General features: G+C 32.4%; 1 protein-coding gene, 1 long non-coding RNA gene, 2 other non-coding genes and 1 pseudogene across 5 annotated transcripts; 1 reads left to right on the top strand and 4 right to left on the bottom strand.

Moving 5' to 3' along the window:
- Positions 1-18334: 18334 nt before the first annotated feature.
- Positions 18335-18407, bottom strand: Trnas-gga (transfer RNA serine (anticodon GGA)). The gene has a single exon. It is a non-coding gene; the product is annotated as a tRNA-Ser (tRNA).
- Positions 18408-18649: 242 nt separating this feature from the next.
- On the top strand, positions 18650-18722 carry Trnas-gga (transfer RNA serine (anticodon GGA)). Its single transcript has one exon. It is a non-coding gene; the product is annotated as a tRNA-Ser (tRNA).
- Positions 18723-19882: 1160 nt separating this feature from the next.
- Positions 19883-24036, bottom strand: LOC133193852 (uncharacterized). The gene is made up of 3 exons (XM_061329774.1): positions 23677-24036; positions 22141-22231; positions 19883-20082 (listed from the first exon to the last, which is right to left on the bottom strand). The coding sequence occupies exons 1-3, from the start codon at positions 23980-23982 to the stop codon at positions 19883-19885; spliced, it is 597 nt and encodes a 198-aa protein (XP_061185758.1). The 5' UTR covers positions 23983-24036.
- Positions 24037-26991: 2955 nt separating this feature from the next.
- Positions 26992-40208, bottom strand: LOC133193851 (putative nuclease HARBI1; annotated as a pseudogene).
- An 11947-nt stretch (positions 40209-52155) lies between these two features.
- Positions 52156-69078, bottom strand: LOC133193630 (uncharacterized). Of its 2 annotated transcripts, XR_009721956.1 has the most exons (8): positions 68947-69078; positions 66325-66453; positions 63703-63831; positions 61081-61209; positions 58460-58588; positions 56297-56425; positions 53678-53806; positions 52156-52335 (listed from the first exon to the last, which is right to left on the bottom strand). It is a non-coding gene; the product is annotated as an uncharacterized LOC133193630 (long non-coding RNA). The 2 variants fall into 2 exon arrangements; XR_009721957.1 differs by lacking the exons at positions 52156-52335; positions 53678-53806 and adding an exon at positions 54775-54954.
- Between the last annotated feature and the right edge of the window lie 3011 nt (positions 69079-72089).

Here is a 72089-nt window from a genome sequence, read left to right as displayed (position 1 = left end):
CCCATTATTACAACTTGACACCAGAAACATATATTAAATAAAATTTCGTTGCTATGGGTCTTGGTTGCCATGGTAACAGCCAGAAAAGATGAAAAAATTGAGATTTTCAGCAACTTCAAGTCCTTATTAAGCCTTAATGAAGACTAAGAAAAACAAACAAACCATTCTTACAAAAACATGACACCTTGTTGCCACTTATGCTATAAAGAAACTATTTAGGATTTATCTCTAAGTAAGTGGTAACCATGGGTATATTTGACATACATTTTAGATGCTTAAAAATGCTGAAAAATGCTCAATATTCACAAATGATAGATGTTACATGATCAAACTCAATCAACAACATAAGAAAAACAATGAAAAATATTTGACCTTATGTAATTAGGTATTGGCAATATTATTCTAAAAATAACTTCCGTGGTTGCCATGGTAACACAGTGTCACCATGCAAAATCTGTTGCTATGATTGGGTTAATGCTACTATCTTGAGGAAAAACAATAAAATTCATGACTGGCACATATACATCCTTAGGACCTTGCAACACCGACAACATTAGAAAAATTGGGATTAATTGTTACTTTGCAGTGTAACCATGGAAACAACGTACTAGATGTTTAAAGTGATATTTTTTGTTGCTTTAGGAATTTACTAAGCTTTTAATCAAGAAACCTATTATTTGACTCACCTTGAATAGTACATATCTGGTAGAACTAAAGTTGAATATCATATATTGATAAAGTTTGTTGAAAAATACAAAACTGTTGCTATGGTTACCAAGAAGAGAAAATGTTCGATTCTGTTAATTTTATGTCAATATTAGACCCTATGTGCCAGCTTTTTGCATCCAGTTAGAGATTGGGTGGTAGTCAAAATTGAAAGTCAGGTTAGTTGTTCACATATATCAATCATTAAAGTTTTGGGAATCTACATACAAGGGTACGTATCCAAGGAAACAGAGTATTTTTCAGATTTTTATTCATGCTTTTTCACCTTATTTCCATAGCAACGCTCTATTTAAAGAATTGAATTTGAATTTTTTGAAATGTGAAAATTAGGGTCACACCAACGCCTTTAAAAATTGATCATCAGTTATATAGAAATATGCTTTTTAAAAAGATAGGATAAGATTAAAACACTACGAGAGTAAATTTAAAATCCCTTCATGGTATTAAAACCATGGCAACCATTGCCAACCTATAAGAAATATCATATTTCGTCCTTGGTATATGTTACAAAGATCTCTTGTCTATTGTTTGCTTGCATTTCAACCTATAATTGTTTTTATTCTTAAGTGTAATGACTTTATAAAATTAAATAAACAAAATTCTTACTTTTGAATACTTTGTTTCCATAGTAACGTATGTTAAAGTTGATTTACCAAACATGTTTATCATGCATTTAAGACACTAGGCCTTCAACTTTCAGAAACAGTCATTGCCACTTGTTTTCTTTGCTGCAAACGTTAACTGTGGGACTCTGAACATGTTGAAAAATGCCATTTTTCAAACTTTAGGACATGTTGCTATGGTAACCATGACACGTAGCAACCAATTTTTGCCTGATTTGGGTTTACGGTATCAAAGACTTTTATCACAGAGAGTTTGGAGAAATTCTGAGACTTTGCGTGCCACAGATCCTATATAAAAGTTCAAGTCATTACAGAGAATGGCTCTTAATATTTAAAGACATACTAGGGGTACATAGAAAGGCATCAAATCTTGCTGTTTTATGTGAATTGGGTCGTTTTCCTTTGTACTATTTATGTTATGAATATATGTTTAAATATCTTAAGAGACTTAAGGAAATGGAAAACAAACATGATTATAATTATTATTTAGTGATTTCTGCATTTAAAGAAGACAAAAAACTTGTATCTAGAATATCTTGGCAAAGAAAACTGTCTTCATTACTACAAAAATTAAATATCACTTCCTTGGATATTTCTCACACAACCTTGAAAAACAAATTACAAGAGCATTACCAAAACAAGATACATGAACAACTGAAAAATATAAGCAAATCAAACTCTGGAAAGTTAGCTTTTTATAGTAAAATTGTAATTCAAAATGAATACAAATTGCAAAGTTATTTAAAGCTGCCTTTAAAGAAAAGTTTTAGATCTGTATTAACAAAATTAAGGATCAGTGCCCATCCATTGTATATTGAAACGGGCAGATACTGTAAACCCCCTATTCCTAGAGAAAAACGTTTATGCTATTCATGTAAATTATTTATTGAAGATGAAAAACATTTTGTTCTATACTGTTCAAAGTATGACCAATTTAGATGCAATTATACTGATATATTTAATTTAAACACATATACTAGTGATAATCCCATTAGAAAAATTGTCAATCCTACAAATATTACAACTGCTAGAAGGATATGTTGTTTTTTGAAAAAGTGCTTTGACACCAGAAAAGAAAGTCAGCAATGAATACTTAGAAATATGTAAATATACTCTACATTATTTTGTTCAACTCACATTTGTCACTTTGTATATGTATATATTATTCTTGTTAATTCGTTTTATGTAATGACTGTATGCCGACATGGTAATTGTCAATTAAGTGAATTGAATTGAATTTAACGAAGAGATACAAAACAGATATTTTAGGAACGAGTCGTCAGACCTTAAAACAGACATCTTTGCTAAATTGTATCAAAATTTTCATCAATGGCTATAATTAAGTGTACTTTTAAAAGAAAAAAAATCTTCTGATTATTTCAATGGAAAATAAATACATACATACAGTGTAAACAAAAAATAAAAATAAAAAAAATAAAAAATAAGATTAAAAAGTGATTCGATATGTCTTATTTTTCGGTGTGATTGATTTTTGAAGCTAAGCATGGGTAAAACCCTGGAGATATATCATAAAGTTATTAACTAAGCATGAGTGCAACATATGATTTGTTATACCTGACGACAAGACGGATTTTGGCAGACATTTTTATTACTAGAAGATCCAGCAAAACATTTCCAATGTCTAATGTACAGTGCACGAAGATATGATTATTAAATCAACACTTTTATTTAACCAAATTTAAAATAAATTCACAACACTCATACAAGAATGTTGATATAAATAGTTTCTTTACTATTTAAGAAACTTGTTTTAATTAACAATCACATACTTCTGTTAAAAAAAGAAGCAATACACAGTCTTCTGTGCAAAAATTTCCAATTCCTCCCTTATGCCGGAAATTAACGACCTCTAAATGAATAAAAAGAAAGTGCCGTAATTGGGCTAATGAATGGACCCGATAACAGAGTAATAGCCGACAATATATATATATATATATATATATATATATATATATATATATATATATATATATATATATATATATATATATATATATATATATATATATATATAATTATATATATATATAACCCCCTCCCTTCAACATCCGATTTAGTAGACCTTTTAACCTTTTAACTGTAGTATTTGTAAAATGTGAAATATTTATAAGGGGAAAAACAAAGTTTAACATATTTACCTCCCCCTTCTAGCAATCTTTTAACTACTCCCCATTCTTCGTTAGTTTGGATTTCTACCAAATGAGCACCTTCCATTTCACACTTTTCCTACAATGAAAATTAAAATATGATTGCTTCATGCAAGAATAATGTTTCAGAGTGTAAAAAAATGTTAAAATAGACTTCATGAAATTTTATGTTTATCAAGAAACTAATCCTAAAACATCAAACAAAAAATAAATAAATTATAAATAAATTTTTAGAAATAATAATAAAATAAAATAAAAATTGTACATTTTTCTTTTTCATGACAGCCAAAACCAACAACAACTTGTTCTGCCACAGTTTTACTAGTAAGTATGTAACAAGTTAATTAATTTACGATGTATAAATATTATATATGTTCAGAACACATGCAGGAACTAGTGGACACCCCCCCCCCCCCCTACAACCTCTGGGTTTTTTTTTCATTTCAACTTTGAGAGGCCTTGTCCACCAGTGCCAATGGTTCAGAAAAAAAATATTGCAATTGCTTAGCAAAGAATCTTGCTTAAATATCAATGTCTTTAAATATACACTCAGAGAGAGAGAGAGAGAGAGAGAGAGAGAGAGAGAGAGAGAGATTTACCATCCCAGACTCTAGTGTAAAATCAGGATAACTTATGCGATCAATGCACTTAAAACGACAAACAGCATCTGAAAAACAAATTCAAAGAAGAGATTTATTTTAATTCATTAAACTAAATGATCGAGCTGATTGTTACAGTCACTGGGTTGTTTTCTGTGTTTATACAATATCTGTTAATAATTTATTATACTATATCTTGTATGAGAAAGCAATCTACCTGGCAAGAAAATGTTAAATCTATATATTTACATTCAGTGTTATTTTCTTTATGAAATCCAATAGAAATCTACCACGTTCCAATCTCTATAACACATGCGAAACCTTGTCACCGCGCGGTAGAATACACAGTAGGAACTATATGCATTTTGAATATCTAGGAACACCAAAATCTATATTGTTTCGACTCAATTTAATAAAAAAAAAAACCCAACTACATGGTTAAATTAACGAAAAATACAATAACTATGCGTTGTAAATTAAATTGTCATTTTTTTCGCAATGTTCATTTGCGTTATTTAAATTTCCAACGTCACAAACGACTCTTACGTCTATTTAGCACTCTGAAAGGTGCTAAATTCATGATAAAGATTAACGAAATAAACAATTATGAAGAGAGAAAATTAGAGAATGTAAATATAAACATTGAATTCTTATTTAGATGTCGCCAACGCATGGTATTCAATTTGTCGGCACGGCCAGGTGTGTTATAGGACCAACGACATCCAAAACTTAGAATTCAATGCTTAACGTACATGTAGACCTCGGTTTTACTGCAGGAAATGTATAGAGATAACGAATAGTATTCAAGCTCAAAAGTCCATAAAACATCATACGAGAAAGCATACCCTCAAAATTTGATATAATCTTCCCAAGAGTTTGCAGCATATAATCTGTAATTTTCATGAAATTTGCCTCCGTAATTTTAATGCAATATTACTGAAAACTATACACTATAGTTTTTGGTACTATTTTTACGTTTTCCTATTGAAATGTATAGGATAATGGCTTTTTTATACCAATTTAAAAATAAGAGTTTCTTAAAGTCGAATGGCTTTTTAAGGACGAATTAGTCAGAAATTTCAAAATGTCAAGATGAGGTAAAATTAATTTTATTGAGAATAAAAAATCAATACATGTATGTTTTCTCATAGCTTTTTTTTTTTTTTTTTACTATTCAATTTCGAAGTTGCTTTTATATTGTCAAAATGTTGCGTTGATAGCATTTTTAATGGCTACAACGCCATGTTGAACGTAATGTCGTTTATTTAGATCACTTTATCATGTTTATATTTGAAATATACAAGATCTGAAAGTTGACAAAGATGTATATTGTAGTTTTATTCATCATTCACAAAATGCAGAAACATGTTTTGATGAACAGCAATTTATCTACAAGTACTGTGAAATTCATATAATGGCCACGACGTCATAATAAACGGTATACTGATATAAGCATTCTTCGTGCCTAAAGCTGAATAAATATGCAGCGGTACCGCGAATGTTATTTTTTTAAATTCAAGTGTTTTTAGGACATTGTTCATATTCATTAAGATTTCAAGCATAACACTTGAATTTTATTATTTTATTCGAAACTGGTGAAGAAAACCCCCCACTTTTTCACCGAAAATGGTGAAGAAAAAACACTTTACTAATAAATAAAGAGGGGGTGGGATGGTGGGTAATGGAAATGTTCTTCTCATATCAGTCGCACCCCAATACGTGACCCCTTTCTCTCAAGTATTTTTTTTTAAATATAAATTTGTAATATTTTTATCAAATTTTTCTTGGTAGAATGTCAAATCCCTGCATTCAGCTTATACATAGAATACTTTGTTTTTGTTTTTTTAAGTGCTTTATACATGTATGCATAAAAGCATATCATTTTCTGTTTATTGGATTATATAGGTCCGATAGGCCGGATATTTTAATTTAATAGTGATTCTCTGTAACCACTTAAACTTCTTGCCACGCATGGTCACCGCATGGTCACCGATTTTGATTAAACTTTGCCCATTATTAGAACTTGACACCAGAAACATATATCAAATAAAACTTCGTTGCTATGTGTCTTGGTTGCCATGGTAACAGCCAGAAAAGTTTAAGAAATTGAGATTTTCAGCTACTTTGAATCTTTATCAAGCCTTAATGAAGACTAAGAAAAACAAACAAACCATTCTCCCAAAAACATGACACCTTTTGCCACTTATGCTATAAAGAAACTATTTAGAATTTATCTTTAAGTAAGTGGTAACCATGGGTACATTTGGAATACATTTTAGATGCTGAACAATGCTGAAAAACGCTCAATATTCACAAATGATAGATGTTACATGATTAAACTCAATCAACAACCTAAGAAAAACAATAAAAAAAATATTTGACCTTAAGTAATTAGTTATTGGCAATATTATTCTAAAAATAACTTTAATGGTTGTCATGGTAACACAGTGTTACCATGCAAAATCTGTTGCTATGATTGGGTTAATGCTACTATCTTGAGGAAAAACAATAAAATTCATGACTGGCACATATATATCCTTACGACCTTGCAACACCGACAACACACACAAAAAAAATTTGGATCAATTGTTACTTTGCAGTGTAACAATGGAAACAACGTACTAGTTGTTACCTTTTAATCAAGAAACATATTATTTGACTCACCTTGAATAGTACTTATCTGGTACAACTAAAGTTGAATATCATATATTGATAAAGTTTGCTGAAAAATACAACATTGTTGCTATGGTTACCAAGAATCGAAAATGTTCAATTTTGTTAATTTTATGTCAATATTAAACCCTATGTGCCAGCTTTTTGCATCCAGTTAGAGATTGGATTGTAGTCAAAATTGAAAGTCAGGTTAGTTGCTCATATAATCATAAAAGTTTTGGGAATTACATACAAGGGTACGTATCCAAGGAAACAGAATATTTTTAAGAATTTTTATGCATGTTTTTCGCCTTATTTCCATAGCAACGCTCTATTTAAAGAATTGAATTTGATTTTTTTGAAATGTGAAAATTAGGGTCACAACAACGCTTTTAAAAATTAATCATCAGTTATATAGAAATATTCTTTTTAAAAAGATAGGATAGGATTAAAACACTACGAGAGTAAATTTAAAATCCCTTCATGGTATTAAAACCATGGCAACCATTGCCAACCTATAAGAAATATCATATTTCGTCCTTGGTATATGTTACAATGATCTCTTGTCTATTATTTGCTTGCATTTCAACCTATAATTGTTTTTATTCTTAAGTGTATAACTTTATAAAGTTAAATGAGCAAAATTATCACTTTTGAATACTTTTTCCCATATTAACGTATGTAATAGTTGATTTACCAAACATGTTTATCATGCATTTAAGACATCAGGCCTTCAACCTTAAGAAACAGTCATTGCCACTTGCCTGCTTTGCTGCAAACGTTAACTGTGGGACTCTGAACATGTTGGAAAATGCCATTTTTCAAACTTTAGGACATGTTGCTATGGAAACCATGACACGTAGCAACCAATTTTTGCTTGATTTGACGTTACGGTATCAAAGACTTTTATCAGAGAGAGTTTGGAGAAATTCTGAGACTATGCGTATCACAGCTCCTATATAAACGTTCAAGCCATTGCAGAGAATGGCTCTTAAACATTATACATTTTACTATAAGAAATCAATTAATTGCTACATGTACTTAAACATAGCAACTCCACGAGATCCGCATACAAAATATATACGCCCCCCCCCCCCAAAAAAAAAAAAAACAAACACAAACAAACAAAACAGAAACAGGAAAATAATAATTTTTAAATTTCCACTGTTTTTAGTGTCGATGATTAATTTTATCCTGAAAAATATACAAATATTATAATATGCTTTCCCTTTGATCGAGTGACAGATCGACAGATGCATATTACGCGCGCATGCACCCTTCTGTCTTCGGCTAAGCAATTTACCAAAACTTTCTGTTTGCAAAGCATTTCATTTTGGCTGACCTAAAAAGTATCAATTAGGGCATAAATCATTTCTTGTATCGATATTGTATCTATTATGTTTTAGCTTATTCTTATATTTACACACCTCGACATTATACATAGAATCAAACCAGAATTTTCTTAAATAACAAACATAGTTATACGAGATTTACCTATAAGGAAGCCCTTAAAGAATATTGTGGGTTTGGTTTTGTCATCAATTTCGGTACACAATTTCGACGATTCGAGCAGTTGTTTTGTGCACATTTGATTATGACGTAAGTAACGCCACAAAGGCGACGTGGCGTTGCTTCCCGTTTAAGTCTCTTAATTTTACTTGAATATCAATATAGTACCTACGAAACATAGAAGATTAGTACACAGTACATGTTATTTTTCGTAAACCTCGTACATGTATTACAGGTCTGAAGTCTGCTGTGAATATGTGTAATGTTTTAGAACAAACTAATAAAACATAATAAATACAATACCCAATGCAAGGAATAATTTATATCAAAAGTGATACTAAACTGCTTAAGGTCAATCAAAATGAGTCATTGTAAAAGTTATGGTATGCAAAAAGAAAAGAATGAATCCTCATAACACTGCTTTCTCGCCCCTTTTTAAATGCAGAATTTTACCTTTTCAAATCAGAACATTGTTATATTATAGCTAAAGTCTTCAAGCATAGTCTGTATAGATACTCATAAAAGATTTTTTGGGGTAAGAGAATTTCAATATATACATTATATCGATTAAATAAAATCGTATACTTCACTGTAAAATCCCGGTGTCGCCATTACAGCTATGTAGGTCATTGTATTATTTGAATGAGAAGGCGGAGCGTCTCTCAAGCGTGCGATTAGTATGAATACATTAGCGTGTGTTCGAGGTGTACTAATTTTTATGATTAACTGACACGTAAAAAAGCCTTTTTCATGCTAGAGACCGACAAAATATAAGCATACATTTTTAATTTGGTTGGCTTAACTTTGATTTCTTTTCTACTTTACTTACGAGTCGTATTTGAAATGATTTACTAGAAATTCGTTAAATTATTTATGTATTAAATACACAATGGAATTTGGAAACAGAACGTATAGCAAAGGATACACTATTTTTCACACTTTAAAGAAACTTTTTAAAAAAAAAAGAAAAAGAAATAATTAATCCATTTAATCTTATTACGAACATAATTAGAAATTGTTCATACATATATATATATAATTTTGCAAAATCCGAGTGCTACAACAAATACACGTAGGCGGTTGAATTATGATATAAAACTACACTCGGTGTATAAAAAATAGATAGTTCAGAAAGTGAAAATTTAAACTTCAATTAAACGTCAGTTTAACGTCAGTATCATCGCTGGTGGATAAAGAAACATCCGTGTCAGTGTACTTTGTACAGTCCAAATTGCATTGCTTCAAAAATCCTGTTTATTCATGTCAGACAAGTTAATATGATCTTCCTCATTTAGGAATTCATTAATTGTCGAAATCCACTCCTGTACTTTTTGATTTTAACAAACTCTCTCCCTGTTGTAAGATAAATAATAAATCAGACTGATTTTTTTTTACTAATATCTAGATCGGACATGTGAAAGGGTCATACAAATGCATGTTCTTGCTTTTAAACATTATGCTTTAAAAATACCTGCGAACATGGACTTTCTTTTACATGATCTGCCAAAAAAAAAAAAAAAAAAAAAAAAATTGTGAAATTTTGTGCCGATGTAAAAAGTTATAGCATTTGCTTCAGAAGAAACCTGAAGCTTCCTTCTATTCAAATTAGGGATGCTTTTTGTGCATCCAGTGACTTTTCATCCGATACACATGTTTTTTATCTTGCGCTCCGTGCTTCTTTCCACGAAGGTTTCTTCTATTGGAAGTATGCATTTGTGCACTTGTAACAAACAATTTATTTTTTCAAAGATATGATGAATTGGTGTTTTTCAAATAACGGACTATAAAATTGATGACAGTTTTAACTAAAAAAAAATCTTTCATATCTTCCAAGGCAATGAACGGAGCACCGATGTATATTTAGGAACAAGGGCAAAATTAATGTATAATATATACCCACAGTAATTTAAATTTTAAAATTCTGTATTTATGACACACAAGCAGTAAGTGCAAGCTATATATGCTACAGGACGGACTTCAATATATATAGGATCTCCCATGATTTGTAGTTGGATATGATTTTTATCCAACGAGTTGTGTGTTTTTTATCCCCGAGCCTTGGCGAGGGGATAAAAACACACAACGAGTTGGATAAAAGTCATATCCAACTACAAATCATGAGAGATTCTTTTTATCCCATGTTTAATACTTCACAACCAATGTTTTACACTGTTTTATATAGGACTCCACTTTATTTTACTTCATCGCGCTGACGCAAAAACCATTGTGACGTCACAACAGTGGATTATGAAAAAATTATCCAATGAGTCATATCCACGGGATAAAGGGGTAAACATGGGATAAAAATTGATATATACCAAAAAAAAAAAAAAAAAAAAAAAAAAAATCAAACAAAATCGACTGAAAATATAACACATCTTAATCATAAAAAAGTTTTCTCCCAGAATTTTAATTACCCATCTGAAAAATGATTTGACCATCAATAGCTCGCAGACACTAGATACAATGTCGCATAGGTGTGCTCAAAGCGTGGAAGTGAATAGATTTGAATCACGTGTTCAGTGCTTTGTTATTCATGAGGTCAAAGACGGGTTGAAATTTGTAAACAAGGTGCCTTTACTATGGAGACAAGCACCCGTGATTTTTCACCTTTTTGGAAAATAACAAATGAGCGCAAGACTGTTTCAATTTCTTTCATGAACGTAAGTGACTAGTATAACTCTTTACATTGACCATACTGACGACAACTTGAAACATCCATGCGCTCATATAAAAAATGGGCTTGCAAAATGGGGGTGTGGCCTAAAGTCTATGAGAAATCGATGTAAACAACATACCCCTGCTATATTAATCACATAAATACCTAATTACAGCGGAAGGAAGTAAAAATTAAAATTGAAATCAATAAACTACAATGTTTGATGGAAAGATTGAGGCAAAAATATTTAGAAAATCTTTAATGTAATTTTTTGTAAATTATCGGGGGGCCAGATTTGGACGTTTAAACGATTCATCCTTTCCGTAAGATGTTTAATATGCTTATCCGAAAACTTGAAAGGTTGTACGTACGTTCGTAATTTGCAGTACAAAGGGAACGTACATTTTATTTTATGTTTGCCGATCAATGCCGGGGAAAAAACATATTTGTATATTTTCAGGATATAATCAACCCTCAACACTAAAAACGGGTGAAAATTAATTACATGTATATTCCTGTCCCCCCCCCCCTTTGAATCTCGTAATATCGTAGAGTCGCTTTACAAATGTATTTGCAGGCTAGCAAGTAATTGATTCATTTTAGTGAAATACATTAAAATATTTATACAAACACCCGGCCTAAAAACTTATATGGCACTGTAAACAGATAATAATATACTTATAAGTAATATAAGTATCAAGTACAATTTTTTCTATATAACAGAAACCGTCTTGCAATGAAAATTAACAAATGTTTGAAAGTTAGGGCGATATACTGGCTAGCGACTGATATAAAAAGAATATTGCCGGTAACCCCCTTCCTCTTTCCTCAGTATAGTTGGGTTTTTTTTCTTTACCGGTGAAGTGATAAAATTCAATTGTTATGCCTGAAATCTTTAATGAATATGAACATCCTAAAAATATATATATTAATATATCATCACTCGATATCGCGGTGTTGTCGCTGCATGGATTCTAATGCAAGAAGAATGTTTATGGCTCTAAATTCGCTCTTGAGTACATCTGGGAGGACAAATAAAGAATTCTGTAGACGCGTTTTTTTTCTTAGATTTCTTTATGTGTATTTGAAGTTTTGACTCTAAATAGGACCAAAAAAAATGTTTGAATAGATAATCAAGTCAAAAATAAATATTTTATTAATGTTTGAAATATGTGTCACGTAACACATGACAGACATATAACGTAACATGACAGACGTATGATAAAACGTGACATGATTAAATTGCATTTCTGATGCTTAGCAATACAAATAATATGTAAAAAATAAAATTAAACAATTCCTTAAACAATGCAAAAATTTTTTTTCACTCTTACGTAGAAGAAAAAAGATTTTAAGCTACTTTTAATGCACAAACTGATGATCGTAACACTGACAGACTCCTTTACTTAGCCAGCCAAATAAACCATAAACTTTCATTATTTTATCAAAAAGATAATGTTGCCGTAAGAAATGGACATTATTCAAATTTTGATTCCTTATAGATTTTAAATTTGAATTTTTAAAAAATAAATCTCTGCTATACGCTTTGTAATATACAAAATTTCCACCATGTCTGTCATGTTACGATATTTCTTGAGCAATACCAGTTTGAAACAAGCCAATAAAATTTATCATTCAAAGCTTATCTTTTATTCTTGGAAATTATAATACACAAGACATTATTATTTATGAAAATACTAATGAAATTCAAAAAAATAAATTATTTCATATAGATCAAACCTATATCGTAACATGTACGGATGCACGTAACCCTGACAGACTAGTTTTAAAAACTGCAAGAAAACAACTACAAAATTGTATTGTTTAAGTTATAAAGACAAATTTTGCCTTATGATACACTAATATTCTTAAATAAAAATACTTTTTGGTTTAATTCACTGAACGTATAAATCTGAATGCACCCGTTTGATTCACGTAACATGAACAGACATTCGTTTTGTCCGTCACCGTTACGATAGTTTTCAGGCAATGTCTGTCAATCGGTACGTTATATAAGAAATGTCAACTTTTAAGTGTTTATGTAGTGAAGAAGAGCGTGCAAGTTCATATTTTTAAAATAAAATCCAAAATACACCTACTAGCTGACAATATTTGATGACATGTGTTTAAAATCTAGGATAAAGACAACTTATATTTTCATGAACGTAACATACTTTGTGTAACGTAACACTTGACAGACAAACGTTCGTGGCTTCTCGGGCTCTCTCTGTAGCTCTTCTTATCGAAATGTAAACATATTTGCATAGAACATTGGAGAAAATTTAAATATTCATAACCTTTTTAGTCAAATGTATAAGAAGAAGCATCTCCGAGCTCCATTCTTAAAATAGAACGTAACGCCCACTTGCCATGACAGACACAGGAAGCATCCCACAGATTTGTTAATTTCTAAGCACACGTGCTTTTCTGTTGAATCTGTGATCACTTAATTGATAAACAGGTAAATTTTCTATCAGTAGACAAGAAAGATAAAATAGTTTCCATAAACAATGGTCCATTTTATAACAATGTACCCGGTGTATTGAGTCTGACAGACGTTACTTTCAAAATATGAGAAGAAATAAATTCCAATTTTTCTTTTATTTTAGACATAATGTGCATTAAAATACTTTTGTATGTTAATTTTATCCTTCCTAAACAGTAGTGAATGAAGATATTCTGTGTACAAGGTATTATCGCCGTATATTTGACTTTTATTTTGACATGGTTGAAAATGTCCCCCTACACATGCGTAATTCTAGTGGAATTATCAAATTCATTTCAAGAAAAAAAAGTAAGTTGATGAAAAAATCTGCTTATTTTATCTTTTCTATATATTTGCAATATACTTTTCAAAATAAAACATTTTTTATTTCAATTTTTTAAATAATTTATTTCATATTCCTCTTGTTAAAATCATAGGTCAAGATGTACTCAAGAGCGAATTAAGAGCCTTATATCAATTTACCGTTCATTCTGACTTCCTGGGCAAAATACTACTTTTCACAATCTACACTAGACTAAGTACTTTCACAATACTAGTGGAGATAAGTCGCTGGTCTACATCACATGTTTCCGCAATAGGTGAAATGATGAATAAAATTGCAGTTTGCATCTATGCCGCGTTTTAGATTTTGCATATTTCAAATATAAAGATATTTATACGAGTATGCAAACGCGATTACGTTCAATACAAGACGTTGTAGTCATTAATAACGCCATAAACGCAACAATTTGGCAATATAAAAGCAAACTTTGAAATTATTTAGTAAAAAAAAAAAAAAAAAAAAAAAAAAAAAAAAAAAAACTAATGAGAAGGCATATGGATCTTTTTTAACTCAGTGGTTTTATTTTTACACTAATCTTGACATTTTGAATTTCCTGACTAATTAGTCTACGTTTTTAAAAAGTTATCTGACCTTTTTAAAGAAACACTTTCGGTAAAATTGGTTTAAAAACGTTATTTTTCTATATATTTCAATAGTAAAACGTAAAAATGGTACCAAAAACTATACCGCGTTTACATTAATGTATTTACATTAATTTCGCCGTGTTTTTCTACTAAGTCAGCGGTGAAATTGAATTGAATGCCATTTTCGTGTATATTCACGCATAGAAATATGCACGGAGAAACTCGCACTAAAGTCACGTCACAAAGAGCTACAGAGACGTAAATAAAAATGTAACGATATAGGGTAGCGAATAATTCAAACATTGAGTATATCTTTGGTGCTTTTGAACATGTAAAATGTAATTATAAGGAATGTTTTTTTTTAAGTTTAGTGTGAATTATTGGTGTATAAATCACATAAACTTGCACGTAGGCATATTTTTCATGAAGCGTTATAGCATTAAAACCACGTAGACTAATTTGATAAAAATTACAGATAATATGCTGCGAATTCTAAGGAACATTATACCAAATTGTCAGGATATGTTTCCTCGTAAGAATTTTTATGGAGTAAACCCGCGACCTACCTTAAATGAAAGCATCTTTACAAAGGGTAGTATTGAAAGCCTCAACTGCCTTATGTGGATAACATTCATTTAAGCTTTGGATTTCTATTTTTGGATGTCGTCGTCGTATAATATATGGAAAAATTGTGTTCTTCTGCTCATGAATTTGCATACCGGCCATATTGGAGATATACAGAGAAAACGCAAAAATTCGCAAATTAATATATATTAACTATTTCGGATAAAGTTCTTCTGATGATGCTTTGAATTTTCTTAATATCTTCTACCGGAAATGATAAGATTGTTGATATCAAAGCTAAGGTTGCGACCGCCTGTTTGACTTGAAACGAGAGTATTTTGTTTTATTGAAGAAAATTGCATAGGATTGACGTATTTCTCATTTCTGATGATGAAATGTATTTTTTGCAAGTTGACAGAGTTCTTCTGCCGATTAATAGGTGCAGAAGAAAGCCTTTTCTCATAATATACACTGTCAGATAATTTATCAGTTCGTAAATAGTTACAATCGCCTTTTAATTTGAAAAAATGTAATTTCTTGCATCAGTGTGACCTATTTATAACTATTATTTAAAAAAAAAAAACAACACTATCATGAGTTTGTTAGCCAATAAAAACAAGATTTTGTGTCTTTTTCAAATGTTTATTAATTCACCATGGTCATAAGGAGGTTTAATTATAAATCCTGGATGTTCATCAGAATAGACCAACACATTGGTATAATAAACAAAAGTTTGTAAGATAAGTGCAAAAAAGCCAAACATATTCAGTAAGCACTGGAAGCTAGAAACAACGAGAGTCAACCCAGAAGCCAAAAAAGAGTAAGAGTTCCAAAAGATAATCTAAAAAAATTCAAGGAGTAAAAAGAGTTAAAAGGTTAAAATGATGCCGCTTTCCTAAAAACAGTGTATTTTATGCTCATTAGGTATTCATGGTCCCGGATATAAAAGTTAAACTTACTGGCTACCTTACCATCGCCTTGCAACCAACGCTTGTACGTAGCTCTGTCCGTTGACCTATGAACCCCAACATGGCACCATCCTCTGATCAAAGTATTCCCATGATTGTATTATTTATGGGCTCAGTCCCGATACGAAATGAACAAGGCTTTCAGGTTTAAATATCAAAATTTAAAGAAATGGAATTTCGAGTTTATGCAGGATCTTATGAATTATTAATGAGAAGTAAATCACGTGGTTTCAATCTTGTGAATAAACTGCACACCATTTCTCCAGCATCTAGACGTGCCGACAAATTGAATATCGGGCGTTAGTCCGGTTTGATGATTTGTCGGCACTTCTAGGTGCTATTACACAATGCTTATGAAAAACACCTACATAAGCATATACGAGTCACATTATATTTCTGTATACCATGATAATAAAGAAAGCATCGCTTTCAATGCAATTGTTGAAAGTCAAGAAATTGCAGTGCGCCGACCATCGATATTTAACAACCTTTAAATGTTGTTTCTAAATGCATATCACATTACAACCTTAAGATATTTAGCAAAAAAGACTGAAATAACTTTTCCCAACATTTTGCCAAAAATGAATAATTTTTGGTCAGGTAATTTATAAAATATTTTAAAAGTTCGCGCTTTTCTGGGACAACCCTCGTAATTGACTAAAAGCACTAGCGAACAGTGTTCCTATTAATATATGTGTTGTGATTTATTCATTTAGCACTGGTCTTTATTTATTATCGAACGATAAGAGCGTATAATGTCATGTAACATCAAATTGAGGCGCTCCATACGGTACATGTACAAGTAGCCTGTTCAAATATTATCTCTTAACCAAGTAAAGGGTAAGTAAAGTTACCAAGTAAAGAGATTTTGAAATTTTCAACTTGCAAAGCACAATGAAACATACCAACAATAATCTAGTTAAATATAAAAGGATGACAACCTAGTGTAGTCATGGCAACCAAACAGAAATATCTCCAATTGTATCTGTTTAAACAAATTTAGTTATCTGTCCCACGGGAGTAATTAATACGATTGTTGTAGCGAGAAATTAGTGATAATTAATATTCATAATTATATGATTCAGAATTAAAAAAAAAAAAAAAAAAATAAGAGGATCCGAAAACTGTTCTAATATCACATTAACAGGAAATGTTTATAACTTTCATTTGCTTTCCATGAATAATTAAAAGAAAGTAAAAGTTAATATGAAGTTTAATTTGGAAAACATGCAGCTTCAATGAATGTTTAAAAACAGGAACAAAATATATCGATGGTTCTCTCTCGTTTGGATAATAACACCGCCCACAAATAACCCAAGGCTGAATTCATTTGACATTCAAAATGAACTTCAAGCTTTTAATTTTTAATGAATAAAAAAATTATGATTGATTTTTTTCATCATTCAACTCTCATTTCTGCGACGCAATTGCTGTTTTGATACATAGAGGATATTCAATGCTTTGTAGTTGGATGTGGAATTTATTTTACGAGTGGGACAAGATTTTTTGTTATTTTCACGAGTCCAACAATAAAACATTGAATTTTCTGTTCATTACATTTTTCTTTGATTTCAATTCGTCGCTGTCTTTTCTTAAAAAGGCTGTGACGTCATAGTTGAGCGGCTGAGACTTCATAACTTAACACTTATGAGATTGAAAACATTGTAATATCGATTTTAGCAACATATTTAGGAAGAATTTGTCATTTTAGTACATGCAGCTATCAAAATGGTCTAGTTTCTATCTCCATCTTATGACAGGCCAGAAATTATTTTTTTACTTACTTTGATATCTTTTCACATTGTGGCAGAATATCCCTTTTATTCAATAAATAAATCGCAGTATTTCGATTCACTGTTTAAAATGAAATAAACTGTCACCAGTACATCTTATATATATACTGTAAGATTTTACTTATTCTTATTTGTAAGTTTTATAAAATTCAAATCTATTGTTTATGATTGGCGCATTATAATTTTTGCATAGCGCAACGTTACACACGCATTTGTTATTATGCCACCAATAACTTTCAATTTGTTTATTATACGCCTTACATGTACAATTATTACCTAACCCACTATATAAATTATAATTAGGCATTTTGAACTGCTTCCTGATTCATTTTAACTTTTTTGCACATCCATAAAACAGTCAAAATTATTACCTAACCTACTATATAAATTGTAATTAGGCATTTTGAACTGTTCCCTGATTCTTTTTAATGTTTTTGCACATCATGAAACAGTCAAAACTGTTTACCCGGTCATAAAATGAACTGCTTTGCATTGCTGAACTGTTCCATTATGACGTCATAACTAATTCCTCGAACTTTACAGCTATAATATTGAATTATGTATAAATTGAAACATTTTCATTCAATTAGAAATTATCATCTGAAAAGTAATCCTGATACTAATATAAATATATTGTAACGGGAGAAGAGAAAAATGCAGCGGACCAGACCGGGATTCGAACCCGGGCCCCCTGAATCTCCAGTCAGGCGCTCTACCAACTGAGCTATCTGGCCACCGGCGATCGATCCCGTCCGACCGCCACATTCCTCCCTCCTTAAAGGTCTTCGGCCCCCGAAGACACCAACCCAGGCTCTTCCCTGGCAGGTCTTTCACCTGTCACTTCCAGGGCATGGCACGGCACCAAATGTAACGGGAGAAGAGAAAAATGCAGCGGACCAGACCGGGTTCGAATCCCGAATTCCGAAGACCTTTAAGGAGGGAGGAATGTGGCGGTCAGACGGATTCGATCGCCGGTGGCCAGATAGCTCAGTTGGTAGAGCACCTGACTGGAGATTCAGGGGGCCCGGGTTCGAATCCCGGTCTGGTCCGCTGCATTTTTCTCCTCTCCCGTTACAATATATTCAACTTAATATCATTTCAAAGAAGAGGCCATGAACACCTTTTCTGAGGGTAATTTGGGAAAAATGTAGGCCCATTCCACTCATTATAGATCTTTGCCATAAACGTGTAATATTCAAATCTTCAAGACATCATATGTTGTTTACTACATGTTTTTTTTTTTTTTTTAATTTTTTAGTGAATGATATCGCACCCAATAATTTTTCTGATTTTACACCAATCGGTGTAAGAATTTGATTAATATTCATCTTGTTTAGTTTGGTTAAAAAAAAATACAAACTTTTGTCGATGTATTTTAAAAGCCATTGATTATTATGTCGATATCATTACTTTAAGAAATTATATAGTAGGTTAGGTAATAAAGCACTTTTTTCATGACAACTCGGGAAACAGTCAAACTGTTGTCCCTCGATAATGGGAAAGACCTGGGAAATTGTTGCCCTTGGCCTTCGGCCTCGGGCAACAGTTTCCCAGGTCTTCCTCGTTACCTCGGGAGAGCAGTTTGACTGTTCCCCTCGGAGTCATGAAATAAGTGTATAATGTTAACTGTTGTCTGGAAGTGGAGACTCTCTGAGATAAAATTTCGGTAAGAAATACAATTCATTTAACTGTTGTGTATTATTTGTTAAGATGATTCATTTATGCTATGTTTGCAAGTATTAATTGAGAGTCTGTTACATCCTGAACCATTTTATAACATTATAATGTATTACATTTGTGTAGTGTACATACACTGTTTTTTAAAATTATTTTCATTCTTTCAGAGAATCGTTACGTCACGCCATGCCATGTCAATTCACGCCACGTCAGTTGTAAAATCACTATGGATGTTTGTCAGCAATAACTATAGGTAATCAGCGCATACTCCTCTCTTCATTTCGGAAAGCAATTATTACATATACAGTTGAACTTCGGTATCTCGAACACGGATATCTCGAATACCATGGATATGTCGAAGTGATTAATTGGGAAGTCCTTCCCACGTATTTCGAAAGTATTTTACCGTCGATATCTCGAGCCCTCGAATACTAAGTATCTGTTTTTTTTCTCGGTCCCACCGAGTTCGAAATAACGAGGTTTAAGTGTACCATTTACATCTGAAATAAACCTTTATATCTAATATTTACCTTTAAATCTGACATTTACCTCTACATCTGATATTATGACCTGTCCACGTGCCATTCTGTTGACATTTTATCTTTCCATCCCCCGATACTTGTATGTATCCATCTTTGCATTCCAGTTTGTGTACAGAGTTAAAGTCGACTGCTATTTTCGATTGGAATGGCTTTATTTCCGGGGAAATTGTCAGATCTGATGGATGACAATCTAAATAAAGAAAATGAAAATGATATTGAGCAAGGCATGGCTTACATTATTTATAAACAACTAGAAACTTGCATGAGTTACATCGCCGGACAGCCAAGTTGCAAATTTTAAAATATGTGTAACAATGAATTTATTTTTCAGGAATGCTCTAACTGCACGTAAAGCTCACCACTGCATACATACATGTACGAGTACAGTTTACACATAATTCTAACCTGCCTTTATCTCGAAGGATTAATAAATAATTTTAATTGAGAGAGAGAAGGGGGGGGGGAGAGTGAATTATTATTGTGTCAAAAATAAATATAAATATGTTTTAGAATCTGACGGCTTTTTTCCCTTCACAATATTGTGTGATATGATCCATGTTCTTGTCTTTACCTAATTCAGTTAAAATATGGTAAATATAACGTACTTTTACCCGTATATTAAAAACGGATAGGTATATGATAGTTCATAACTTATTTCGAAAATTTGCAGCCTCTCCCCAGCTGGAAATCCTAAATCTACCTCTGTGTAGTGCAAGATCTGATTAATTCGTGCATATTTTTAGAAATGTATAACTATAAATTTTCAAAATGCATACATGAGGTCAATTTTACATTTTTGTCGCTTCACCCCCTCCCTCCCCCCTCCGGGCCAAAGATGAACTGCATACAATGTTTTACAATGTGAAACATATATCCTTATAAGGAATAAGCTGATAGATTGGCAGGAGCTATTATACCATTGAATGGCCACTTCATTAAGTAGATTTAGTATTAAACAGTTTGATATACCGTAAAAAAATAAATATTAGATTGCATTAATTACGTACACCCCTCCCCCCCCCCAAAAAAAAAAAAAACTAATCGACTTAATTCTAAGATTTATTATTCTGTATTGCAAAATAATTAATTTTTATAAAGGTTTCTATTCTTCTAATTTAAAACAAAAACTCTTATGATATAATTAAACACATTTGGACAGTGGCATTTAGAACTACGGACAGAAAATATCGTAAAATCATGACTGTATTTTCGTGTGGTCAAATTTTCATGATTCAAGAAAAAAGATCCGTGGTTGAAGGAGCAAAGAGTCATTATATACATTGTATTAAAAGTTATCAACATTTCATGGAGGATATTATAAAAAATATTGCATGTTTTTTAGAGTAACATGCGAAAGCTATTGCTGCAATGGTTTTCAAGGGATAACAATTTCACGTTACCCTAAATAAACATATAATTTTTTTTGGTTATACTGAATGTATTTAGAATGCATTTTAAAGAAAAATCCACTGTGAACCATATGCACAGACATTCTGTGAAGTTAACAATTTTTATACTGTTACCTGCAGTCATGCATTGTCAACCGTTGCTATGTAATGTTACCCAGAGGGCGTGGTTTACGCACGCGGTAGGGTAACAGTGCCATGCAGTACATTTTAATAAAATTTGATTTAAAATGAAAGTATACCACTAATTCATAGTACCTGACTCGTGGCAATAGATTTAGAAGTCGGGTAATAGAACATAACTGGTAAGGAAGACTTAAAATAATAATAATGCCTAATTAAAGCTTAGCACGAATCGTAAAAGGAATTTCTCCCGTATATTCTTTTATTCTGTCGTTATATCTGAAGCCCCTGTATAAATCGTTCACTTAAACACGGTTCAGTGTAATCAGTCTTCACATGTAGACTATGCTACATGGAGCATTTTGTTTTTTTTAAAAAAAAAAAAAATGGTAGCGACAAAAGTAAATATGTGCTTCTTCCACGGCAGGAGAAAAAAAAATATTAAAGAAACTTACAAACAAACACAAATATAGTTACGTACATGTAACTGCAATAAAATGTAGACAAAGGTAATGTAAGATAACCAACACGAACACGTGTCGTCCATTCCACGCAGGTACCCATGACAAGAAAGCTGTCTCGAGCCTGTCAGGTGTAACGAAAGCGTAGGGTATACAAGTGCTGATATCCGAGATAAAAAAAAATTAATATGGCTTATGCATATTTACGAGTCGTGTTCAGCTTTAACAAAAGAAAGTATGAAATGATCAGCTACTAACGTGATAAAGTGCAGTTATAGGTTCCTAAAGCTCCTCTCTTACATTGTTCGTTCAAGGAACATACAGCATCTTTACATGCGCCTGTTATTTCCTGAAGAAATATATATATATATATATATATATATATATATATATATATATATATATATATATATATATATATATATATATATATATATATAGGATCTCCCATGATTTGTAGTTGGATATGATTTTTATCCAACGAGTTGTGTGTTATTTATCCCCGAGTCTTGGCGAGGGGATAAAAAACACACAACGAGTTGGATAAAAGTCATATCCAACTACAAATCATGGGAGATTCTTTTTATCCCATGTTTAATACTTCACAACCAATGTTTTACACTGTTTTATATAGGACTCCACCTCATTTTACTTCATCACGCTAACGCAAAAACCATTGTGACGTCACAACTGTGGTTTATGAAAAATTTATCCAATGAGTCATATCCACTGGATAAAGGGGTAAACATGGGATAAATATATATATATATATATATATATATATATATATATATATATATATATATATATATATATATATATATTAAAAAAAACAATAATATATCAACTGTACATATTGATATCAGTGTATGATTCACTGTCTCAAATATATTAGAAAAATAATGAACAAACTATCTCTATGTCCTAACACTATCTTTTTTTTTTTTTTTTTTTTTTTTTTTTTTTTTTTTTTTTAATTATTGCATTCTTTAGGGGTAATGACCATAATAGTGACCTCAGGAAGAAAGTAATCCTAATACAGTGTATAACTGAAAGTTCGTTTTATTTAGACCATTCAATGATGAGTTAATAATTATTTAGGAGTTAATTTAATTCCTACATAATAATTGCCTTTTTTGCCAATTAAATCCTTAACTTTTACTTATACTTTTTGATATACGAATGACATTTAATATTATTTATAAATATACAAAATACTTCTGTTTTTAATTTTGTGCTGAGATAATGAATTATTGCCCTTTCTATTCAGTAAGCTATTTTCCATTTGAATCTAATGCTTCAGTTGTTTATAAAATTCAATGTTTGATTTTTAAAAACTTTTTTGTATGAAATCTAAAACAAACGATTATTGTTTTGATTAATACTTGACAATGTTTTTTCTTCTTTTTTCATCAGGTTTGCAAAACTGTTTACAAGAATTGCTCGCCCAGAATGGTAGTATGAAAGGCATAAATTTTAAGCAGCTCAATAGTAGAATCAAGATAATTACAAAAATTAAAAGATCACAGATAAAAGATGGTAGTAAATTTTGTTTTGAATTTGTTACAGATGCAAATGACACAACGATATTTTTTCAAATCTCTACTTTTATTTTGATGTCCATCAGAATCATCTGCAAATATTATCGGCATCATCACTTCACACAGCTTTATTATCAGCATGTGGAAGATTTGCAACCCATTTGATGCTTTGCATCAATGTATTATTTTGTAACATTTTGGAATTATTCATCGATGTCTCGATTTCATATATAAAAAAGATATTCTTATTTACCTTTGGCCAAGTGTTTCTTACACTAAAAATCCAACCGTCATCATCAACGGGTTTTGTATCAGAACTGTTGCCGCTCACGTAATTAAGCTCGCAAAATATCGCGGCGCGTCTGTAATTAAACGACAGACACCCTGGGCGTGTAAGGCACTCCTCGGCGCATTCTATTGGACTGACCTTGACAACAGTGGTCAGTAACCTTCCCAAGATTCGCTTGCCCCACTGAAGGTTTTCAAATCCGTCTTTTAAAGATGCTATCGCAAGGCTGTGAAAAATAATCATGATCCAGTAATTTCGATATTTTGCCATTTCTTGTAAATTCCGTACGTTCCAGTTTGCGTTTGTTTCAAAATGAGGAAAATTGTGAAACCTTGCACACAAATGCACACAGTTCATCTATATGCGCAAGTGCATCACACAAGCTGATTTATAAATAAGAATTGATCAGCCGAGTTTTAAAAATGTTATTTTATTGAAATTTGTTGCAAACCCATCTCATGAAATATTGAAATTCCAGCATTCGATTTAGCGAAAGACTTTTTTGAGCCAATCTACATTTAATAAGCTAAATGAATAAAAAGGATGACTGCACTTAACGCCTGTTTTGGGGTCTTTTTCGGTTGCTTCTGTTGCTTTTATATCTAAACCTTATTTCACTTTTGTATGTTTATTAAAGAATCCTGTCAATTTGGAACCAAATTTAAATCTTAAAATGATTTTAGACTGTGATACAATAAAATGGTTTAATGTGTTTTGTCCTTACTGCTTTCCAAATATAGTGAATTTACACTTACCTGCCCTTGAATGAACATTAGATATGCATGAGAGGTGGAGCTAACATTGCACACTGTTGTAAGAATGGGTCTAAAATTAGACTTGATAAATAACAATGACATGTTTGTAAAAAAAAGTGATCACTCTTTCCAATCTCCCTCTCCATTCGGTACGGCACATATACACTTCTGACAAAGGTTTCAAAACGAAATTAACCATTTGAGCTCGTCAATGTAATTAAAGCAGATTTTATATCAATGCCAGATGACTTAACCTGTTCGAACACAATGTCCTAGTTAGCACAAAACATGCTACCTTACAAGTCACGTGACGGAATTTAGTATTCACAAATGCCCACTTCGACTGGAACTATAGTAAGTGCCCGAGTAACTCGAGTAACAGCCGAACAGGTAGAATTGCGACTATAGTGACGTCATTTCAACTTTGAACTCTACCCTAGTACGACCCACGTCTTGCCCTGGGTTAGTAGAGTTTCAAGTTGGCAGCGGCTGGAAACAACGTGGACTTGTAAGTATAAACAATTTGGGATATCAGAGATTTTATTATAAAAAGCTGATAAAAAAGAATGTAGAGAGATAACTTAATTAGCAAATCTTAAACTGCGCGGGTTTCTATTTTTAGTCGAGCGGGATTTTTCATGCATGAACAAAATTAATACAAATATGCTGTAATGAATAGAACTTATCATTTCTCCACTACAGAATTACCGTTGAATTTACATGGAATGGTATCCAGAAAAAGTGCCAAATGCCCCGTTAATTATTGCAGATGATAAATGATCCTAACTGTGGTAAGGTGTTAAAAGTCTAATAGATTTCTTTCCTTCTGTCCATACTGCATAAGTATGTTGGATTTAATGCATTATTTTTCAGTTTTATGTTGTATAAATGGCCTGTACACTTGTTATATGCTCATGATAATTAATGGGGTGTGAATTATTTTTTTTTGAGTTGTCTATTTTTACAGATCCAGCAGTGAAAGAATCTATTTATCAAGAACTATATCAAAAAGACAACAGTGCACCAATGGAAGAATGCAAAGATGAGTCTGAGGCAGATACATCAAATACTTCAAATGAAGCAGAATGTTCTAGTGGAGCTGAAAAGGTACAGCCAAGTTTTATTTATTACGGGCTGAACTGCTCTATTTATGAAGAAAAAAATCTAAATGTTTACTGGGGTAAAAACCTTGATGACTTATTATCCCCTACAAGTGGTTCTTCATCTACCTTCTCATGGCCTTCTACCTGTCCATCCACTAGATGTTTCTCTGAAGAGTTATCACCATTTTCCTTATGCTCATCCCATGGATTTAATTGCAATGAATGCATGCAAATTGGACCAAATTCAATTTTAACTATAGAAGAATTTTCAGAGATTTTGACCACTAAGCTAGCAGAAGTAGTATCAAGGTAATATTGTTATTGAGAGCAGTATTAGTTTTATGAAATGAAAAACGTGTTTTACTCTGATCAATTGTATTTTCTATGACCCAAGTAAATGCTATTGTCAAACAGTTTTCATGAACTAAGAGTTTTTCATACAATGTAATTATTGTCAAGGATGGCAAACTATTATATTAAAGTTTTATCAAGATAGTAAGCTCTGATGATTTTCAGAAGTGTATCTTCCCCAGAAAGAATTTTTTGAAATTACAGGCACAGCAGAGAATTACAGCCATGGTTTTTTAGGGTTGTACATAAGAATTGAAATAGAAGGGAACAAGATAATAGTAGAAGGGTGTCTTGGGTTCCTCCCTTAGTAGGGGTTGAGAGAATGACAATAGAATAACCAGGAGATTATATCAATATACGTAGGAAAATTCAGTGCCCCCCTCCCTGGAAAAGAAGATGGTGGAACAGATGAACACTCATCAGCAAGAAAAAATGGAGAGATTTGACAAATTTCTTGATATATTTTCAAAAACAAAAAATGCAGATTAAAATTAATTTTCATGATGGCGTTTCTATTTTGAAGATGTAAATTAGTATAATTTACACCTACCATGACTTGCAAGGAAGGACCTGTAATGTGCCATAAGATGTTGAAATGTTTTCTTTTTTAATATTTAGTTTAATACACTGTTTTTTTTTCACTTTGGAGTCTCATATGCCTATGGTATTGCAATTTTTTTTCAGCTTTAAATGATTTGTTGTATACAGTGACAATCTGTTTGAGAATATGTGTACATTGTACATTTTAGGTCACTGGGCAGATTTTAATCCATGACCTTAAAGATGTTTTCTTCCAAATAATTATTTCAATTTTTTTGTCTTGCAATAATATACGTTATAGTTCTAAGAATATGTTCAGTCATTCTGACATGATTTCATTTCACAGAGGAAAAGTATTCCTGTAATTTTCTAGTCATTTTTTAACATTTTTTTTTTTTTTTAATTTATATTGTTATTAAACACAGTTGTTATTTTTTCTTGTTGTTTTATTATTAAAATTAAGATGTAAATTACAAGCTTTTCTGTTATCAACCACTAAGTAAGCAACATCAATACGTAATACAGACTGTTCAATGTACAGTTCCATCATGGCAACATCTGCATAAGCTGTTGCCTCTGTGAATTCCATCTTCTCCATCATTATATATGTTAGGAAAGTGATTTGGATGACCATCATATTGTTTATTTCCACAAAGTTTTCCACACTGTCTTCATGAATGATACATAAGTTATGTAGAATGCACCCAGAAACAATAGTTTTTACAATTTCTTCTGGATGATGAATAGTGACCTCTGTAAAACGCCTAAAACGTTTTTAGCTCACCTGAGCTGAAAGCTCAAGTGAGCTTTTCTGATCACCCGTTGTCCGTCGTCCGTCCGTCCGTCCGTCTGTAAACTTTTCACATTTTCAACTTCTTCTCAAGAACCACTGGGCCAATTTCAACCAAACTTGGTACAAAGTATCCTTGGGGAAAGGGGAGTTTAAATTGTAAAAATAAAGGGCCAAGTCCCCTTACAAGGGGAGATAATCAAGAAAAGACAAAAATAGGGTGGGGTCATAAAAAAATCTTCTTCTCAAGAACCAATGAGCCAGAAAAGCTGAAACTTATGTGGAAGCATCCTCGGGTAGTGTAGATTCTAAATTGTTCAAATCATGACCCCCGGGGGTAGGGCGAGGCCACAAAAGGGAATCCAAGTTTTACATTGAAATATATAGGAAAAATCTTTAAAAATCTTCTTCTCAAGAACCACTTTGCCAGAAAAGCTGAAACTTATGTGGAAGCATCCTGGGGTAGTGTAGATTCTAAATTTTTCAAATCATGACCCCCGGTGGTAGGGCGAGGCCACAATAGGGAATCCAAGTTTTACATTGAAATATATAGGAAAAATCTTGAAAAATCTTCTCAAGAACCACTTTGCCAGAAAAGCTGAAACTTATGAGGAAGCATCCTGGGGTAGTGTAGATTCTAAATTGTTCAAATCATGACCCCCGGGGGTAGGGCGAGGCCACAATAGGGAATCCAAGTTTTACATTGAAATATATAGGAAAAATCTTGAAAAATCTTCTTCTCAAGAACCATTGAGCCAGAAAAGCTGAAACTTATGTGGAAGCATCCTCAAGTAGTGTACACTCTAAATTGTTCAAATCATGACCCCCGGTGGTAGGGCAGGGCCACAATAGGGAATCCAAGTTTTACATTGAAATATATAGGAAAAATCTTGAAAAATCTTCTTTTCAAGAACCACTGAGCCAGAAAAGCTGAAACTTATGTGGAAGCATCCTCAAGTAGTGTACACTCTTAATTGTTCAAATCATGACCCCCGGGGATGGGGGGGGGGGCACAATAGGGAATCCAAGTTTTACATTGAAATATATAGGAAAAATCTTTAAAAATCTTCTTAAGAACCACTGGACCAGAAAAACTGAAACTTATGTGGAAGCATCCTGGGGGTATTGTAGATTCTAAATTGTTCAAATCATGGCCCCTGGGGGTAGGGCGGGGCCACAATAGGTATTACAAGGGGGGAAGTCTGGTAATGAACAGCATGGCCAAAGTTACTCAGGTAAGCGATGTGGCCCATGGGCCTCTTGTTTAAGATGGCCAATGCTACGTTCAACCACTTGCCTTGCTGATGATAATACCCTGTTGAACCTTCTCTGCTGAGCGTTTAATCTTCCATTGTCTTTGAAGGGAGTTATAAGCCACTGTTTCAGTGGATAAGCACTATCAGCAATTATGTACTTATTGACATCCATGCAATTTCCTGTGGTGGCATTGGCAAATAAATTTGAATTTCTGAATACCCTCGCATCATGGGTTGACCCAGGCCATCCAGTGTAAATGTCTCTGATTAACATGTCATGGTCTACCACTATCTGAATGAATATACAAAAATTAGTACATCAATATCATTATTTAAGCAGGAACGCAAACCTTGAGAAATTTCCATCTTATCTGATCTACTGAGATTTTATTCTTCATAGACCCAGGGATCTCTGATCTAAGGGGAGAACAATTGCAAGCTTTCAGAGATCTAGCTATGCTAAATATTAGAGACATAATAGCAGTTACTTCTGTCTATAAATATAAAGAGGAAAATCTAATTTTACATATGATAATACAAACCTGACGCTGGATGGATGGAAAATGTTTTCTTTTCATATAGTCAGTATCACCGTTGATGCAGGAAGCCAGGCGGATGTGTGTACCAACTAATACACCAGCTATATCTGGGAGTCCACAACGAAGTTGGAATTCTCTAGCGATTTCATTTTGTTCATTAAAATCTGGCCACTGTATAACCTGAAAAAAAACATACAAATGTTTGAGAACCATCTTTTATGAATTTAACAGTTCTGCATCATGCTCATTTATATACAGATACTTACATTCCATAATTTTTCGTTAATAGCATTATTGACTCTTTTCAATGTGGCATGCACTGTCGACATTGATACGTCGAACACGTGGCTGATTTCTCTCATAGACTGCTGATTTGCTATATACCATAGAAATAATAATACTTGTTTCGATGATAGACTGCTGATTTGCTATATACCATAGAAATAATAATACTTGTTTCGATGGGTCTGTCTCATCAGAACCACCTCCGTGTGTAGGAAGTAGCTCTCCTCCGATCTGTTGCAGTATTACTTCAAACATTTCCTTATTAATTCGAAAGTGAAATTTGAAGTGTGTTGTTGTAAACAGTGGAACAGTATTTTCCGCATATCCCAATATTCTTAATGGCGTTGATCTCGTTTTCAGTAATAAAAACAGAAAAGTATGCTTCATGAAAGCATAAAATCGTTTGATATTCTCTCCTGCTTCGTCGTCAATAATAGTTTCATACAATATGTACAAATGGGGAAAACTTTCGTCCATTGTTGAGTTTACTCGGGTAAGATCTATTGCTATTCGGCTCGTATCGGGGTAAGTTTAACAAAATATCTATTTTTAGAATTTGTTGACGGAACTCGAGTATGAACTAAAGTTCCAGTCGAAGTCGCCCAAAGTTACCTGAGGTAAGAAATCACGTGGTGAATTATAATATTCAACATGTCACAATCCTTGGTTACAACACAGAAGGCAAATGTAAGAAGAAGCAGGTTTTTTTCCCTCTTTTTAACCATGAGTGCATGTTTGTCTATCAATCTCCTTTTGATACATTATTATTTATGCAAATATACAACTACTGTTAAACGTAGAACAATAGACAAACATGCGCTGACTATGTATAAAGTCAGTAAAAAGATGGGCGTCCTCATTATCGAACGGAGATTCAAAAAATTGTTATTACCCCTGCCTTTAAAAACAGATTCGAACTTCGTAAATACACACTTTTATTAAACGTAATTACATAAAGTTGTAGATTGGATGTTGACCATTCTTGCAATGAAAAGAAAAATGCTTGTTTTGAAAGTTTATTTTGTCGCAAATTTCGCATGTCCTTAAGTGCAGTCATCCTTTATGATATTCTAAAGGAAAAATTAGTCAATATTAAATTTTTAATACCACTTAAAACTAAAAAATAAATGTCTTAGGACGGTAACAGACAAATGAACACAAAGGTTTCTTCAATGTTACTTTTAATTTCACTTTATTTTGTAAATCCTATGGCCTTTTAACAAGTCAAGATAAGAAACTTTCCCTCTGCACTGGAAATGAATATTATCAAAATGTACAGAAAGTTCGCAATGATTTTTGGGAAACCTCAAAACTTATTAATCAATTAACTTCGAATGTGTCAAGAATTTACGGAAGCCGGTTGGTGCCAGGTAGAAGAAATATTTTCTCTGGCGGCCGCCAGATATGCAGATGATTATTTGGCGGCCGCCAGATAAAATATTTTTCTACCTGGCACCTACCGGCTTCCGTATGAATGTACACTTCTTTATTAACATATCCAAGTATATTATGCTGACGTATACTCATAATTATGCTGTGTTTCTTCATGCAATTAAGACTTGAATGTCCTTCATCTACCGGTCACGGTAGCTCAGTGGTAGGGCGTTCACTTCGTGATAGGGAGGCCCGGGTTCGATTCTCGTTCGCCGCGTCAAACCTAATCAAAACGTAAACATAGGGTAGTGACTGTTCCTTCGCTAAGCGCCCGGCATTAGAAATGAAAGTCACGGTAGACCAACCCTCACTGCTCAATGGCCCTAAGTGCCCAGAATAGATCTAAGTCCGAAGCCTTTCACCAGCATACGCTGATGTCTCTATATGAGTGAAAAATTCTCAAAAGGGGCGTTTAACAACATATACCTGTACCTGTGTATAAGCAATCATCTACAATAAATCTCATGTCTCGTAAATTTAGCAATATTAATTATTTGACTTAAAGATTTCTCGTTATATGACTTTTGCAAAACATACTTTTCAATTAATTTTTTTTAAAAGATATTAACATACATGTACTTACTACATTTCTATACAAGTGTGGCGATACGGCCTGGAAATTACTGAAATTGGGTGATGTGTGTCCAATTTAAGGAGGAGGATATGGACAGGATGTGTCCTCTTTTTTGAGTTTTTTCATCTGTGAAATCCGTATTACTTAATTCATGTATATATTCACTAAATTTAAAAATGTGTATATAGCAACACTTCCATTATGCAATCATTATGATAAATAACAGTTTTATTGTGGACTGTTTGACTTCTGTATCATTTCAGCACAATATGAAAGTTTTTACTTACACTTTGGTTAGCACTGTTTTATTACTCTAGATCCAGATTATATGTTCCAACAATTCCGGTATTATTATCATTCCAATAATATCTAAAGAACAATTGAATATTTAGTTACTCTTCGTTTTTATAAAAACAAACCTTTATTGGCTACATGGCATTACCGATTTTTTTAATAGCTGTTCATCATCAGTTATCATTACCAAAAAAAAAAAAAAAAGATTCTCTCCCCCACCCCTCCCCCCCAATATGAAATAATTAAAAATGAATTTCACTCAAAATTCAATGCTTGTTCTATATATAACTCATAACTCATTAAAACTTCCTGCTTTTGGATATAGTTAAACATATACTAGTACAGTTAACGTATCAAGATACGAACCCTATATATGCAGTGTAGCTTTGGTATACATAGCTGAGGATGAAAAAAAAATGCTACAGCATCCAGGCCCCAGGATAATGAAGTAGTCCTTATCTTAAGTCAGAATTAGATCTAATACATTGTCTTCAAGTTTTATTATTTGAAACTCAAAATTTGAAATGAATTTAAAAATTGATTCCCTTTCTTGTTGTTACATGTAATATTAATTTTCAAGTGTCAGTTTATATAAACTACTTAGTATATACATGTATTCAGTTTTTGACTGTGATGGGGAAAAGGGGAGAGGGTACTCCTTGGCTATAACGGGAGAAGTAGGGAAGCACGATTTTCGAAATTCTAGACATTGATTCTGAGATTAACTAATAAAATCTTCTTTAATGATAAATAGTTTCGGTATTGGTAAGAAAATTTTCGTTTGTATCAGTATCGATTTCTGATGATGCAATATCAATTTACAGTCTTGCAAAACTGCGCTTTTATTGTGAAGTATGAACTGTAAATGCATCCAATTTTAAATACCCAGGAAACAGATTTTTTGAACACTGGGTATTATACGTGTATTGAAAATTACCACTTTGTTTCAGGGCCGTCTCCAGCTTTCTGGAAACGGGGTGTGCAGGAGGGTTTAGGGGTGCTCCACCCTTTCTCTAAACCAGGCCTGTTATTAGAAACGGACACAATTTTGGTGGACTTTGTTGCATTCTTAAAACCATTCCTTCAAATATTAAACACGATCCAGTACCATTACTTTAAACAGATGAATAATGAATTAATTTTTGTTACAATCTTTTTTTCGAGTGTTTGTTTTTAAAGTGGATGAGATTGCGCCCAGCACAAAATTTGGAAAATGCAGGTTAGAATTGTTCAATAAATCCTGTTAGAGTTAGAATATAAGAAGGGGGGGGGGGCACTTCATACAAGGGAGGCAACTTCCACTAAATTTTTTATAAAATTGTCTGTCAAGCAATATTTTAAAACGTCAAATTTTTTTTTTTCATATAAAAGAATAATTTTGAATATAATTCACACAAGGTTGAGACAAACATGTAATTGTATTAATTTTAAACTCTGCCTTAATTATTTCGTTGTAACTTAATAGCCAGTCCTAATTGTTCATGTGGACTATTATGAAATTATTATTATTTATTTATTGCTTAATCGCTTTATGTTAAACACAATTGCACATCAATGGAAATTCAAATGTTTAACCTATTTTTATTTATGTATGCTGATGATACTTTGTTTTAAGTTCTGAAACACCAGATGCATGGGGCGGATACAGGATTTGTGAATGGGGGGGGGGATAACTTCGTTCAGGCAAAGGGCCTTAAGGCCCCCAGTGGGTCCAGGAAGAAGCCCTGGTGGGGGCCAGGGGGCGTAGCCCCCGGAAGCTCCTGGTTTTCGTGTATTTTAAGAGCTAGTAAAAACAGACACAAAAATGATATTTCACTTTTTAAAAGAAAAAAAAAACGAACAAACAACGATTTCCGGTTTGAATAATTAAGTATGCAATAATTCATAGCCTAGGTAATGCAAGGTTTTCACACTTGAATTTTAAGAAAACCAATACTTGGTTATTAAATAAAATTACCATTTATTGATTTACCATTAATTATAAAACCAAAGTATGGTATTATTAATATTAGTCATGTCATAGTTTGAAAATTTTAGGGGGGGGTGTGCCCCCACGCCCCCCTCCCCCTTAAATCCGCCAGTGAGATGGTCGGTCTGCAACAAATGTTGAATGTACTCTATTCTTATACTGTTCAATGGGATTTAACTGTAAATGTAGAAAAAACAAAAATTATAGTATTTAGAAATGGCGGAAAATTGAAACCAGTAGAAAAATGGCATTACTGTGGGCAAGATATAGATATTGTGAATCAATTTCAATTCCTTGGTATAATGTTTAACTATAATGGAGTAAGGTAAAAAGGCTATGTACAGTTTGTTCAATAAAATGAAATGTCTGAATCTTAATGTGGAAGCTAAAATTGTTCTTTTTGATACGTAAGTAGTGTGTTATGCTATGCATCAGAAGTGTGGGATTTTCATAAGGACCTGATGTAGAAAAAGTACATATGTCATACTGTAAGAGAATTTTAAATGTTAGAAAAAGTACTTGTACATGTAATGATATGATTTATTGTGAACTTGGAAGAGTCCCACTTGAAAGCTTTAGAAAAAAAGGAAATTGTAAATTACTGGTTAAAATTACGAAATAGTGACAATTGTATACTAAAGTCATCTTTACAGGATATGGTAGAAAATGATGTGTGGATTACAAACATAAAAAAGGAATTCAATCTAAATGGTCCATCAGTTCTGTATAACAACAGTAATGTAAGTACAGTGTACGCGTTATACTTTTTAGACTTACATAAAGTTTGGAATGTATTACATTAGCTCCGAGAAACCCAGCCTGATTTCCTGGTTCATCCTTGAGTACACGAAGCAGAATAGGGACGGGGAACCAGGCTACAATTGAAAAAAAAGAACAATTAAACAAACAAACAAAAACAAATCAAAAAAGTATCATAAAGAAACAGTAACTGTTAGTTGTATGACTGAAGACATTTATGTGGCAGGTTCATAAAGGATAAATGATAAGAAAATAAGCCCTAAAGTCAATATAATTACATGTTTCAACAGATCAATTGTCCATATCCATTTGACTGTGCCTAAGGTGGAATTAATTAAAGCTGTGTAAAATTTTCCGAAATATAGGAAGTTTTTGTAAACAATTAATACAAAATCCAAAAATTAATTTATTAAAATTTAATGAATTTAATCAATTTCTTTACATTAAGTTCGAAAAAGGCATATTTCACTCAGTACTAGTGACACATAAAAATATCGTTTATCTTATAGTTGTTTTATTTTGTTTTGTTTTTTCTATGAATATGTTTACAATGCGTGAAAAGATTATCTTCAATTCTATTGAAATCTGAAAGCCCTTTTTTGTGGCCTCATCCTAGTCGAATTATCAATGCACATGTACATTCATCCTCACAACGTCAGGGGTCTTGAGTTGCCACTGACTTATTTTATTCTGTGGGTGAAAATAATGTTGTTGATACAATTTTACAAGTAATTGATAATGAACACAAAGTACATGTATTTTGTTTAAATGGCTTAACTCTGTAAAGTTTGCATTGTTTTGTTGGCAATTAACATGTTGACGTACGTTGAAGATGGTATTACACGACAGATAACTCCTGTCTAAGACATCTCAACGTGTAATATGGAACATACAATTGAAGAATCTGCTATTTTATTAATATTACGTGTCAGGTACAGCCCGTCGGCATTTCCAGACACGCTTCAAAGAATAACCAAACTTGCATAGATGTTTGATTTCAACCGGTTTTAAAAGAATTATATAGTACGAAAGCAATATATTAAATTATTTGTTTTTTCTGAGTATCTAAGTAAATGCCTTGAATATTTAATATACAAAGTAAATCATAATTTATATTTATACACTTAGTAATAATATATTTTATAGTATAATTTTTTGCAGAAATTTAAACATTTTAAACATAATAGTTAACATGTTTTGAAAGCTAATTTAACAACTAAGGGAAGTAATCAAGTGGCAAAAAACAGTACTCCAAGTCTCCTTGGAAAATCTTTATCAAATATTTTCTTGCTGTAAAAAAATAATTTAATAAAAAAAAATTAATAGAATAAAATAAAAAAGAAAATAAAAAGACAAAAAATGTATTATATCTGCCGATAAAAATATACATTTAACTTTTTAGCTGCTCGCATTTACTTGTGTATTTTCTACACTTGAAATAAATACCTCTAAAACTAAATAATGAATCTCGGCCTGCAGCTAGATCAGTCTTGTTATAACTTATCTGTTGTAGATTAATAGTAAAATCACCTTGTAAACGTTTCAATTAAGATTATGTTGGCAGATTCAGAAAAAAAAAAACAAAACAAAACTCTGTATTATAACAGTTATTACAGTGACTGTTATTTGGTCGCGTGAAGTACCTGCCATTAAATTCTTAATGTAAACAAGGTTCTCTCTCTCTCTTTACATTTATGTTATAAACATTAGGGATAGATATGTTTTATAATTATCTACATTAGACACATTATCAAAATAGTGTGTACCGAATTCTTTGCATTTGTCCATCATTATCATCCCTAAGCAGATCTTACTGTAGTATGATTTGCTTTGAATACTCTCATTTTTTTGTCTTATTATAAACGTGTCAGAACTGACACGCTTCAAAAACTGTAAAGATAACGAACAGCATAGAAGTGGGATCTATGCCTAGGTGATGTAACAATGGTGTTTCAAGCAGCGTCGACCAAAAACGTATATTAAAGGTTTAAGTCTTTAGTAAAAGAAAAAAAAGCTTAAAAATTAAATAAACATAATAAAATTTTTAATTTATAATTTTCTTCTTTTAAAACACATTCTTTTTATTGTTGAATATACCTTTCAGAATATGAATGAAACAAAGTTGTTAAAATTATATATGTTAAAATTTAATGTTAAAAGTAGGGGGAGTAACTCTACGATGCCTTCAAGTATAACGCCGGTACAATCATACTCGTGTAACTTTTGTTATTTCGTGTTGTTTTATGTTATGATCTTTTTGTTCTATTGTATAAACAATCCATACATGTATGTGAGACATTATTTAAGTATATCTGTTTCCTGTAATCAATGTTCTTGTGTCTAACTACACCACTTTTTATGTGTTCTTATAGGTGCATAGTATCATAATGCGTGTAGGTGGATGCATGGTTTTATGTCTAATTTACGATAAGATTTTACGATTCTTAGTGCCTAATGCCATAATACTTCTTTTTTTCTTTGTCTTTCATAATCATTCTTGTGCAATCATTGTTTTATATTCCTTTTCAAGCAAGTCATATTCAGATTGATAACAGAATTCATATCAAAAAAAAAAAAAAAAAAAATGTAGCAAACGCACACGAGAAAAAGATTTTATACCCCATAATACCACAGCTAGAGCCCCATAGTAAACCCCCCCTTCCAGTAAAAAGAAATTGCGTTTCAATTGTAAACAGAGAAGTTAAAAGATTTTTATAATACGCTTTCGTTTAAAATGAGACGTGTTCCATACTACTGTCGATATTTGGAGCTGCACCAGTGTTGTGCGTTTTCTCGCATATTTTATGTGTACACATCTGTATGTTCCAACATGCAAGCCTATGCATCTACGATAGAACTGCCAAGAATAAGAAAAGACAATAAAGAGACTATAGTACACTTCCTTGGAATTTAAACGGAAAAATGATTACGGTGATTGAAAATAGGTTTCAGTAAGAACAAACCAAGACGATGATTCCAGTCCAGGATACGATGTATACTAAATAATTCTGTTTCCAATTCCTTAAAATGTGCGTTTTCTGCCTATCAGACTTGACAAGATAGTGGTTTAATGACTAGATGTAAAATAGTATACGAAGGCATACGGTCAGATTATACCTGTGAATATAATTTTATAAATGAACATACTTTGACCAAGTAAAAATAATTGACGGAAAGGGTAAAAAAATAAGGTGGTAATTAAAATTGGCTCTTTATTTTTTATTCCGAGCTATAGAACAAGAATTAACGATTTTTCCTGCAAACCCACTATTCCTACATTGTAAATTCTCAATAATTTCAGATCGCTTTATCACTGATGTCTAGTTTTCATTCAAATTAGTAAAAGAACTTGAATTGCCCTTATATCCACATCTGAACTACATGTTTTTCATTCAACATTATATAATAGTAGTATATTTTTTTTATCAAGATTTATCAACAACAGAGCACGTATATACCGTCGTGTTGAAATAAAGTCAAGATTCTAAAATGTTCACCGTCCCTATATACTTACTGTTTTATTACTTGGTTTTTCTAAAATGTACCCGTCGGTTATTTCGTAATTATTTTAATGAAAGCTTTTTGATCCTTAAATTGTGTAGCATAATATTTAACATTCCATTCGAACCTTTTTTTGTAAATTTGTGTTAAACAGTCTGAGAGTTAATCCCATTAGATAAGTTTCACACCTTGACCATGACATGACATCTCGTGTGATTTTTATAACAATGCTGTTTATCTAAAATGTTGATTTAATTGTCAATCTATATAGAATGTCAACCTTTCACCTCATCTCTTTGTGTAACACATTTTTAATTCTTCTTTGTGTTTAATTTGCTTTATTCAAACTTATAATTTTTTTTTAAATCGGTTGTAACCGAACCGGCAAAAAATACGTAATACGAGGGCTGTCCTAAATGTCCGTAGACAAGCGTCGTTTTGTAGTAACCCAATGTCATAGATTTATGAAACTTTGAAAATAAATAAAACTACTAAGAACTAGTAATTTTAGCGTAAAATATTGGGTAATTACACAGATTTATCCCATTTACACGAAAAATTCAATGTCTGGTGTAGAGAGGTGGCACAATCCCAAAATTTGCTATTAAGAATCGATATATGAAATTTAAAATACCGCATAAAAGTAGTTTCTAGTCAAAATTTTACCGAATTAAAATGATAGTTTCTCAAATGAAATAAACAACTATCTTTATTCCAATTTTATCGTATATGCCTACAGTAATAAGAATTTTATAACGTTTATTTGCAATGGTTTGACACTTGACTATTTTACACTGTAAAAAAATAACACTGCATTGACAGAGGCGGCGCACTGGAATATGAAAAAAAAAGTAGTTCGGAACTTGAATTCACTCTAACAGAGACGCATTCGAAGACACAATTGTAAGGATCGAACACATAGATGCATTCAAATTCGTAGTGTTTGAATGATATAAACAGTTTTTTCAATGTATATGTAAAAAAGAGGAAAAGACGGACACCAACCGGAAGAAGTATTACAGAAATCGTCGTCAAAGCGAGATAGTGCATCATTCTCCATTCGCAAGGACGGATAAAAAGTCCCTCAGAGAAGCAGGGGACTATTATGAAATATAAATGGATGCATGTATTATGATTTTAACATTTTTTTCGGTATATTTTAATGGTTAGCATATCACAATAATAATGATATTTTTTATTTAAAACTTCAACCTTTATGATAAAGTAAAACATGTTATTCTGACAAGTGCATTTCCCCCAAAAATCCGTACCGGTGACGTTTACGTATTTTTTGACGTCGGAGATTGCGCCGGGTGGTAGGACACGATAACATTAAAATTCTTATTACTCGTACGTTTTTCAAGTAATCATATTAAAACTTAATTATACATCAGCTAAAGACACACTTTATACAACCATAAAATTATATAAAGATATGTTAATTTTTGCAATAGATATGAGCTCAGTGTACGGAATTTTGGGACAACCCTCGTAATTCTAGAAAATATTTAAAGTTATTTTTTAAACATCTTCATTCCTGTGTATGTTGTAAAGCGGTTTTTTCTTATCAAAAGCATAGAAGGATGGTCTAGTTGGAAATAAGTTACTGGTAGAGTACATGGTCATGTTTAATTAACTTGTGTTCAAAATGGATCCCAGATCTTTCTATATAATAATAATAATAATAATAATAATAATAATACTTTATTTAAAGAGGGTAACTCAATTAGTGCGAGCACTATTCTTCCTTGAGGCCCTCTATAAAATTACAATAATACACAATGATAAATAATACATTTGACAGTAATATAACACAATATACTTTAACAATACATGCAATATTAAATTAATGATACATTCCGCAGATATACAATTTTTAAAATTTAAGATGATCGTTGGTCTATTATAAATTTTCTTGTCTTGATTCTAAAATTTTGAAGTGTTGGGCACATTTTTACATTTAAAGGTAAATTGTTCCACAATACTGCACCCGAATATTGAAAAGAATTTTGAAATATTTTAGTTTTGTGTTTTGGAACACACAAGTCAAAATTAGATTCAGATCTTAGATGGTGGGAATTGGATGATTGGTAATTGAACATTTCAGACAGGTAGTTCGGACTTGCACCGTAAAGCGTTTTATACAACAACACTAACTTATTTACAGCCAATATATTGTTCATGCACTGACAGCCAATCAAGTTTTTCAAATAAAGGTTTTGATGGCGTGTCATAGGCAGCATCTAGAATACAGCGAGCTGCCCGTTTCTGTAACTTATGAATCCTCTCAAGGCTAGAGGCTGATGCATTACCCCAAATTGTTAAACAGTATTCAATTGATGGCATTATATAAGCATTATAGAATAACTTTCTTGTATTGATTGGAAGATATTTCTTAATCCTGCGTAATACAGATATCTTTCTAGATACTAATTTACAAACAGCATCAATATGTGTATTAAAATTGAGTGAATTATCAATATGAATTCCAAGTAGTTTTTCATGTGTGACACTCTCAAGAAAGTGGTCTGAAATTTGTAAATTTAGATTTTGGCTCGTCAGATTTGACCGTCTTTGATGTGTTCCTAACAACATGCATTTTGTTTTACCAGTGTTCAAAATCATCTGATTCTGAGAGCACCATGTTTCTATATTGTTTAAGTCAAGGGATAACATATTTTGAATGGAAGAAACATCACTGTCAGAAACGTGTAGAGTAGCATCATCAGCAAATAAGTCAATGCTTGAATTTTCAATGAACAATGGGAGATCATTTATGTAAAATAAGAAGAGAAGTGGACCTAAAATTGATCCCTGTGGCACTCCCGCTGTGACTAACTGTTTTTCAGATCTTATATTTCCAATTTGGACACTCTGAAATCTACAGTCTAAATATGAGTCAAACTATTGTACTGCTTTGGGGTCAAAATTGTAGCAACGAAGTTTTTTAATCAGAATATCATGATTCACTAGATCAAAAGCCTTGCTGAAATCAAGAAAGGTTATGCCGACAAGTTTACCATTATCCATTGCTTGTAACCATTCATCAATTAGTTTAGTAAGAGCAGTTTGGCATGAGTGTGATTCTCTGAAACCTGATTGTGATTTGCATTGTAAATCATAATCTGATAAGTATTTACGGATATGATTAGCGACATGTTTTTCAATTATTTTTGACAATGTGGGGAGGATAGATATTGGCCTATAATTACCTGGATCAAGTCTATCTCCTTTCTTGTATATGGGCGTTACCTTTGCAAATTTTAATTCATTTGGAAATATTCCTGTAGAGATACTGACATTGACTAAATGAGTGACAGATTTGTATATGACTGGTGCAGCATGTTTTAGTAGACGTGGACCATTGTATCGATACCAGCCGATTTATTTACATCAAGTTTGTTCAATAATGCTAACACGTCATTTTCACGTATAAGTGGAATACTAAATTTATCACCATTTTCAAGCTTGGTTTGTGTAAATTGCAATAATTTCTCATAATCAAAATTTTTCTCAGCGATATTCGAGATAAGTTTGTTCGATATACCTGTAAAATGATTGTTAAAAATCTCAACAATTTCTTGCGTAAAGCCAAACGAGTGACTCTTGTAAGGCAGACATCGGAAAATCTTGTATTTCAGAGGACAAATGGATACAGCGGAATTTTAAACCTTGTACGTTAATGAACACAATCCATTTTAATCATGCATACGCTGAGGAAAATGTCAAAAATTCCGCATTAATTGTGTATCATTGGATTTCTAAGCATGCAGTGGCAAATTTTATCGGTGTTTGTTAAAAAAGAATATAAGGATTATATATATATTTCTGTGATAAAGAGATGAAAAAAAAGTTATAAGAATACTTTTAAAAATTTATAACGTCTGTCATTTAAAATCAGATGTATTCATTGTTTCTAAATTTAACTTGTCGAAAAGTTTTACAATGATATTAAGTTCCTACACTAATTGACATGATATTTGAAGCTTATTTACCTGTAATTATTGTCCTCCGATTTTGCAAAACCGAGGGGACATAAAATCGCATTCGTCTGTCTGCCAGTCTGTCAAAAAAAAAAAAAAAAAAAACTTTAACCTTGGTCATAACTTTTGAATGGAAGAGATAGGGCCTTCATATTTCACATGCACATTACCTTTGACAAGACCTTTCTAAATGTACTATGACTTTTGACCCCGTGACCTTGACCTTTAAGTTTGACCAACTTTTCAAAAAATTAATCTTTGCTTAACAATTTTCATATGGAGAAATGATGTACAGTTTATTCATGAGGTTGCTCCCACGTGATTTACTTCTCATTAATATTCATAAAATCCTGCATAAACTCGAAATATTCCATTTCTTTAAATTTTTATGTTAAAACCTGCAAGCACAGTTTGTTTTGTTTTTTAAGCCTCCGTTATAGTTATTTGGGCAGAATTTTGGGTTATTAACAGTTGGCAACTCATGAAATCATCTTTCTTGGTAATAAGTAGGTCACACTGATGCAAGAAATTCCAGTTTTCAAATTAAAAAGGCGGTCGTTACTCTTCATGAAATGATAAATCATCTATATTTTATAAAAATAGGCATTCGTCTGCAGCCGATTAATCGGCTGAAGAATTCTGTCAACTTGCAATAAACACTTACATTTAATCACCAAAAATGATAAAGACATCAATTTTGTGCTCTTTCCTTCATTAAAACATTATACTCTCGCTTCGGAATTTCAAATCAAAAAGGCGGTCGCAACTTTCACTTTGGCATCAACAATATTGTCATTTCCGGTAGAAGATATTAAGAAAAATCTAAACATCGGCGGAAGAACTTTATCCGAAATAGTTAGTATATAAAAATCTGAGGGTTTTTGTTCGTTCTCTATATAAACCTTTATGGAATCTGTCGCCATTATAGCTCCAATATGGCCGATATGTAAATGAGAAGAATGAACACCATTTCTCCCTATGTGTTTTAAGAAGAGATACGACTTTCATATTTGATATGTACATTATCTGTGACAAGACCTTTCAAAAAATGCTATGATACTTGACCCAGTGATAATGACCTTGAAGTTTGACCAACTTCTCCAAAATTTTGACATTACTTTAAATTGACCATAAAATTTGAATGAGAAAAGGTAGGGCTTTCATATTACACAAGTACATTACCTATATATATAATGTTGATACTTGGAATGGACCATGCTTTTTACTGTTTTTGTTTTGAATCTATTAGACGACAAGTGCAAGTTGATCAATACTTGAGTGTTATCAAAAAAGGTGAGCTTGAAAAATATTTTCCCTCTTATTGTCAGAAAGCTTATCTGCTCTTTAAACTGCATTTTTATACTAGGAAGTTTCATTCAATGGACTATTTGGGGAATCCCCAGTGATACTTGGAGACCCTCATTCAAATTAAAAGGAAATTGTTCGAAAAAAGTAAAGATTTTAGATTAGAGGATTAATTAAAACTCCGGTGGAGGTAATGTTTTATAATTAAAAGTTTCTTGAATATCAGAAGCATTTGTGCGCTGTTTTAAACCAGTACATGTATTTAAACAACGGTTTTAGCTCACCTAAGCCAAACCTTAAGGATTTTCTGATCAGAATTTGTCAATCATTCAACTATCTTTTGTCTGTTTACTTTTCATAATTTTCGACTTTCGAGAAACAGTGGAGCAGATCCAACAAAACTTGCTATAAAGCATTCTTGTAATACATGTATGAATTCACGTTTGTTCAAATCATCGATAATGTCCCCTTCCTAGGGGATATAATCAACAAAAGGCATTTTAAGTAGGATTGGTTAATATATGCAAATAGAGATGTTTCTGATTATGAATCGAATCCGAATCTGAAAATGAATCTGAAACGAATCCGAAACGGAGGGATCTCGATCCCGATTTGAAAACTGAGAAAGATATCATCATAAGAAAAGTGCTTAATTTATAATATACAATGAATAATAATACAGTGTATATGATTATTTCTGTGATTCATTTTTTTTTTTCAATTTTACGATGACTAGGCATATATCGAATTTACATTTGAAAAGTGTTTGATCCTCCTCCTCCTTCTAAATTTAACTAGTTCAAAATTACTTAAATGCCATCGTCGGATACCCACAGGTGATCTCGTCTTTTACTCATCACCCCAGTGATGAGGTACCCTTTCAACTCACGGAAAACCTGCTCGTAAAAGTATCATTGTTGTATTATTCACCTACTTACATCTTTGTTTCTCGCAAGAATCGTGTTCTGGACTCTATTTTTAAAAATATTCTGTGTACATGTATACATACGAGTCATTTTATATATTTATATGTAACTGAAAAATATGTCGGATAAATAACCTTTCCAGCAGCCCCTTGGCCACTTTCTTGCAGGCCAAATTTTTTGTCGAAAGTTTTCGGCGATTTACATTGATGTCTACAGTTTTTTTTTTTAGTTTAAACGTTTCCTTTCCTTTCACTGAAAATTTCCTTGATTGGCGAAGAATGTACCGGTAGCTTGTTAAAATGAAGAGTAAAAAGTTTAATTTGTCTACTACATCTCAAAGAAAACACAAATCACCCGAGGAACGAATATCTAGTGAGTTAAACAATAAAATGATACAAAACTGATAGTTTTCGTATGTATTAAAAAGACACTTATTACTATATGAAGTATGTAATATGGCTGATCTATATGATGTAGTTATAGTAAGGGAATGGGGCACAACTGAACAAAAATCAAGTCTACAAACTTTATTTATGAGGAACATAACTGTAATTTTGATAATTTTGATCTGATTATACTAGGTGGTATATAACGGCAAAATTAATAGGAAGGGAGGATGGTCTCCATCTTACGGGCCTGATATTATACAATTATTTTTTGACGACGAACTGAGAGGCCGTTCGGTAGCGATCAAGCGGTGGAAGGTGTCAAAGTAGTCTAGCCTCGCCCCCAGTTATCCAGAGTTGTTAAATTGTATGTAATATAGTTAGCAAAGATGAACTTGCCAGCACCCTCCCCCAACCCCCCTCCTCCTTAATTGGGAAGCAGGGACGGACCCCTCATAAGCTGGTCGAGGAGAATTACCAAGCATGACAAGCTAGCCTCCACACACAGATAGGTTTTTTCACGTCCGGGGAGAGTTAGGATTTTCTTTTTTGATCAAAAAATATCCTAGTCGGAGAAATAGGGTATTTATTTATCTCCCTGTTGGATTTTATTAGTATGTCCCCCTCCCCGCCCTAAGCAAAATTCCTGGTTCTCCCTTGACATTTCAATCACACTCCCTAGCCCCAAAGAAAAGGTAAATTTAGCTTACTTCAATAACTCTTTTATTTTTCACGTACAATGTAACTACAAGTAATGTACAAATATAACATCCATATACGATTTAAATCATGGACTTATTACTCTCAGGAATTAGTGGTGTTTTTTTTTTTTTTGGGGGGGGGGGTCACAAACACATTAAACCTTTTATAAAGGTTACAGATTGATATACAGTATGTGTACCAATGAAAAAAAATCTGTAATCATACAGGTGTTCATTTTCAAATCGGGATCGAGATCTCTCCGATTCAGATTCGTTTCATATTCATTTTCAGATTCGGATTCGTTTCATATTCAGAAACATCTCTAACAACTATATTTCAAGAATCGATGAGCAAGAAAACATAAAAGCTATGTGTCTGAATTAAAACATCAGACGATTACAGGAAAGCAGTCTAGACAGTGACGTCACAGAAATCATTTTTAAATAAAACCTGTCTTAAGGTATGTCACTCGTCAGCTTTTTAGAAAAGTTAAGGCAGAACCTCTTACTTCAAAACTATTTATTAAAATTCAATTTTCATAACATGTTTAAATGAACAATGTAAATTGTTCAACATTCAATGAAAAAATTTCTCAAAAATTCATAAAGAAGCAAGATTTATGAGGGACTATTTCTTGTGGTGGAAGGATATTTAGCAGAAAATTCTGCAAACCTGCACATTTATTAAATTTAATATCTTGGAACTTTAGCCTCACATACTTCTACTCAGAGAATATTTTCCGTTATGATATGCTAGGAATATTAAATATAGGTCTTAATTTATATTTTTATAACAAATTTTACACCTTTCCTCAACAAACTTTGCTGAGAAATGAAGTAATATTAAAGAAGTCAAGATAAAATTCACACCGTTTTTGGCCTGAAAATCGCATATTTTGACCAATATTTCAAAATTTACATCACTGACTTCAACTTTTTCTTTCATTATTTAAAACTACTCGATACTTGTGACTGATCAGCACTTAAGTCGTAAAAAGTTTGATACAAGAAAATATTTTATTGCCTATTTAGATTTTTAATACCCCAAGTATGTTACTTTTTTAGTGCGAAAATGTCACACAATAATTTACGCGCATTAATTTGCAAGATTTGTTGAATGATAAATATTATTCAAACTATTTTACGTAAAATAAGATTATGTTTATTGCCATGGCTACATCTGATAAAATATGATAAGGGTTAAAGTGATTAACCAAAGAGCTAAAATTTAAGTGCAAAAAGGTCAACTTAATTGTACCTTAGCTCAGTCAGATGCACATTGACCCCCTGTTTCTCTGCGATTTTGAGTCATACTATATGAGTATACTTATCCAAAACATACTTCTCAAAAAATCCTTGATATAACAAATTTCACGAGTGACATACCTTAACTTAAATCTGACTGATCTGAAGCCAAACCAGTTACATGTATTTCTACCAAACGTAATTTAATTTTATCAAAATTTTCAAATAAATCTATTTACAGAAAGAGTACACATACAAACAGGGCACAAAGAACGTTTGGAGATACATGTAAACTGGCTGATCTTAAATCTGAGTTAGAAAAAAAAATAAATAGGAAATTAATATGAATTAGAAGGGCTCCTGATACGAACACATAGTATCTGGGTGGAATAGAGAGAAAAAAACCCAGACATTTTTGTAGTTTAGAAGAAGGACAATACGTGAATAACAAGAGGCCCAAGGGCCTTAGCGGTCATCTGAGTATAATACAACAATTTAGAGGATCCATAGAGTATAAAATGAACTGAAAGGTGAAGCTTTATTGCCCAAAAGCAAGAAAAATAGGGTGATCAGGATCAACAAAATAAATTAATCTAGTATTCATTGACAGTTTACAAATTAGGTTCTAATCTGTTCCCATTTATCACTATACAGTATATCAAAAAACCTATCAGTGCTTCTGTACTATTTTAATTTCTTGTTGAAATCTCTTACATTGGCCTCTCTTGGTCTTTGATGAACATTTAATAAGACAAGTTATTTTTGTTCCATTTTTAGCTCACCTGAACCGAAGGCTCAAGTGAGCTTTTCTGATCACATTTGTCCGTCGTCCGTCCGTCCGTCTGTCCGTCTGTCTGTCCGTCTGTCTAGCTGTCCGTCCGTCTGTAAACTTTTCACATTTTTGACTTCTTCTCAAGAACCACTGGGTCAATTTTGACCAAACTTGGTACAAAGCATCCTTGGGTGAAGGGGAATTTAAATTGTTAAAATGAAGGGCCAAGTCCCCTCACAAGGGGAGATAATCAAGAGAAGACAAAAATAGGGTGGGGTCATTAAAAAATCTTCTTCTCAAGAACCACAGGGCCAGTAAAGCTGAAACTTATATGGAAGTATCTTGGGGTAGTGTAGATTCTAAATTGTTCAAATCATGACCCCCGGGGGTAGGGCGGGGCCATAATAGGGGGAATCCCAAGTTTTACATTGAAATATATAGGAAAAATCTTTAAAAATCTTCTTCTCAAGAACCACTGGACCAGAAAAGCTGAAACTTATGTGGAAGCATCCTGGGGTAGTGTAGATTCTAAATTGTTCAAATCATGACCCCCGGGGATAGGGCGGGGCCACAATAGGGAATCCAAGTTTTACATTGAAATATATAGGAAAAATCTTTAAAAATCTTCTTCTCAAGAACCACTGGGCCAGAAAAGCTGAAACTTATGTGGAAGCATCCTGGGGTAGTGTAGATTCTAAATTGTTCAAATCATGACCCCCGGGGGTAGGGCGGGGCCACAATAGGGGGAATCCCAAGTTTTACATTGAAATATATAGGAAAAATCTTTAAAAATCTTCTTCTCAAGAACCACTGGACCAGAAAAGCTGAAACTTATGTGGAGGCATCCTGGTGTAGTGTAGATTCTGAATTGTTCAAATCATGACCCCCGCGGATAGGGCTGGGCCACAATAGGAAATACAAGTTTTACACTGAAATATATAGGAAAAATCTTTAAAAATCTTCTTCTCAAGAACCACTGGGCCAGAAAAGCTGAAACTTATGTGGAAGCATCCTGGGGTAGTGTAGATTCTAAATTGTTCAAATCATGACCCCCGGGGGTAGGGCGGGGCCACAATAGGAAATACAAGTTTTACATTGAAATATATAGGAAAAATCTTTAAAAAACTTCTTCTCAAGAACCACTGGGCCAGAAAAGCTGAAACTTATGTGGAAGCATCCTGGGGTAGTGTAGATTCTAAATTGTTTAAATCATGACCCCCGGGGGTAGGGCGGGGCCACAATAGGAAATACAAGTTTTACATTGAAATATATAGGAAAAATCTTTAAAAATCTTCTTCTCAAGAACCACTGGGCCAGAAAAGCTGAAACTTATGTGGAAGCATCCTGGGGTAGTGTAGATTCTAAATTGTTCAAATCATGACCCCCGGGGGTAGGGCGGGGCCACAATAGGAAATACAAGTTTTACATTGAAATATATAGGAAAAATCTTTAAAAATCTTCTTCTCAAGAACCACTGGGCCAGAAAAGCTGAAACTTATGTGGAAGCATCCTCAAGTAGTGTACACTCTAAATTGTTCAAATCATGACCCTGGGGTAGGGCGGGGCCACAATAGGGGGAATCCAAGTTTTACATTGAAATATATAGGAAAAATCTTTAAAAATCTTCTCAAGAACCACTGGACCAGAAAAACTGAAACTTATGTGGAAGCATCCTGGGGTAGTGTAGATTCTAAATTGTTTCAAATCATGGCCCCTTGGGGGAGGGTGGGGCCACAATAGGTATTACAAGGGGGGAGTCTGGTAATGAACAGCATGGCCAAAGTTACTCAGGTGAGCAATGTGGCCCATGGGCCTCTTGTTATTTATCTATTACTTACAAGTCTACCTGATCATTAAAACTACGAAAATACTTTTTGTATTATACAATAAAAATTCTTGCATAATTCTCTTATTCTATTAACCTCTCAAGTACATTGTTTACAGTGATTAATTATCAAATGTAAACGGCAAAGGGGAATAACTCCTCTCAGTAGAATACAAATTGGCCAGGACCAGAACACTTGACCAAATGGTCCAGATGTTAAAAAATCTGGTAAAAATACCCTTCCTTATTAAAACTTTTAATCTTTTTGCTTCTGATATGCCCAAGTGCAGAGAAAATTTTTAAAGAAATAATGCATTTTTACTACAGATTCACTATATTGTCAACCCCCTCCCCCCCTCCCCACCGAGAAACACTAGAGTCTCTCACCCTGGGTCCAGATGTTTGCTCATCATAAGTAATCACTTTGTTTATCTGCTTAATACTTAGTAGCAGACAGGATTATTTAATAGAATTAATACATTTTCACTATATTATCAAGAGCCCCACCCTTACACCAGCACATCTGACCCAGGGGTCATGCAATTCACTACTCTGGAAGAAGCACTCTTGCTCATCATAACTATATACTTAGCTTCTTTGCTTTTTAACCAAAAGCAGAAAAGAATATTTTCAAAGAAATTTTGCTTTTTCACTATATAATCAAGAGAGTCCCCCCCCCCCCCAACCTTTTCATTAGAACACTTGACCCTGGGGCCATGAAATTCACAATTTTGGTAGAGGCATCCTTGCGTATCATAACACTGTACTTTGTTAAAATAGTACCAAGGGGCAGAGAAGAAAATTTTCAAAGAAAAAATTCACCTTCACTATAGGATCTATATAGCCCCACCCTAGAACCAGAACCCCTGTCCCTGGGGCCATGAATTTCAAAATTTTGTAAGAGGCATCATTGCTTATCATAACAACGTACTTAGTTTGTTTCAAAAATACCTAGGAGCAGAAAAGAAGATTTTTAAAGCATTAATGCATTTTCACTATATAATAAATAGAGCCCGGCCCTAACATCAGAACCCCTGATCCAGGGGTCATGAAAATCACTATTTTGGAAGAGTCACCCTTGCTTATCATAACTATGTATTCAATTTGTTTCAATAATACCAAGGAGTAGAGAAAAAGATTTTCAAAGAAATGATGTATTACACATTCACTATGTGATCTATATAGCCCCGCCCTGGCACCAGAACCCCTGACCCTGGGGCCATGAATTTCACAATTTTGGTAGAGTCACCCTTGCTTATCATAACTATATATTCAATTTGTTTCAATAATACCCAGGAGTAGAGAAGAAGATTTTCAAAGAAATAATACACATTCACTATATGATCTATATAGCCCCCCCCCCCCCCCCCCCGGCAACAGAACCCCTGACCCTGGGGCAATGAATTTCACAATTTTGGTAGAGTCACCCATAACTATGTATTCAATTTGTTTCAATAATACCCAGGAGTAGAGAAGAACAATGCACTTTCTATATGATCTATATAGCCCCCCCTCCCCCCAGCACCAGAACCCCTGACCCTGGGGCTATGAATTTCACAATTTCAGTAGTCACTCTTGCTTAACATAACTATGTATTTAATATGTTTAAATAATACTCAGGAGTAGAGAAGAAGATTATCAAAGAAATAATGCACTTTCACTGTATGATCTATATAGCCCCGCCCTGGCACCAGAACCCCTGACCCTGGGGCCATGAATTCACAATTTTGGTAGAGTCACCCTTGCTTATCATAACTATGTATTCAATTTGCTTCAAAAATACCCAGGAGTAGAGAAGAAGATTTTCAAAGAAATAATGCACTTTCACTATATGATCTATATAGCCCCGTCCTAGCACCAGAACCCCTGACCCTTGGGCCATGAATTTCACAATCATGCCAACAGTTTGACTGCTTGATGTCCAGGAGGAAAAAAGAAGATTTTTAATGATTGCATTCATTTTGGTGCTTTTAGCCCCATCCCTCAGGCCCCAGGGAGGCAGGGACCATGATATTCACAAATTTTGTTCCCCTTCACACATAGATGCCATATGCTAAAATTGGCTGAAATTGGTTCAGCGGTTTCAGAGAAGAAGCTGAAAATGTTCAAATGTTTACACACGACGGACGACGCACGACGACGGACGAAAACGGAGAACAATAGGTCACCTGAGTGACTCATGTGACCTAAAAATATAAGAAAATTGACAAGTGATGATGGAAGTCAAATTACTGATCAAAAAGAGCTACTAAATGAACTGTATTATCAAAATCTCTACAAAAATACGAAGAATACTTAGATGATGTAGATTTGGATGAAATATTAGAAGGCTGTGATATTCCAAAAGTAAATCAGGAAATGGTCGATGAAATAGATAATGACATCTGCAGTGATGAAAAATGAAACTGTGAGGAAAAAGATAAAACAGGCTTAATTCTCCAGATTGATTTTGAAAAGTGTTCGATTCTGTGTCGTGGAAATTTATTTTAAGGTACTCAGTTTGTTTAATTTTGGAGAAAAAATTATTAGATAAATAAAATAACTTTTTTGTGATGCCAAACTCAGCGTTATACATGTTATTTTCTCTGAATTTTTGATATGACCAGGATGGTAATCAAGGTGTCCCGATATCTCCTTACCTCTTCATTCTATGTGCTGAAATTGTGCTGAAATTATGGGATATCAGGATAAGAAATAATAATTTTATACAAGGCATAGTTATCGAAAGAAATAAATTCAAATTATTACAATATGCAGATGATACTGTTATACTTTTAGATGGCCCAAAAAACTCTTTAAGAACTGCCCTTTTACTTGTAAACCAGTTCTCAAAAGTTCTCCGGTTTTAAACCAAATTTGAAAATACGCGATGTATAAAGATCGTCTCTTTAATTAAAAACTCAAACATTGAAAATACTCGTTTTCCATACAATTAAAATGGTCTCAGGAACCATTTACTGTGCTTGGTATAACATATTCTGCTTACCTGGACAAAGACGCAATAAATTATTTTAATTTTTTTCTTTTTTTTAACCTAAAATTGAAAAGAGAGAGAAAATGGTTTTTACATGGTCTAGAAGAATGCTGTCTACAGCAGGTAGAAAAATTGTAGGTAAAACATTAAATATCCCAAAGATGGGTACAGCCCACTAATTGTTTTCCCATAGGCGGCAATGTTAACATTTCTTCACATAGCAATGTCCCTAATTTTCGTTCAGCATTGAGTGACCCCTCAAATCAAAGCACATCAAGTTGTCTTTCCTTGGTTAAAATCTCGAGGTGGCATGTCAGATTCGTTTTCCGGCAAAATGCGTCTGTCTGCGTTAACCTCTGAAAATGAAAGTGAAAGTAGGGGATTTCAAGACTTCTCACTGGTGTTATAATACATAAAATAATTCTGCTGATCTTCTTGATAAATTACATCTGCCAAGCTTTTTTGCAAGGGAACATACTCCTTATCAACAAGTATGAGGCTCAGTTTAATACCTTATCACAGTTTTTTTTACTCAGGTCTGCAAATTAAAGAACTTGTAATTTTTTCTGCACTACTTTCTTCTCCTACCGATTCTAAAAATAATTAGAGGTATGTACCCAATATGAAAAGAATTTTCTGGATTTTACAACATTTAACATCATAAGTCATACTACAGACTATGTAGTGACATTATGCCAAATTTCAGGAAAATTCAATCATTAATAAAGATTTTACAGCATGCACAGTTCTATATGCAAAATTCTTTTAAAACGCTTCCATCTAGCCACAACTGCACCCAAATTTTAAGTCATCGGTTAGCCTATTAATGTACTTATACCATTTTTATTCTCTTTCATAATTTTAAATACATCAAGCAAAATCATAATCAAGCACTCATACGGGTCCATTTCTCTTATTTTAAAAAATCAATGCATTTTTGCACAAAATTTTATATCCCTCACCCTTGAATTCATTGTTTCTCCATGATTGACAAAAAAATTAAGTTTACAAATACCCCGAAAGTAGTAAAAATAGAAAGTACTGATTATTTCCTGTCCATTGATGCATCATTCAGGAAAATTGGTATAGGAATAAAGAAGTTATAAGCCCTTATATTCTTGTAAACATTCATCTGTTTCAAAGCAATTTTTACGCCAATGCAAGGTCACTCATCTATGACATCATAATGACATCATAATGGATTGCTTATTACACATGTAGTGTTACTTTTCCCGTACTTTTAATTAAAGTTGAAATTAGAACTTAAATATTCATTATAACTATAAAATAACAAAAATACTTGCATGAGCAGATCAAATAAATAGTCTACAGAAAATGTTTTGTTTCCATGGTAACCATTTTGTAATTTGTAGGAAAATGAAAGAGAACTTTGAAAGTTTTGAATTTCCTTACAAGTCGCTCATTCTGACTGACAAATATTAAAGAAATTTCAACTCTTATATTTTTTAATCTTAATATTTTATCATACACAACACTATGAATGTAACTGTTTTGAAATTCTCTTTAAAACATATTAGCTGTAAAATATATAGCATACATGTACAGATTAGTTTGATGTTCACTTTCATTGCTCAAATATTCATTTAAAATCTACATTTACTAAGCTTTAACACCCCCCCCCCCTCCTCCCGCACACACACACATACACACAAAGAAGCTTTAGAAAATTCAACTTACATATTAAAAGCACTGCCATCATTTTATATATGAAGACTCAAGCTGTGTTCAAATGAGTTTGTTTTTCCTGACTGATAGTTTTAAACACCATCTGCATGAACCTCAAAGTTAACCTGTATCACCATGAACCTAAAAAAAAATCAATTTAAAAAATGGTGCAATAATTAATCAGCATCAAAAAGCACCTAAAACATTCACAGACAGACATCAAACACACACAATCCTACAACATTCCCTGATGCCCTTAATTTGATATCAATTGAAAATTATGAATTTGCACTGATTAGTCTCAGCATTGTTAAATTACATGTAAATTAATAATACAGGTAAAAAGCATGTAACTGACAATAATTATACATTAGACAAATACATGTAATCCAGTTAATAAAATATAAAAAAAAAAAAATGTTAGTGTGCATGTTCACACACACACACTGCTTAACTTCTACACAACTGTAGCCTGACCGACTTCTTTGAAAAAATGCACATGTATGTCCTCGTTCATGTAATTCTATTCCATGAAAATAAAAGTTTTCATTTACAAATATTGTAATAAAGCATGGAAACCTCTTTTTTCTTTACCTCTTTCATAAAATGACAAATGCATATCACCTACATACTGCAAGACTCTGCATTAGGTAGCATAGCTGCACTAAGCAGTGTTGATAACTCACTGCCATTCTACTTTCACTTTGACCTTGAACTTCACTGAATACTGATTCCGACCTCATTTCTGAACTTTTGTGTATTGATGATAAACAATAGTGGTGGATGTACTTCTAAAATAATTGTTCCTTTTCTAAATCTCTATTAATGGCTCGGAATTAATAAATTGTATAGAATCGATACATTTAATTTACATGCTACATGTGTACACAATGGGAGATATGCGCATAAGCTGTCTGTTCCTAAAAGGGGGGGGGGGGAGGGGTATTAACAAATCGATTTGTTTCAAAATATGTATAAACAAATTAAAATTTGCTTCTTTCATAAATTTAAACAATTGGAAATGATAGTAAACACCGAGTTCAAAACAAAGTAAAGATCTATGAGAATTTTCTCTTACCAATAGGCTTCACATATTGGGTACAGCCCACTAATTGTTTTCCCATAGGCGGCAATGTTAACATTTCTTCACATAGCAATGTCCCTAATTTTCGTTCAGCATTGAGTGACCCCTCAAATCAAAGCACATCAAGTTGTCTTTCCTTGGTTAAAATCTCGAGGTGGCATGTCAGATTCGTTTTCCGGCAAAATGCGTCTGTCTGCGTTAACCTCTGAAAATGAAAGTGAAAGTAGGGGATTTCAAGACTTCTCACTGGTGTTATAATACATAAAATAATTCTGCTGATCTTCTTGATAAATTACATCTGCCAAGCTTTTTTGCAAGGGAACATACTCCTTATCAACAAGTATGAGGCTCAGTTTAATACCTTATCACAGTTTTTTTTACTCAGGTCTGCAAATTAAAGAACTTGTAATTTTTTCTGCACTACTTTCTTCTCCTACCGATTCTAAAAATAATTAGAGGTATGTACCCAATATGAAAAGAATTTTCTGGATTTTACAACATTTAACATCATAAGTCATACTACAGACTATGTAGTGACATTATGCCAAATTTCAGGAAAATTCAATCATTAATAAAGATTTTACAGCATGCACAGTTCTATATGCAAAATTCTTTTAAAACGCTTCCATCTAGCCACAACTGCACCCAAATTTTAAGTCATCGGTTAGCCTATTAATGTACTTATACCATTTTTATTCTCTTTCATAATTTTAAATACATCAAGCAAAATCATAATCAAGCACTCATACGGGTCCATTTCTCTTATTTTAAAAAATCAATGCATTTTTGCACAAAATTTTATATCCCTCACCCTTGAATTCATTGTTTCTCCATGATTGACAAAAAAATTAAGTTTACAAATACCCCGAAAGTAGTAAAAATAGAAAGTACTGATTATTTCCTGTCCATTGATGCATCATTCAGGAAAATTGGTATAGGAATAAAGAAGTTATAAGCCCTTATATTCTTGTAAACATTCATCTGTTTCAAAGCAATTTTTACGCCAATGCAAGGTCACTCATCTATGACATCATAATGACATCATAATGGATTGCTTATTACACATGTAGTGTTACTTTTCCCGTACTTTTAATTAAAGTTGAAATTAGAACTTAAATATTCATTATAACTATAAAATAACAAAAATACTTGCATGAGCAGATCAAATAAATAGTCTACAGAAAATGTTTTGTTTCCATGGTAACCATTTTGTAATTTGTAGGAAAATGAAAGAGAACTTTGAAAGTTTTGAATTTCCTTACAAGTCGCTCATTCTGACTGACAAATATTAAAGAAATTTCAACTCTTATATTTTTTAATCTTAATATTTTATCATACACAACACTATGAATGTAACTGTTTTTAAATTCTCTTTAAAACATATTAGCTGTAAAATATATAGCATACATGTACAGATTAGTTTGATGTTCACTTTCATTGCTCAAATATTCATTTAAAATCTACATTTACTAAGCTTTAACACCCCCCCCCCCTCCTCCCGCACACACACACATACACACAAAGAAGCTTTAGAAAATTCAACTTACATATTAAAAGCACTGCCATCATTTTATATATGAAGACTCAAGCTGTGTTCAAATGAGTTTGTTTTTCCTGACTGATAGTTTTAAACACCATCTGCATGAACCTCAAAGTTAACCTGTATCACCATGAACCTAAAAAAAAATCAATTTAAAAAATGGTGCAATAATTAATCAGCATCAAAAAGCACCTAAAACATTCACAGACAGACATCAAACACACACAATCCTACAACATTCCCTGATGCCCTTAATTTGATATCAATTGAAAATTATGAATTTGCACTGATTAGTCTCAGCATTGTTAAATTACATGTAAATTAATAATACAGGTAAAAAGCATGTAACTGACAATAATTATACATTAGACAAATACATGTAATCCAGTTAATAAAATATAAAAAAAAAAAAAATGTTAGTGTGCATGTTCACACACACACACTGCTTAACTTCTACACAACTGTAGCCTGACCGACTTCTTTGAAAAAATGCACATGTATGTCCTCGTTCATGTAATTCTATTCCATGAAAATAAAAGTTTTCATTTACAAATATTGTAATAAAGCATGGAAACCTCTTTTTTCTTTACCTCTTTCATAAAATGACAAATGCATATCACCTACATACTGCAAGACTCTGCATTAGGTAGCATAGCTGCACTAAGCAGTGTTGATAACTCACTGCCATTCTACTTTCACTTTGACCTTGAACTTCACTGAATACTGATTCCGACCTCATTTCTGAACTTTTGTGTATTGATGATAAACAATAGTGGTGGATGTACTTCTAAAATAATTGTTCCTTTTCTAAATCTCTATTAATGGCTCGGAATTAATAAATTGTATAGAATCGATACATTTAATTTACATGCTACATGTGTACACAATGGGAGATATGCGCATAAGCTGTCTGTTCCTAAAAGGGGGGGGGGGGGGGGAGGGGTATTAACAAATCGATTTGTTTCAAAATATGTATAAACAAATTAAAATTTGCTTCTTTCATAAATTTAAACAATTGGAAATGATAGTAAACACCGAGTTCAAAACAAAGTAAAGATCTATGAGAATTTTCTCTTACCAATAGGCTTCACATATGAAAAGAATTTTCTGGATTTTACAACATTTAACATCATAAGTCATACTACAGACTATGTAGTGACATTATGCCAAATTTCAGGAAAATTCAATCATTAATAAAGATTTTACAGCATGCACAGTTCTATATGCAAAATTCTTTTAAAACGCTTCCATCTAGCCACAACTGCACCCAAATTTTAAGTCATCGGTTAGCCTATTAATGTACTTATACCATTTTTATTCTCTTTCATAATTTTAAATACATCAAGCAAAATCATAATCAAGCACTCATACGGGTCCATTTCTCTTATTTTAAAAAATCAATGCATTTTTGCACAAAATTTTATATCCCTCACCCTTGAATTCATTGTTTCTCCATGATTGACAAAAAAATTAAGTTTACAAATACCCCGAAAGTAGTAAAAATAGAAAGTACTGATTATTTCCTGTCCATTGATGCATCATTCAGGAAAATTGGTATAGGAATAAAGAAGTTATAAGCCCTTATATTCTTGTAAACATTCATCTGTTTCAAAGCAATTTTTACGCCAATGCAAGGTCACTCATCTATGACATCATAATGACATCATAATGGATTGCTTATTACACATGTAGTGTTACTTTTCCCGTACTTTTAATTAAAGTTGAAATTAGAACTTAAATATTCATTATAACTATAAAATAACAAAAATACTTGCATGAGCAGATCAAATAAATAGTCTACAGAAAATGTTTTGTTTCCATGGTAACCATTTTGTAATTTGTAGGAAAATGAAAGAGAACTTTGAAAGTTTTGAATTTCCTTACAAGTCGCTCATTCTGACTGACAAATATTAAAGAAATTTCAACTCTTATATTTTTTAATCTTAATATTTTATCATACACAACACTATGAATGTAACTGTTTTGAAATTCTCTTTAAAACATATTAGCTGTAAAATATATAGCATACATGTACAGATTAGTTTGATGTTCACTTTCATTGCTCAAATATTCATTTAAAATCTACATTTACTAAGCTTTAACACCCCCCCCCCCCTCCTCCCGCACACACACACATACACACAAAGAAGCTTTAGAAAATTCAACTTACATATTAAAAGCACTGCCATCATTTTATATATGAAGACTCAAGCTGTGTTCAAATGAGTTTGTTTTTCCTGACTGATAGTTTTAAACACCATCTGCATGAACCTCAAAGTTAACCTGTATCACCATGAACCTAAAAAAAAATCAATTTAAAAAATGGTGCAATAATTAATCAGCATCAAAAAGCACCTAAAACATTCACAGACAGACATCAAACACACACAATCCTACAACATTCCCTGATGCCCTTAATTTGATATCAATTGAAAATTATGAATTTGCACTGATTAGTCTCAGCATTGTTAAATTACATGTAAATTAATAATACAGGTAAAAAGCATGTAACTGACAATAATTATACATTAGACAAATACATGTAATCCAGTTAATAAAATATAAAAAAAAAAAAAATGTTAGTGTGCATGTTCACACACACACACTGCTTAACTTCTACACAACTGTAGCCTGACCGACTTCTTTGAAAAAATGCACATGTATGTCCTCGTTCATGTAATTCTATTCCATGAAAATAAAAGTTTTCATTTACAAATATTGTAATAAAGCATGGAAACCTCTTTTTTCTTTACCTCTTTCATAAAATGACAAATGCATATCACCTACATACTGCAAGACTCTGCATTAGGTAGCATAGCTGCACTAAGCAGTGTTGATAACTCACTGCCATTCTACTTTCACTTTGACCTTGAACTTCACTGAATACTGATTCCGACCTCATTTCTGAACTTTTGTGTATTGATGATAAACAATAGTGGTGGATGTACTTCTAAAATAATTGTTCCTTTTCTAAATCTCTATTAATGGCTCGGAATTAATAAATTGTATAGAATCGATACATTTAATTTACATGCTACATGTGTACACAATGGGAGATATGCGCATAAGCTGTCTGTTCCTAAAAGGGGGGGGGGGGGAGGGGTATTAACAAATCGATTTGTTTCAAAATATGTATAAACAAATTAAAATTTGCTTCTTTCATAAATTTAAACAATTGGAAATGATAGTAAACACCGAGTTCAAAACAAAGTAAAGATCTATGAGAATTTTCTCTTACCAATAGGCTTCACATATTGGGTACAGCCCACTAATTGTTTTCCCATAGGCGGCAATGTTAACATTTCTTCACATAGCAATGTCCCTAATTTTCGTTCAGCATTGAGTGACCCCTCAAATCAAAGCACATCAAGTTGTCTTTCCTTGGTTAAAATCTCGAGGTGGCATGTCAGATTCGTTTTCCGGCAAAATGCGTCTGTCTGCGTTAACCTCTGAAAATGAAAGTGAAAGTAGGGGATTTCAAGACTTCTCACTGGTGTTATAATACATAAAATAATTCTGCTGATCTTCTTGATAAATTACATCTGCCAAGCTTTTTTGCAAGGGAACATACTCCTTATCAACAAGTATGAGGCTCAGTTTAATACCTTATCACAGTTTTTTTTACTCAGGTCTGCAAATTAAAGAACTTGTAATTTTTTCTGCACTACTTTCTTCTCCTACCGATTCTAAAAATAATTAGAGGTATGTACCCAATATGAAAAGAATTTTCTGGATTTTACAACATTTAACATCATAAGTCATACTACAGACTATGTAGTGACATTATGCCAAATTTCAGGAAAATTCAATCATTAATAAAGATTTTACAGCATGCACAGTTCTATATGCAAAATTCTTTTAAAACGCTTCCATCTAGCCACAACTGCACCCAAATTTTAAGTCATCGGTTAGCCTATTAATGTACTTATACCATTTTTATTCTCTTTCATAATTTTAAATACATCAAGCAAAATCATAATCAAGCACTCATACGGGTCCATTTCTCTTATTTTAAAAAATCAATGCATTTTTGCACAAAATTTTATATCCCTCACCCTTGAATTCATTGTTTCTCCATGATTGACAAAAAAATTAAGTTTACAAATACCCCGAAAGTAGTAAAAATAGAAAGTACTGATTATTTCCTGTCCATTGATGCATCATTCAGGAAAATTGGTATAGGAATAAAGAAGTTATAAGCCCTTATATTCTTGTAAACATTCATCTGTTTCAAAGCAATTTTTACGCCAATGCAAGGTCACTCATCTATGACATCATAATGACATCATAATGGATTGCTTATTACACATGTAGTGTTACTTTTCCCGTACTTTTAATTAAAGTTGAAATTAGAACTTAAATATTCATTATAACTATAAAATAACAAAAATACTTGCATGAGCAGATCAAATAAATAGTCTACAGAAAATGTTTTGTTTCCATGGTAACCATTTTGTAATTTGTAGGAAAATGAAAGAGAACTTTGAAAGTTTTGAATTTCCTTACAAGTCGCTCATTCTGACTGACAAATATTAAAGAAATTTCAACTCTTATATTTTTTAATCTTAATATTTTATCATACACAACACTATGAATGTAACTGTTTTGAAATTCTCTTTAAAACATATTAGCTGTAAAATATATAGCATACATGTACAGATTAGTTTGATGTTCACTTTCATTGCTCAAATATTCATTTAAAATCTACATTTACTAAGCTTTAACACCCCCCCCCCCTCCTCCCGCACACACACACATACACACAAAGAAGCTTTAGAAAATTCAACTTACATATTAAAAGCACTGCCATCATTTTATATATGAAGACTCAAGCTGTGTTCAAATGAGTTTGTTTTTCCTGACTGATAGTTTTAAACACCATCTGCATGAACCTCAAAGTTAACCTGTATCACCATGAACCTAAAAAAAAATCAATTTAAAAAATGGTGCAATAATTAATCAGCATCAAAAAGCACCTAAAACATTCACAGACAGACATCAAACACACACAATCCTACAACATTCCCTGATGCCCTTAATTTGATATCAATTGAAAATTATGAATTTGCACTGATTAGTCTCAGCATTGTTAAATTACATGTAAATTAATAATACAGGTAAAAAGCATGTAACTGACAATAATTATACATTAGACAAATACATGTAATCCAGTTAATAAAATATAAAAAAAAAAAAAATGTTAGTGTGCATGTTCACACACACACACTGCTTAACTTCTACACAACTGTAGCCTGACCGACTTCTTTGAAAAAATGCACATGTATGTCCTCGTTCATGTAATTCTATTCCATGAAAATAAAAGTTTTCATTTACAAATATTGTAATAAAGCATGGAAACCTCTTTTTTCTTTACCTCTTTCATAAAATGACAAATGCATATCACCTACATACTGCAAGACTCTGCATTAGGTAGCATAGCTGCACTAAGCAGTGTTGATAACTCACTGCCATTCTACTTTCACTTTGACCTTGAACTTCACTGAATACTGATTCCGACCTCATTTCTGAACTTTTGTGTATTGATGATAAACAATAGTGGTGGATGTACTTCTAAAATAATTGTTCCTTTTCTAAATCTCTATTAATGGCTCGGAATTAATAAATTGTATAGAATCGATACATTTAATTTACATGCTACATGTGTACACAATGGGAGATATGCGCATAAGCTGTCTGTTCCTAAAAGGGGGGGGGGGGGAGGGGTATTAACAAATCGATTTGTTTCAAAATATGTATAAACAAATTAAAATTTGCTTCTTTCATAAATTTAAACAATTGGAAATGATAGTAAACACCGAGTTCAAAACAAAGTAAAGATCTATGAGAATTTTCTCTTACCAATAGGCTTCACATATTGGGTACAGCCCACTAATTGTTTTCCCATAGGCGGCAATGTTAACATTTCTTCACATAGCAATGTCCCTAATTTTCGTTCAGCATTGAGTGACCCCTCAAATCAAAGCACATCAAGTTGTCTTTCCTTGGTTAAAATCTCGAGGTGGCATGTCAGATTCGTTTTCCGGCAAAATGCGTCTGTCTGCGTTAACCTCTGAAAATGAAAGTGAAAGTAGGGGATTTCAAGACTTCTCACTGGTGTTATAATACATAAAATAATTCTGCTGATCTTCTTGATAAATTACATCTGCCAAGCTTTTTTGCAAGGGAACATACTCCTTATCAACAAGTATGAGGCTCAGTTTAATACCTTATCACAGTTTTTTTTACTCAGGTCTGCAAATTAAAGAACTTGTAATTTTTTCTGCACTACTTTCTTCTCCTACCGATTCTAAAAATAATTAGAGGTATGTACCCAATATGAAAAGAATTTTCTGGATTTTACAACATTTAACATCATAAGTCATACTACAGACTATGTAGTGACATTATGCCAAATTTCAGGAAAATTCAATCATTAATAAAGATTTTACAGCATGCACAGTTCTATATGCAAAATTCTTTTAAAACGCTTCCATCTAGCCACAACTGCACCCAAATTTTAAGTCATCGGTTAGCCTATTAATGTACTTATACCATTTTTATTCTCTTTCATAATTTTAAATACATCAAGCAAAATCATAATCAAGCACTCATACGGGTCCATTTCTCTTATTTTAAAAAATCAATGCATTTTTGCACAAAATTTTATATCCCTCACCCTTGAATTCATTGTTTCTCCATGATTGACAAAAAAATTAAGTTTACAAATACCCCGAAAGTAGTAAAAATAGAAAGTACTGATTATTTCCTGTCCATTGATGCATCATTCAGGAAAATTGGTATAGGAATAAAGAAGTTATAAGCCCTTATATTCTTGTAAACATTCATCTGTTTCAAAGCAATTTTTACGCCAATGCAAGGTCACTCATCTATGACATCATAATGACATCATAATGGATTGCTTATTACACATGTAGTGTTACTTTTCCCGTACTTTTAATTAAAGTTGAAATTAGAACTTAAATATTCATTATAACTATAAAATAACAAAAATACTTGCATGAGCAGATCAAATAAATAGTCTACAGAAAATGTTTTGTTTCCATGGTAACCATTTTGTAATTTGTAGGAAAATGAAAGAGAACTTTGAAAGTTTTGAATTTCCTTACAAGTCGCTCATTCTGACTGACAAATATTAAAGAAATTTCAACTCTTATATTTTTTAATCTTAATATTTTATCATACACAACACTATGAATGTAACTGTTTTGAAATTCTCTTTAAAACATATTAGCTGTAAAATATATAGCATACATGTACAGATTAGTTTGATGTTCACTTTCATTGCTCAAATATTCATTTAAAATCTACATTTACTAAGCTTTAACACCCCCCCCCCCCTCCTCCCGCACACACACACATACACACAAAGAAGCTTTAGAAAATTCAACTTACATATTAAAAGCACTGCCATCATTTTATATATGAAGACTCAAGCTGTGTTCAAATGAGTTTGTTTTTCCTGACTGATAGTTTTAAACACCATCTGCATGAACCTCAAAGTTAACCTGTATCACCATGAACCTAAAAAAAAATCAATTTAAAAAATGGTGCAATAATTAATCAGCATCAAAAAGCACCTAAAACATTCACAGACAGACATCAAACACACACAATCCTACAACATTCCCTGATGCCCTTAATTTGATATCAATTGAAAATTATGAATTTGCACTGATTAGTCTCAGCATTGTTAAATTACATGTAAATTAATAATACAGGTAAAAAGCATGTAACTGACAATAATTATACATTAGACAAATACATGTAATCCAGTTAATAAAATATAAAAAAAAAAAAAATGTTAGTGTGCATGTTCACACACACACACTGCTTAACTTCTACACAACTGTAGCCTGACCGACTTCTTTGAAAAAATGCACATGTATGTCCTCGTTCATGTAATTCTATTCCATGAAAATAAAAGTTTTCATTTACAAATATTGTAATAAAGCATGGAAACCTCTTTTTTCTTTACCTCTTTCATAAAATGACAAATGCATATCACCTACATACTGCAAGACTCTGCATTAGGTAGCATAGCTGCACTAAGCAGTGTTGATAACTCACTGCCATTCTACTTTCACTTTGACCTTGAACTTCACTGAATACTGATTCCGACCTCATTTCTGAACTTTTGTGTATTGATGATAAACAATAGTGGTGGATGTACTTCTAAAATAATTGTTCCTTTTCTAAATCTCTATTAATGGCTCGGAATTAATAAATTGTATAGAATCGATACATTTAATTTACATGCTACATGTGTACACAATGGGAGATATGCGCATAAGCTGTCTGTTCCTAAAAGGGGGGGGGGGGGAGGGGTATTAACAAATCGATTTGTTTCAAAATATGTATAAACAAATTAAAATTTGCTTCTTTCATAAATTTAAACAATTGGAAATGATAGTAAACACCGAGTTCAAAACAAAGTAAAGATCTATGAGAATTTTCTCTTACCAATAGGCTTCACATATTGGGTACAGCCCACTAATTGTTTTCCCATAGGCGGCAATGTTAACATTTCTTCACATAGCAATGTCCCTAATTTTCGTTCAGCATTGAGTGACCCCTCAAATCAAAGCACATCAAGTTGTCTTTCCTTGGTTAAAATCTCGAGGTGGCATGTCAGATTCGTTTTCCGGCAAAATGCGTCTGTCTGCGTTAACCTCTGAAAATGAAAGTGAAAGTAGGGGATTTCAAGACTTCTCACTGGTGTTATAATACATAAAATAATTCTGCTGATCTTCTTGATAAATTACATCTGCCAAGCTTTTTTGCAAGGGAACATACTCCTTATCAACAAGTATGAGGCTCAGTTTAATACCTTATCACAGTTTTTTTTACTCAGGTCTGCAAATTAAAGAACTTGTAATTTTTTCTGCACTACTTTCTTCTCCTACCGATTCTAAAAATAATTAGAGGTATGTACCCAATATGAAAAGAATTTTCTGGATTTTACAACATTTAACATCATAAGTCATACTACAGACTATGTAGTGACATTATGCCAAATTTCAGGAAAATTCAATCATTAATAAAGATTTTACAGCATGCACAGTTCTATATGCAAAATTCTTTTAAAACGCTTCCATCTAGCCACAACTGCACCCAAATTTTAAGTCATCGGTTAGCCTATTAATGTACTTATACCATTTTTATTCTCTTTCATAATTTTAAATACATCAAGCAAAATCATAATCAAGCACTCATACGGGTCCATTTCTCTTATTTTAAAAAATCAATGCATTTTTGCACAAAATTTTATATCCCTCACCCTTGAATTCATTGTTTCTCCATGATTGACAAAAAAATTAAGTTTACAAATACCCCGAAAGTAGTAAAAATAGAAAGTACTGATTATTTCCTGTCCATTGATGCATCATTCAGGAAAATTGGTATAGGAATAAAGAAGTTATAAGCCCTTATATTCTTGTAAACATTCATCTGTTTCAAAGCAATTTTTACGCCAATGCAAGGTCACTCATCTATGACATCATAATGACATCATAATGGATTGCTTATTACACATGTAGTGTTACTTTTCCCGTACTTTTAATTAAAGTTGAAATTAGAACTTAAATATTCATTATAACTATAAAATAACAAAAATACTTGCATGAGCAGATCAAATAAATAGTCTACAGAAAATGTTTTGTTTCCATGGTAACCATTTTGTAATTTGTAGGAAAATGAAAGAGAACTTTGAAAGTTTTGAATTTCCTTACAAGTCGCTCATTCTGACTGACAAATATTAAAGAAATTTCAACTCTTATATTTTTTAATCTTAATATTTTATCATACACAACACTATGAATGTAACTGTTTTGAAATTCTCTTTAAAACATATTAGCTGTAAAATATATAGCATACATGTACAGATTAGTTTGATGTTCACTTTCATTGCTCAAATATTCATTTAAAATCTACATTTACTAAGCTTTAACACCCCCCCCCCCCTCCTCCCGCACACACACACATACACACAAAGAAGCTTTAGAAAATTCAACTTACATATTAAAAGCACTGCCATCATTTTATATATGAAGACTCAAGCTGTGTTCAAATGAGTTTGTTTTTCCTGACTGATAGTTTTAAACACCATCTGCATGAACCTCAAAGTTAACCTGTATCACCATGAACCTAAAAAAAAATCAATTTAAAAAATGGTGCAATAATTAATCAGCATCAAAAAGCACCTAAAACATTCACAGACAGACATCAAACACACACAATCCTACAACATTCCCTGATGCCCTTAATTTGATATCAATTGAAAATTATGAATTTGCACTGATTAGTCTCAGCATTGTTAAATTACATGTAAATTAATAATACAGGTAAAAAGCATGTAACTGACAATAATTATACATTAGACAAATACATGTAATCCAGTTAATAAAATATAAAAAAAAAAAAAATGTTAGTGTGCATGTTCACACACACACACTGCTTAACTTCTACACAACTGTAGCCTGACCGACTTCTTTGAAAAAATGCACATGTATGTCCTCGTTCATGTAATTCTATTCCATGAAAATAAAAGTTTTCATTTACAAATATTGTAATAAAGCATGGAAACCTCTTTTTTCTTTACCTCTTTCATAAAATGACAAATGCATATCACCTACATACTGCAAGACTCTGCATTAGGTAGCATAGCTGCACTAAGCAGTGTTGATAACTCACTGCCATTCTACTTTCACTTTGACCTTGAACTTCACTGAATACTGATTCCGACCTCATTTCTGAACTTTTGTGTATTGATGATAAACAATAGTGGTGGATGTACTTCTAAAATAATTGTTCCTTTTCTAAATCTCTATTAATGGCTCGGAATTAATAAATTGTATAGAATCGATACATTTAATTTACATGCTACATGTGTACACAATGGGAGATATGCGCATAAGCTGTCTGTTCCTAAAAGGGGGGGGGGGGGAGGGGTATTAACAAATCGATTTGTTTCAAAATATGTATAAACAAATTAAAATTTGCTTCTTTCATAAATTTAAACAATTGGAAATGATAGTAAACACCGAGTTCAAAACAAAGTAAAGATCTATGAGAATTTTCTCTTACCAATAGGCTTCACATATTGGGTACAGCCCACTAATTGTTTTCCCATAGGCGGCAATGTTAACATTTCTTCACATAGCAATGTCCCTAATTTTCGTTCAGCATTGAGTGACCCCTCAAATCAAAGCACATCAAGTTGTCTTTCCTTGGTTAAAATCTCGAGGTGGCATGTCAGATTCGTTTTCCGGCAAAATGCGTCTGTCTGCGTTAACCTCTGAAAATGAAAGTGAAAGTAGGGGATTTCAAGACTTCTCACTGGTGTTATAATACATAAAATAATTCTGCTGATCTTCTTGATAAATTACATCTGCCAAGCTTTTTTGCAAGGGAACATACTCCTTATCAACAAGTATGAGGCTCAGTTTAATACCTTATCACAGTTTTTTTTACTCAGGTCTGCAAATTAAAGAACTTGTAATTTTTTCTGCACTACTTTCTTCTCCTACCGATTCTAAAAATAATTAGAGGTATGTACCCAATATGAAAAGAATTTTCTGGATTTTACAACATTTAACATCATAAGTCATACTACAGACTATGTAGTGACATTATGCCAAATTTCAGGAAAATTCAATCATTAATAAAGATTTTACAGCATGCACAGTTCTATATGCAAAATTCTTTTAAAACGCTTCCATCTAGCCACAACTGCACCCAAATTTTAAGTCATCGGTTAGCCTATTAATGTACTTATACCATTTTTATTCTCTTTCATAATTTTAAATACATCAAGCAAAATCATAATCAAGCACTCATACGGGTCCATTTCTCTTATTTTAAAAAATCAATGCATTTTTGCACAAAATTTTATATCCCTCACCCTTGAATTCATTGTTTCTCCATGATTGACAAAAAAATTAAGTTTACAAATACCCCGAAAGTAGTAAAAATAGAAAGTACTGATTATTTCCTGTCCATTGATGCATCATTCAGGAAAATTGGTATAGGAATAAAGAAGTTATAAGCCCTTATATTCTTGTAAACATTCATCTGTTTCAAAGCAATTTTTACGCCAATGCAAGGTCACTCATCTATGACATCATAATGACATCATAATGGATTGCTTATTACACATGTAGTGTTACTTTTCCCGTACTTTTAATTAAAGTTGAAATTAGAACTTAAATATTCATTATAACTATAAAATAACAAAAATACTTGCATGAGCAGATCAAATAAATAGTCTACAGAAAATGTTTTGTTTCCATGGTAACCATTTTGTAATTTGTAGGAAAATGAAAGAGAACTTTGAAAGTTTTGAATTTCCTTACAAGTCGCTCATTCTGACTGACAAATATTAAAGAAATTTCAACTCTTATATTTTTTAATCTTAATATTTTATCATACACAACACTATGAATGTAACTGTTTTGAAATTCTCTTTAAAACATATTAGCTGTAAAATATATAGCATACATGTACAGATTAGTTTGATGTTCACTTTCATTGCTCAAATATTCATTTAAAATCTACATTTACTAAGCTTTAACACCCCCCCCCCCCTCCTCCCGCACACACACACATACACACAAAGAAGCTTTAGAAAATTCAACTTACATATTAAAAGCACTGCCATCATTTTATATATGAAGACTCAAGCTGTGTTCAAATGAGTTTGTTTTTCCTGACTGATAGTTTTAAACACCATCTGCATGAACCTCAAAGTTAACCTGTATCACCATGAACCTAAAAAAAAATCAATTTAAAAAATGGTGCAATAATTAATCAGCATCAAAAAGCACCTAAAACATTCACAGACAGACATCAAACACACACAATCCTACAACATTCCCTGATGCCCTTAATTTGATATCAATTGAAAATTATGAATTTGCACTGATTAGTCTCAGCATTGTTAAATTACATGTAAATTAATAATACAGGTAAAAAGCATGTAACTGACAATAATTATACATTAGACAAATACATGTAATCCAGTTAATAAAATATAAAAAAAAAAAAAATGTTAGTGTGCATGTTCACACACACACACTGCTTAACTTCTACACAACTGTAGCCTGACCGACTTCTTTGAAAAAATGCACATGTATGTCCTCGTTCATGTAATTCTATTCCATGAAAATAAAAGTTTTCATTTACAAATATTGTAATAAAGCATGGAAACCTCTTTTTTCTTTACCTCTTTCATAAAATGACAAATGCATATCACCTACATACTGCAAGACTCTGCATTAGGTAGCATAGCTGCACTAAGCAGTGTTGATAACTCACTGCCATTCTACTTTCACTTTGACCTTGAACTTCACTGAATACTGATTCCGACCTCATTTCTGAACTTTTGTGTATTGATGATAAACAATAGTGGTGGATGTACTTCTAAAATAATTGTTCCTTTTCTAAATCTCTATTAATGGCTCGGAATTAATAAATTGTATAGAATCGATACATTTAATTTACATGCTACATGTGTACACAATGGGAGATATGCGCATAAGCTGTCTGTTCCTAAAAGGGGGGGGGGGGAGGGGTATTAACAAATCGATTTGTTTCAAAATATGTATAAACAAATTAAAATTTGCTTCTTTCATAAATTTAAACAATTGGAAATGATAGTAAACACCGAGTTCAAAACAAAGTAAAGATCTATGAGAATTTTCTCTTACCAATAGGCTTCACATATTGGGTACAGCCCACTAATTGTTTTCCCATAGGCGGCAATGTTAACATTTCTTCACATAGCAATGTCCCTAATTTTCGTTCAGCATTGAGTGACCCCTCAAATCAAAGCACATCAAGTTGTCTTTCCTTGGTTAAAATCTCGAGGTGGCATGTCAGATTCGTTTTCCGGCAAAATGCGTCTGTCTGCGTTAACCTCTGAAAATGAAAGTGAAAGTAGGGGATTTCAAGACTTCTCACTGGTGTTATAATACATAAAATAATTCTGCTGATCTTCTTGATAAATTACATCTGCCAAGCTTTTTTGCAAGGGAACATACTCCTTATCAACAAGTATGAGGCTCAGTTTAATACCTTATCACAGTTTTTTTTACTCAGGTCTGCAAATTAAAGAACTTGTAATTTTTTCTGCACTACTTTCTTCTCCTACCGATTCTAAAAATAATTAGAGGTATGTACCCAGATAACACATTTATTGATCATGCAAGTGTCCCAAACCCACCAAATGCTGCTCAGGAGCTTGAAAAGATTTTTTATAAATATATTTGGAATTCCAAATCTCAAGTCACAAAGCATTGTATTATTCAGAGTCTGGAAAATGGTGGGCTGAGATTGACTTGTTTGGTATCTTTTATGAAGAGTTTAGATAACATGGATTCGTTTACTTTTTGACAGTCACTGTTTATCATCTTGGAAGACAATATTAAAAATCTATATTTTCAAATGTTGAACAAATGGTTGTAATGGGTAATATGTACAGTGCATATAAAAAAAAATATTACACAGATGTTCGAATCGTTTTTGGAAATGTGTATTTATTTTAATATTTGAATTTAGGAATTGTACTAACACACTTGTATCTATTTTGGACTCTGTTAGGTACAAGTATAATAGCTTAATACAAGTTGACGGTAACCACGTATTTATTAAGAATTGGTTCAACCATGGTGTAAAGTATATATTTGATATTTTTAAAGTTTTATGTTGAAGAATTGTGTGATAAAGTATAGTAATTGATTGGATCAATACAATCTGAACAGAACTTTTGTTGTCAACAAGATTGATGTAATTTTTGGAAACGGTTCCAGATATTATGATATTATGAACTCATTGAAATTGTTTATTAAAAAGAATATATTCAAAAGAAAATATTGCAAACAAATACAAGTCCGGAGTGGTTTGAAAAATTGAGAAATTTATTATTGTAAAGAAAAGAAAAGAAACATATAAGATTATACAGAGATGGAGAAAATTTTCATTATTAGAATAAATGTTAAATTTCTTAAGCTTTTTCCTGTACATGGACATTTTATTCCAATATTGTTGTTTACTCTTTATTATTATTATTATTATTATTATTATTAATCAATAACTTCATTAATTGTACACATGTACATGTAACAGTATGAACGAGTGTGTGAAAATAATCTTTATTTTAAAGAAAAAATGTCGCCAAAAAAAAATTGTACTATCTGTTTGGTGACCCTACATATAGAGCTCCAACCCTGGCATCAAACATACATGTGTTTTTGTTTTAATGGGGCAATAAAAAAAATTACATGTATTTAGTTATGAAAACTCTTTAAGACTTTACTTGTTTAAAAATGTGAAGTAAATTCGTTAATCTACATTGTATAGTAAATTTGAAAACAAAAAAACAAATATTTTCCCGTGCTGCTGTTTTTTTCAAAATGTCCCCATTCGATTTTAAAGTTATTTTGCTATGTCAAGTTGTACAACAATTTTAAAATGTTAATTCTATAATATATAAAAGAAGTTCAACGTTCGTTTATTGAAAAATATATATAATACTGTGGATTCATCAGTGTTTGTGTTGCGGGAAGGGGGGGGGGGGTAATGTTCGTGGATTTCGTGGGACACCCCCGCCATCCAGGAATTAAAATGACCACGAATAATAAGTTTGTTAATGGAATGGTTCATTAAAACTTCTGTTTATTCGAAATATCCACGAAATTATGTCCCCAGGAACCAGTAAAATGTTTGTTTGCCCATAACATCGACCTTCAGCAACAAATAAAAATGATTCCACAGTGCTGGATCTA

Source organism: Saccostrea echinata, unplaced genomic scaffold (assembly GCF_033153115.1).
Source record: "Saccostrea echinata isolate AGI-Se365-2 ecotype Australia unplaced genomic scaffold, CSIRO_AGI_Sech_v1 ptg000028l, whole genome shotgun sequence".
In the NCBI taxonomy this organism is placed as follows: Eukaryota; Metazoa; Mollusca; class Bivalvia; order Ostreida; family Ostreidae; genus Saccostrea; species Saccostrea echinata.
This window is presented reverse-complemented; position numbering and strand designations above follow the sequence as displayed.

What these genes read in the sequence shown, in the direction of transcription:
- LOC133193852 (XM_061329774.1), bottom strand. Translation starts at nt 23,982, where the DNA reads ATGGCAAAATATCGAAATTACTGGATCATGATTATTTTTCACAGCCTT. An exon ending in TAAGAAACACTTGGCCAAAG is followed by an intron (nt 22,232 to 23,676) that starts GTAAATAAGAAT and finishes ATATTTCTTCAG; the next exon opens with GAAATAACAGGCGCATGTAA. An exon ending in CTATAACTGCACTTTATCAC is followed by an intron (nt 20,083 to 22,140) that starts GTTAGTAGCTGA and finishes TTCTTTATTTAG; the next exon opens with ATTGTCATCCATCAGATCTG.